General features: G+C 42.1%; 3 protein-coding genes across 3 annotated transcripts; 1 reads left to right on the forward strand and 2 right to left on the reverse strand.

The window, feature by feature from the left end:
* Positions 1–14,513: 14,513 nt before the first annotated feature.
* On the reverse strand, positions 14,514–35,370 carry SUCLA2 (succinate-CoA ligase ADP-forming subunit beta). Its single transcript, XM_042839041.1, has 11 exons — positions 35,244–35,370; positions 33,476–33,659; positions 23,875–23,974; positions 23,523–23,685; positions 20,775–20,903; positions 20,203–20,341; positions 19,683–19,844; positions 19,459–19,601; positions 17,129–17,249; positions 16,770–16,858; positions 14,514–15,319 (listed from the first exon to the last, which is right to left on the reverse strand). Exons 1-11 carry the CDS (start codon positions 35,328–35,330, stop codon positions 15,245–15,247), a joined length of 1,392 nt encoding a protein of 463 aa, XP_042694975.1. The 5' UTR covers positions 35,331–35,370; the 3' UTR covers positions 14,514–15,244.
* A 9,459-nt stretch (positions 35,371–44,829) lies between these two features.
* NUDT15 (nudix hydrolase 15) lies at positions 44,830–46,912 on the forward strand. Its single transcript, XM_042839238.1, has 3 exons — positions 44,830–45,019; positions 45,108–45,298; positions 45,433–46,912. Exons 1-3 carry the CDS (start codon positions 44,868–44,870, stop codon positions 45,576–45,578), a joined length of 489 nt encoding a protein of 162 aa, XP_042695172.1. The 5' UTR covers positions 44,830–44,867; the 3' UTR covers positions 45,579–46,912.
* Positions 46,913–49,590: 2,678 nt separating this feature from the next.
* Positions 49,591–59,322, reverse strand: MED4 (mediator complex subunit 4). Its single transcript, XM_042839134.1, has 8 exons — positions 59,219–59,322; positions 55,759–55,825; positions 55,292–55,462; positions 54,844–54,901; positions 53,769–53,855; positions 52,234–52,365; positions 50,153–50,370; positions 49,591–50,010 (listed from the first exon to the last, which is right to left on the reverse strand). Exons 1-7 carry the CDS (start codon positions 59,320–59,322, stop codon positions 50,198–50,200), a joined length of 792 nt encoding a protein of 263 aa, XP_042695068.1. The 3' UTR covers positions 49,591–50,010; positions 50,153–50,197.
* Between the last annotated feature and the right edge of the window lie 12,498 nt (positions 59,323–71,820).

Raw genomic sequence — 71,820 nt, forward strand, 5'->3', positions numbered from 1 at the left:
TGGCTTGCAAAAAGTTGGGAGAATGTTAGTCGAGACTATAAAACTCATTTGGATGCACACTTTCAAGTAGTAATCAACAGGCAACAGATAGAAATGGGGAGAAAAACTTAGTTCATGTGTTTTCTTAGCTGCCTTCATGCGTCTTTTTATGGATTAGTATTATTAGATTTATACTGGGAAAGTCCATTTTAAATATGGGTTGTCCAGACAGCCCAATCTGTCCTTGAATTTGGTCTGGTAGCAGAGTTCGTGGTTTGCTAGTGAAGTGAATACCCCATGATGAAGTCTCTTCTCTGATATATTTTTTTGTTGTGTTTTTACAAAGATGCAGATTCCAGAATGGCAGCTGGGATTCCAGCAGAGTTCTGCCTTCTCAGGCAGTGGCAGTGACCCAGTTTGCTGGTAACATCAAGCAACAACGCTGGTTCCACACTAATTCTCTCTTTGAAAACTGGTTCTTACCTTTTCTTTCAAAAAGGTTGGTGTAATTCTCGCTTCTCCTGAAGGCTCAACCATCTGATGATTTGGAAAGTGGTCACAGCACTGAGCTTATCAGAGTTCAAGAAGCATTTGGACAGTGCTCTCAGCCATGATTTCTGTATGGTCCTGTATGGAGCCAGGGGTTAACTCAGTGATCTTTACAGCCCTTTCCAACTTAGGATAATCTTTAATTCTATGTTTCTATGATGGAAGCATTGCTACTGAGATGTGCCATCCTTTCCCGTGGTGCAATCAGTGAATTTTCCATTCTTTTGGTCATTTTGGTCCCAAAATATTTGCAACATGATGATGGGTTAACGAATGGTTGCTTCTTTCTTACAGTAAAAAGAAACACACTCTTAAAGTGTTCGTTCTTTGGTAGTGCTAAAAAAATACACATTAAAAAATAGAAAGAAAACCTGACCTTTCTAAAGTAATGAAACTACAGCAGCATGTACTGCAGAGCAATAATTTCAAAATGGCAGTAGCCTGTAAGGGCTGGGCCACAGGATCCCAGGGCCTCTTCCACTCCATCCTTACTCGGGGTCAGTCTTCAAGTCTGTTTGCAATAATATCTGTCTTTTGTTTTGTTTTCCTTTTCCTCAAAGACACCCTGTAAAAGCAGTCCATTTCCTCCCCTCTCTTCAGCAATGTTTCAGAGATAGTTGTAGGACAGTACAGCTTTATAGAGCAACAGTTTTAGCGTGAAGTTTTACAGTCAGTGGAAGCCATGAGCAATTTTTCCTTTTCATTCCTTACTTGGAGAGTGTAAGACCTCACTGTGAAATACAAAGAAAACAATAATTTGATATGATTTAGCCTTGTGCTGCCATGGTGACTGGTAAAAGGAAAGAGTAACAAAAGTCAACAAGGTGAAGAACTATGAAGTGTTTTCACACACACACACACACAAAAATTCTAAACCTTCAAATGTAGGAGGTTCAAAAAAAAGCCACAAGCAGACATATACAGTCACAGGCCAGCCTGCTTGTAGCCTTATGAATACAGACAGAGTCAACATAAAGTAAATAATAACAGAAAACAATTTCATAATAAATTTCATTTACTCAAATGCCCTTAGAGAAAATAGCCAGTGAATTGCAACATTTTTGGCAAATGATACAGCAAGGGCAGGCCTGTGCAAGCTGCATTTTACCCTCTGTGCGCTCCTCTGTGTATGAACCCTTCTTTGTTTTCTGGCTCAAAGCTTGCTTCCTGAGGTATTTCTTGTGATAAGATTCTTGGAGATGAGAGGTGGGTGTTGCTGTGTGGCAATCAACATCACTGTCTGGACAATTTTACATTTGAAAGCATTTCTTTGGAGCTGTTGACCTTTGGAAGAGAGTGCTCAGAACTGTTTACTGGTGGAAGATCTGTCCTGTGACCAAATAACTCCTGTTTGCTACGGGAGATTGGGGGATAATATCATTGTATCCTGTGAAGGCAAGATGCAAGTTGGCACCTCCATATTCCCTCTTATCTGTTGGCAAGGCCAGGGAGACAGGAAAAACAACAGTTCCTGCTGAGATCCAAAAGCCAGAAGTTGTCATTCCAAAGGAGCTGACTCAACCACTTTGGACTTATAAATAAGTTTGTACTGCCATTGGAAATCAATTGCCATCATTGCCGTGGTCACCATCGTCCTCAGCAGGACAACAACGCTCGATGACCCACCACTACTGAAGATCAACAACTGAACTATGAACCTCGCTGGATCCATGGTGGTGACTCTCTCCCTCTTGCTCATAAAGACTCCTTGCTTTTATCTCCTATCTTTTCTATTCCCCTTCTCCCCCTCCTCATCTCCCTGATTAAGATTTATAATAAACTGGTCAGATCAACACTTGGTCTGTTGTTTCTTAATCTCACACCGTGTATACACATATCAAAGAACCTCCTCTCCCTCCTATAAAATGGAGCAAGACACTCTGTCTTACTAGTATTTAATCACATAATTTTGTATGGTTGGTATTTTTTGCCTTGGGACACTGACCTTGCGCACTGCACACCCTGGATGGCACTCAGCTCATGAACAGCAAGTCAACATGTTCTCTTCCTGTTGTTGAGAGCTCATTGCTTGACTTGTAGTGTATTTAAACTCTGCTCTGACTGTCTAGATGTTGTTATGAGCTCAGAGTTATCACGCTGATTTCTTTGTATGATGCCCCTTTGTGTCAAGGAGGCACTTTCCCATTTTGCAGGTGGAAAGAGAAGCAGTAACAGCATATGCACTAATTCTGAGCGCTCAGCTTGGGAGACCCAAAGTATGATCTTTGAGTATTTGGTATTAAATGGCTCAAAAAAGTCCAGAAAATGCATCTCCCACTGACCAAAATTTCAGTTCTGAGCACTCAGGCTGTGAGTCACAGTTCAGCAATCCAGAACATAAGGAGCATGGGAACAAGGCAGTGCTCAACAAACATCTCTTTGATATATCAGCGGTGGAGGCAGGGTGGAGATGCAGCTCTCTGATGAAATGCTGGGGCTGTTTCTGCATGCTCCCTGCTTTGCACATTGCACACCAGTCAACTTCTCCCACATGGCCACAATTTGCAGTTCAAAGCCCTGTCTTTAAGGGTTTCTCAGAAAGTGTTATGAAGAATTAAACTTCAAGTTCTTACGCATGAAATCCTAGAAAATATATATAAATCATTCCCAGCTGATTTTTCTATGCATGCAAATATAGAGTTCCCTGGTGGAATAAGCATTTAACACATAGATAAAATATAAGCAAGGAAACAAATGCCTCTCATAACATTTAGAAAACATTCTCAATATTTCTACCTGGGATCCTCATAGAACATTAACCTTAACTGTTAGGACATAAATAGATACAGTCCTCTTATAGTGTTGGCATAACACTTGTGTTTCACTTAGCAGGCAAATGTAATCACCTTCCCCTTTTTGCTGCTGACTGTCTAGTCTCATTTATAGCAGGATCATGTCCCCTGGATTGTTCAGAGACTGAAAAGCTCTTTAATGTCCATCCTGAGGCCACTTTAAAACCGCAAAAATTTGGCTCCTCCTTGTCCAGCTGCCTTTTAGCACTCGAGTTAACCATGTTGTTCAAGGCTGGAGAGAGAACCCTCACAGTGGATCCCAAGCTACCGAGCTCACAAAGCAATCTTTTCCTCCTGCAGGCAGAACTTTGACACTGTGCAGTCTCACATGAGCTGGTCTGTCTCTGGAGATGTTCTCTGCTGGGTAAATTATCTGCATTTTATCTTTACAGCTTCAGTAACAGAGACATGGTTATGTCGGTATCACCAGCAGCCATCCCACTCAGCAAACAGCGTTGGTGCCAAGGCGTGAGATATTCAAACCAGCATTCCCCCATACCTCCAAAAAAACATGAAGAGTGATTATGCTTTCCTCCTACCGAGCTGTTGGAGCAGATCCAGAGGAGGGCCATGAAGATGATAGAGGACTGGACACCTCTACAAGGAGGACAGACTGAGGGAGCTGGGGCTGTTCAGCCTGGAGAAGAGAAGGCTCCAGAGGGACATTATAGCTGCCTTTAGTACCTGAACAAGGCCTACAGGAAAGCTGGGGAGGGACTTTTTATGGGGGCATGCAGCGACAGGATGAGAGAAAATGGCTTTAAATTGGAAGAGGTAGAATTAGGCTAGATATTAGGAAGAATTCTTTAGTGTGAGGGTGGTTAGACACTGGAACAGGTTGCCCAGAGAGGCTGTGGATTCCCTCTCCCCGGAAGCCAGGTAGGATGGGACTTTGAGCAACCTGGTCTGGAGGGAGGTGTCCCTGCCTATAGCAGGGGGTTGGAACTAAATGATCTTAAAGGTCCCTTCCAACCCAAACCATTCTGTGATTCTATGATAATTCAAAGCCTTAACTGCCTTGGCAACTGAGAGAGTGGAGATTTTGCCCAGACCTCCGTGCAGTTTCACACTGTGCAGATACCCAGGGATTTGCATTCTATAGTAGATCACTTATTTGTTTATCCTTTTCTTTTTTTGTGAATAATTCATGAGCAAAAGACACTTGAGGCTCCTTGAGCCATAATGAATATACATCCATTATAGCTTGATGATTGATTTTTGAATTTCAGCCTGGCAACCCAAACAAACCAGGTAAACATTACAAAAACAAAACCAGAGCTTATCAGCTGGTGCTTCTCCGCTGCCTTCTCCCCAAAACAGCACTGACATTTATGATTATTGTTGTAAGTCTCTCTCAAAGCACGCATCCAGAATTACCATGTAGACTTTTGAATGCTTTCAGTGATGCCTTATTATTCACAGAATTAATTACTAAACAGCATTCTCAAATGCCATTGTATGAACCTGGCATCTAAAAGCATCTATTTATTCAACCCAGCAGCCCAATTGAGTACGTAAGACAGCCTCTCTTCCTACGTTTGCAATAAAAGAGACACAGGAGAGTTTCTTTCAACTGTCAGCCATGGATTTCCATGGCTTCAAAAAACCTGATGCAGAGTCCTAATGTGAAAGAAGGGAACTGTATAATTCATGACCATGAGCTGTCTCTGGGATTTTCTCATGGGAAGACAACTCCAAGAACAGTGTGAAATGCAGAGCAGTTGTTGCTACAAGATCCTCATCCCTGGGCTGGCTCCAGAAGGTGTTGAGGTACCACATCTCCTGCCAAAACTGTGCTGGGGAATCAGCAGTGGGGCTGAGAGTGCCCAGGATGTTGGATAAAACTCCTGCACAACTGGGCCCTTTTTCCAAAATGAAATACCCATCTTCTAGTCACTCACTGTGGCTTTTCTGATCACTCCGCACTGTTTGTGCTCTTTGGCAGGGTTGATATCTGAAGCTACATGTTGTAAAACAAGCCATGCTACAAAGATAGTAAATGAAAAACATCACTCTAGGTAATGGGTCGGTGAGTCCATTCATCATTCACATCATAAGGAAAATATAATCTTATCCTCCTTTTGAGACATCATTCTGTAATGTGTCACTGACTGGAAGGCATGATCATGCAAACACTTGGCAAGCACATGATGCTGAGAAGTCACCACCTCCCTGGGCAGCCTGCTTCGATGCATTACAACTCTCACTGAGAAGAAATTATTCCTAACATCCAACCTGAGCCTCCCTGTGCAACCTAAGGCCATCACCTCTCATCCTATCACTGTGCTCCAGACCCCTCACAGCTTTGTTGCTCTTCTCTGGACACACTCCAGTGCATCAATGTCTTTCTTGCATTTGGGAGCCTAAAACTGAACAGAGCACTCAAGGTGTGGCCACACCAGTACAGAAGAATGATCACCTCCCTGGTCCTGCTGGCCATGCTATTTCTGATATAAGCCAAGATGCCGTTGGCCTTCTTGGCCACATGGGCACACTGCTGGTTCATGTTCAGCCAGCTCTCAACTAACATCCCCATGTCCATTACTTCCATGCAGCTTTCCAGTCACTCTGCCTCAAGCCTTAATGATGCATAGGGTTGTTGTGACCAAAGCACAGGACCCAGCACTTCGTCTTGTTGAAGCTCGTACAACTAGCCTAAGTCAAGTGATCCAGCCTTTCCAGATCCCTCTGCAGAGACTCAGACAGATCAATACTTACTTCCAACTTGATATCATCTGCAAACTTACTGAGGGCACACAATTTAGCCCTTTGAATTCCTCTACTGGAGTGAGCACTTTCAAAGTACACTTTTTGCAGCTTTCTTCAAACAGCCACAGGACAAAATTGTACTTTTGCAGACAGAAATGCTCCCTGGGCTTCTGCCTTTAAAGACTTTGGCAAGCTCTGCCAACTATGACACTACATAAGGATGCTGATATAGAAGACAGAAACTCATGAAGTAGCTCCCTGCAAGGAGCTGCAGTCACCATCAGGCCTCCCTGATGCTCCTCTGCTTTGGGCTGAGCAAACCAAGAAATCTCAGCCACTGCTCATTCCTCTTGCCCTCCAGACCCCTCACCATCTTTGTAGCCCTCCTCAGCACGCAGCTGAGACAGAAAGGCTGGATGTGCAGCTGTACCTCAAAATGCTCAGTTTTAATGGCAAGGTTCTGGAATATTTCTAGCACTTTTAAATGAGCAGTTTCAATGGACAAATGTGAACAGGCAATTCTCAAGCCTCAGAGGAAGACAGATCAATTCTGAGGAATTTGGGTGGTTGCTTTTCCACACAGACTGAGCTGCCTTCATCTCCCCAAGCTTAATTCCTCTGAGCTGAGGGATTTAAGGAGGAGGAGACTTTGCTGTTTGATTGCATCTCTGCACATTGCACCAGGCAAGGCATGGAATGTGAACAATAAGATGAAACTCAGTGCTTTTACTCAGCAGCAGTCATTTGTTGAAGTTCTAGTCATTCTTGTATCAACTTTAGCTTTAATAAAAACAGAAATTAAGGAACAAAGCACCTAATACGTTCATTCGATCTCTTTTTCTCTCCTGTGTTACGTTGCAACAACAGTTGCACGTTTCTTAACTATTCCTTCCTAATGTCTTCCTTGTTAATAACGCTCCTCTGTGCCATGGCTGCAGTTTTCATTAATTTCCTTCCTTTCTCCAAGGAAAGTTACACTCCCACTGTCTCTTTCCATGGCACACATTGGGTTATTGTTCTCATAATTTCACTTCTTTCAGACCATAATCCAAAGCCTCCTTGGAATAGAGGAGCTGGAGCCCTTTGAACCATCTCACTCAGCTATTGCTTGGCTGAACTGAAAGAAAATATCAACCTGAAGGAACAGACTCAGTCCTAACCTCATACCGTGTGGCATTTTGTTGCATTAATCATAAATAATGATCTCCCACAGTGTGGTATGAAACCAGGAGCAAAACTACACCAATAAATGAGCTGTGCCCCTGTGGCAGCAATGAAAGCAATTGAAAGACCTTCAAGAGGTGAGCTGGCACTGGAGAAAAACAAATGGCAGGGAGAAGAGCAGGAGATCTAGGGAACGAGTGATAAAAGGAAAGGGGATATATTAGAATTAATTATTTAGCCACAGAGCAATTTCACCCCCTCTATTTGACAATTTTTTTTTCTTTCCTAGAAACTGGAGAGTTCTCATATCTTCTATTACTTGTGAATCTTCTATCACTTGGGTGAAAATTACTTTATATGCAGGACCCCAGAAGCCCTGAGTGCCAAAGATTTCCATGAAACTCTCACAGAGCAAGTTAGAAATCTCCAAGTAACACTGAGTGCATTAAAAATGGAGTTTTTAGTGAATAAAACATGGAAATGAATAATGCAGCCAGCACACTAATCTCTGTGTTATTAATTTGATAAGTTTAATTAACTTAAGACTGCCCTAAATTTAAATTTTCTTTGTACTGCCAAATCTCAGACTAGAGATGCCAAAGGGCATTGTAGAAGTTATAGAGAAACTGCTAGGAATTGCTGCAGGTGTAGAGGGGACAGCTGGAGTCATTGAGCGATGTAAGACATGGGCAACTGAGCAGGAGCATGGAGTGCAAACATCCATCTTCCAGATCTTAGTGAGTATTTAAGCAACAAGTAAGGCTAGTGATGAGGGGAAAATAAATCTGCATTCCTTTCTTCCAGTAACTGGGGTGAGCTGAGGTAGGTTAGGAGTACATGCACTGTATCCACTGGGCTTGTTGCTCAGTGCCACATCTCCATGCTTCTGGACACCTTCAGGGATGATGACTCCTCCACCTTGCTGGGCAGCCTATTCCCATAATCCTGCAGCTGGCTCTGGTTTCTTTTTGTAGTTACATCAAGGCACAAAAGTTCTGCTGCAGGGAGATGTCCGCTCATCCTCCAAGCAGTTTTCTTCATCCCAGGAGGAAACATTCAGGAAATTACTTTTAACCTATGTATTCCCTTGGCAGACCTCCAGCATATCCTCACAGTGAGATCAAGAGCCCGCCTGCCTTACAGCAAAGGTAGCTCAAGAGCTGTCAGCCATAGACAGAAGGACCCAGGAGAAGAGGGATTACTGGAAATCACAGAATCACAGAATCACAGAATCACCCGGGTTGGAAGGGACCTCAAGGATCATGTAGTTCCAACCCCCCTGCCTAGCAGGGCCACCAAACACACACATTCAGATCAGGTTGCCCAGGACCCTGTCCAACCTGGCCTTAAACACATCCAAGGACGGGGCATCCACAACCTCCCTGGGCAGCCCGTTCCAGGGCCTAACCACTCTCCTTGTATAGAACTTCCCCCTAACATCCAACCTAAATCTTCCCTCCTTCAACTTGGATCCATTTCCCCTAGTCCTGCTGTTGTCAGCCCTTTTGAAGAGTTTACTCCCCTCGTGGGTGTAGGTTCCCTTCAGGTATTGATAGGCTGCAATGAGGTCACCCCGCAGCCTTCTCTTCTCCAGGCTGAACAAGCCCAACTCCCTCAGCCTGTCCTCATAGGGGAGGTGCTCCAGCCCCCTGATCATCTTAGTCGCCCTCCTCTGGACCCTTTCCAAAATCTCAATGTCTTTCTTGTACCGAGGGCTCCACACCTGGACACAGTACTCCAGATGGGGCCTCACAAGAGCCGAGTAGAGAGGGACAATCACCTCCCTGTCCCTGCTGACCACCCCTCTCCTGTTACCTTAGTTACTTCAGCATCTAGAACTTCATGGCTCAGTAAATCTGGGTGCATAATGTATTTTGCTGTGCAACTTTCAAATATTTACCAGGTTTTCTGATGCATGGAGGAGAGAGACACTTTGCCTGGCGGTACTGCAGACCTGCTTTCTAGCAAACTTTCCCCATTTCTTCAGAGTTTTCATTGGTAAATTAAGTAGCTGTGCTGCTGGCTGGCTACCAAGCAGCTGCTTTCATATGCAGCTACACAACATGATCCTCCTAAATAGAAGCTGTCTCTGACAGCAGAGAAAATACTTGTCTGGAAAATGACAGTGTTGGTTCTTTGGGGAATCAACATTTTTGCCCTGTTTTTCTGGGCAAGTAGAGCATCCTTGCTCACACCTGCTTCCATGGGTTCTGATTCCCAGTCTTCACCCTTCCATCATAACAACAAAGACACTTGGCCTCCATCTGCAACCAAGTGGTAGGTCCTGCTCAAGGGGCTGCACTGTGCAGCAGAAAAGCCACTGCAGTCCTCTCCCAGTTCCCCTGTGCTGGTCTGAGAGGGCACCCAATCTGTTCTAGAGTGCAAGTAGGTCCTGTCTGGAGAAGGAATAATCTTCACACTGGCTTAAAGATCCAGCAGAAGCAGGGGTGGTGAAAGAGGGCTCTGGAGTTGAATCCATAGGAGATTTCATGAACACACACACACAAAAAAAGGGCATAACTACTGGCATATTTAATCAGTCTGGGAGTGCAAGGTGTGAGCTGGGCAAGTAAGCATGGCAAAACACAGAGTAAGGAGACATGATATGGTTTTCTTTTGTTTCTTTTACAAATCTACACAACAGGCTTCTCTTATCTTCAATCTAGCTACTTTTATTTACTTTAACTAGAACTTGGCCTCTCTTTGAGGGTTTGCATTCAGCTCCGTCACTAGAGATAGAGCAGAAGACCCATCTGTCAAAGATACTTACCTTCTAAAGAGGTCCCTGGCAGTAGCAGCTTCTAAAATGAAGAAGCAGCATTCACTAAGCCGATGTTGCTGCTCTTTGCTATTGTCAGTGGATTCTCCTAAGAGCAGATTTGGGACAGAGGCCCGACCCGGGAGACCTCAGGCACCTTTTTATTTATTCTTTTCAATAAGTCCCTTTTTCTAGAGGCTGGTGGAATTTCCTTCTCCCCTCTTCCTTCTGTGAGAAGGTGAACAGCTCCCTCAAGTGCACCACTGAGTTCTTCAGATAAAGGAAAGTATGAAGCTGTCACCTCCTGGAATCCCACCAAGTCCTGAACCTGCTGCTCCTCCTGAAATGAGTACAGTTCATAAGAACAATCGAATATGGACCCACAGAAATTAAAGAAGGTATCAAAAGATGGCAAAGGAAAACAAGTATGTGAATCAATGAGATAGCAAACAGAGAGCACAAGGCAATGCAATGCAGACTGTGTAAAAGAGGAGGCACAGCTCTCAGCTTTTGGACTGTTAGCTCATGGAAAAAGATGCTCTCCCTGCCTGTTCTTACTTGCAAGCACCGTTCCCCTTTCCTCCTGCCAGAAGTGCAGGGAGATTTGAGCCCAGTGCTGGGACAGCTGAGGGAAACTTCTTGGGCAGAGCCAACGGCCCTCAGACATAGACATGGCTTCTCACAGGGAGGGGTGGAAGAACAACATGAGCCAGGAGAGCAGGAGGGATTTCAGCACACACAGAACAGAAGATAAACTAAGAAATGGGAACACAGATAAGGCCCCTGTGTGCCCCTGTAGTGCATGTGGAGACAAGTCCAGCTCCTCAACCTTTCTTCATAGGAGAGGTGCTCCAGGCCTCTGATCATCTTCACGGCTCAGGACCTGCTCCAAGTTTCACATCCTCCTTGTGCTGGGGGCCCCTGGTCTGCACACAGTGCTCCAGATAGGACCTCACAAGGGCAGAGTGGAAGGGGACAGTCCCCCTCCATCTCCTTGCTGGCCGTCCCCTCTTTTGATGCAGCCCAGGATACTGTTAGCCCTTCTGGGCAACTCTTGCAAAGGAAAGACAAATCTTCCAGCAAAACATCAATTCTGAGTAAGGTTTTTCTTTAAAGTTTTATTTTTCAGAAATAAAAAAGTTTATAGAGCTTTTATCATCCCATACACTGAGTGACTTTAATCCTCTGTTTCTCAATTTTCATGAGAAAAACACCTGATTGCCTCATCATTCCCTGCATATGGAAGTAGGTATTTCCACAGGTTGTGAACGCAGGAGGAAAAAAACACAAGACAAGTGGATGGTGAACACCTGTGTGTATGCATCCTTCATTAGTTTTCTTGTACTTTAACACACTCTTGAAAATCTTCCACTACGTGGCAAGGATGGCTTAATTTCAGTTGACTGAAAAAATGTAGTTTAACTTATAGGATGCTTCAGCTAATCACCTCCACAGAAAATAAATGCATCTGATCCATTAAAACACGCCCCCAGAACAGAACTCAGGGTTCAGCCAGTGATGGTTCTGAACAGTTTTGCCTCATTCGTACCCATGTTGGCTTCACAACATCCCCAGCTCCAAATCATTGGTGACTGGGACAGAATATTTGTGAGGTATCACTGCTGCTTGTCGAGATCTTCCCTAAGTGTTCTCTGCCAAGCAAACATCTCACTTTCCCCATGCAGCGCCTGTTATGTACAACTGTAACTGAATTTCAGTGGTATTTACACCTCACATCAGTTTTGCAGCAAGTACACACACACCAAGGCTGCTGAAGTCTATCCAGACTGGCTCAAACTGCAAAGCTTCCAATTAAATCTAGCAGCTGTAATAAAGGCTTTCTTCCTCTGGCATCTGAGGGAGTTTCCTTGCAGCTTCCCATGGCTGGGATATGCAGGTGTTGAAGAAATTGCTTGCAGCGACTGCGTTCATCAGGCAAAGAGATTCATCAAGCAGCTGACGCTGTCTTTAGAAGCAAGGCACGGTGCACTGTCACAGGTTCTCCACTACCAAAAAGTGAAAATTCACCTGTGATCCTTGCACGACTCAAAAGGTTGGGCCATTGCTTCATTCACATTCTTTGTTCGCATCAGTTTGATATTTGTAAACGTATCTGGTATTTGTTTAATGAAGCTATCGCGGTTTGCTAAGCTTAACACCAGTTGGAGATGTAGAACGCAACAGCTGATCTCTGAATCCCCAAATTGCCAGTGGTTAGACTACTTCTGCAGAAAGGAGAAAAGCAGCAGCATTTGCTTCTATGATTATCTCAAGACAAGTTAGAAAACTGCATCAATAGCTGCATTAAAAGGCAGCAAATCATCTAATACAAACTCCTTTTACTACCATTAAAATTCCAGGTCTTTTGAAACTCTTATCTGTAGGAAATTATTTACACATTCTTCGTGTTTTATTCTGTTATAAATCTTGCTTTTGGCTGTACATTTTAGTACGCTTCTGCTCGTACACATCTCTAATGCTTAGTATTCTAGTGCAGTAAGGGAAAGCAGGTTGTTCTGTAAAGCTTTAAGAAGATTAAGGTAGTTCTGACATCAGCTTTGGGCCTTAAAATCATCACTACGTGCCAGATGGATTAACAGTTCTTAGTTTGCAACCTACTTGGACTAAGATGAAACAGGCTGAAGAACAATTAATATACATCAATAATTAAAAGGTCCCATTGGCACTTTGTCAAATTAATCTCCGTATGCCTATTTGGTCTCAAGATACTTCACACCAACCAATCACTGGTTGTCTTTCAACACCAAGTGAAATAACTCGTGTTCCCAGACTCCACCTCTGGTGCCATCTCTATACATGACCCTACCCATAATACTTCACGTTCATACTCCTCCCCCGCCCTCTATCCTACCTGTGACACCATATTCAACACCTTCCATACTCCTGTTTTTCAAACAGAAATTCAGCTTTTTCCATTAAGAAATACGGACATTACAAAGGCATAAACATTGCTGAAGTGCCTTAAAATAACCATCTTCAACCACACACCTTTGCCATTTTAAGGGGCAGTGGTTGGATGCTGAATGCTCAGCTCAGAGACTTGCATGTTGCCTCCCTGCTGCCCCACACCTATTCGTTTTCTCTCTTTGAAGGATGAGGTTTCTTGTTTTGTTTTTTAAACACTAGTGGTAAAACAGCTTTCTGGCAAGTCCATTGCTTGTGAATGCATTACTGAGTATTCCAGTGTTTTACATTCAAAGACGGAAATTATTCTTCCTTGGCTTCTTTCTCCCTGTTCAACATTTAACAGTTCAAACAGTGCATAAAGAAATTTTGGACTAACAGTGGGTATAGTTTTATTTCAGTTCTAGTCCAGTGTTTGTACTAAAAGCCCATTTCCATTTCTTATTTTTAGCAACATCAAGTCACTTTTGTTCCACTGTTCTTTCCTCTTATGGTAAAGGTAGACTATAATTACATTTTTAAAAAAGAAGTCCATCTCCTTATTAGCCTGTAAGATTATCATTCTACATACATTTTAAAAGCATAAGGCTAGAAGCAAACCTACACATTTGAAATGAATTATATTCTCCATATCATTCAACGCTTAACAAGTCTATTCAGACTGGTTATCTCTGCAAACCCATTCAAGACCATTGAATAAAAGAAATGCCAAGCATACAGGCCCAATTTAGCACACTGGATTAACAGCACACAAGTTATGTGTTGTGAGAGACCAGCTAGGACTGCAAATAACCCAGTTTAAATTCCAGGTGAACTTAGCTTCTGCTAATTTTCTTTAGTATTGTCAAAAAGCTACTGAAATATACCATGCTTGTTTACAGTTTCCTATCACCCTACCTGCCTCAAAACTGTGTAGCAGTGGCTGTAAATTTCCCCACATTCCATACATACATTTTAAGTCTTTTGTTCATGTTTATCTTAGAATGAATCATATATTGGTTTGAGTTGGAGAGAACTTCAGAGATCACCTGGTTCCAATCCTCCTGCCTTGGACAGGGACTCCTCCCATTGGATCTGACCGCCCAGAATCCCACCCAACCCAACTTTGAACACTTCCAATGATGAGGCACTCACAGATTTGCTCTGTAACTTGTTTCAGAGCCTCACCACTGTCATCACCTCAATTAAAACAAATCTACCCTCTTCAGTTCAAAACCACTGCTGGTTAAAAGACCTTCTCCATCTCACAAAGGATTTCCCATTCTGAAATCCCACAGTAGACAAATTCATTATTATTTCCTGATAAAACCATGCTGTTGTTAACCAAGAAAACTGCATTTAAAAAAAATGAAAATTCACAAAATACAAACAAAAAATAAGTTTCCAAACTTGATGTTAAATTACTACAAGGGGAATGTATGCATCAGACAAGTTCCAAGTTGTATATAACGCCAAAATCAACAGCACTTGAAGATGATAAAAACTAGCTTATTAATTCAAGGGGAAAAAAAAAGAGCATATGTATCATTATTAATTTACTTCTAAAAAGCTTTTATCTTGCTACCTTTAAATCCCAACTTAATCTTTGTGTTTATGCAATTGATCAAAATGGCGACATACAAAGAAAAAGACAGAAGTTGTTTTGGGAGACATTTTATTCATGTACAATTTCATCAGCAATGTACAATAGACGCTTTAATCCTCTATATATTTCATCTCTTTGAAGTCTGGTAAATGCTTATTCATATACAAAACTACATTATGCTTTCTCGTGAAGACCCAAAATTGTGAAAATCTAAGTGCTACAGTATATGTTGTAGTGATTAAACACGTTGTCCAGAAGAGTAACCAGCCACTTCAGTGAAGCACTTCTAAAAATGTTCCTGATCAAGTTCAAATGCACCTGTTCATAAATAATGATCTGTTTGTTCAAGTCCACTATACTGCTAAGTACAACTGTCTCCAATATAAAATACCGTTGCAATACAATTCTCCACAGGGCCAACTAGATAATCTAGTCATATTTATATTTAACCAAGGCTAATACAAATTTACAAGTAAAGTAACTTTAGAATTTACTCAGAATAATTGTTCAACCAGAAGCTTTACTTTGGACAACGCAGAAGTATATTGCAAGTAACATTCTGCAGCAAAAAAAGCTGGAGGTTTGAGAACAGCTAAGGACTAAATATTAGCAATACACACTTTTACAAGAAGTCCAACCATTCTGAATGTTAACATTAAAGACCAGGTACTTCAGCCTGCGTGCCTGCCAAATAATCAAATCCTCCGCACAAAAAAAAAAAACATCCCACAGAACACAGTATTTCAGAGAAACATATGAGACACTGGCATGACATTTCTCAGATCAAATTGGCAACTGAAATTTAACATCCACCTGAGCTTGTTTTGCTAAGGTCACTATTTCAGAGAGTTTCACCACCTGTAAAAGAAAACAAAGACTTAATTTCAAACAATCCTATCTTAATTTTTATTTTTTTTTTTTTAAGTAATTTCAGGAGTTCTCCTTCTATAAATTTTTGTCACAGGCATTTCTGGACCATGTTTTGATACCTTTTGGAGACCCAACTTCTCTTGCATAACCTTCATGAATTAATTCCTGCTTAGGAATACGTCCTCCTTTTTTGCACATTAAAATTCTTCACTTCCACTACTGCTACATGTTTGTAGAATAATTTCTATGTAATAATTACATAACTTCAAATTCACCTAAAATCCTAGTTGACCAGAATCATTTAGTGAACATTTAGGTGGGAAAAAAACATGTATAAATACACCCTTTTAAATCACTGACTACAATCACTGCTTTGAATGCTCAGCTCACTACACTGATCTATCCTCATCCATTTGTTTATCAATCTCATTGCATCATCATACATAAACCAGTTCAAAGAATCACCTATTGGCAACATACACAAACAAATTGAATCCTTTCCAATAATGCTTCTCCAGATACAGATATTTTTAGGTTAGAAAATTAATCCTATTTGCATGGCAACATGACTGAACCAGCAAAACATCATCAGTTTTAAGACACATTATATAGATCCAATCCATATGCATTCCTAGGGAATATTTACAATGACCAAATAAAGCTTACTAATCTTGCAAAACTTAGTATTACTTCTTAAAAGCAAGGACTGTATCATCAGGCTTAACAAGTTAAGCAATCCTGAGCTAATTCTAGAACTTCAACTTCAGGGAATCAAAATCATAACCAATCTGCCTGAATACCTAATTATCTTACTGCAGAATCAAGGTGATCAACTATGTTTGATTTTAATCACACGCACAAATATAATGCTATGTCAAAAGAAGTGTTACATTTCTCAGTTACTTGACTTAAAACTAATCTCCCAGCCATTTCCCTAACAAGAAGGATGACAGATACATCCACTTAGCTGTGCGTTGTTTGTTTTTTTGTTCCCCCCAACTTTTTCATTTTAAAACTGCTGTTCAGAAAAAATAACTGAAGGTTATTCACCACTTCTCAGAGTGTTGACCATGGAAACAGGCTGCCTAGGGAAGTAATGGAGCCACCATCCCTGGAGGTGTTCAAGAAACAGGCGTAGTACTTAGGGACATGGTTGAGTGGGCAATATTGCCTGTAGGTGGACGGATGGACTAAATGATCTCAAAGGTCTCTCCCAACCTTCAGAAACTCTGGGGACATAATGGCTCCCAACAGCACAGTAAGGGAATATTCTGAAAGGAGAACTAACCTGCAAAGCATCTGCTTGCAAACCTGGTAATAACTTGCACTGATTACCCTAGGCTACCTACCTCTAGCTGACTGAAAGGATTTTCAGCTTTCCAATATTCTGAAACAGATCCTGTGTTCTGAAAATAAGGCTCGCTGTGAGCTCTCTTACCATTTTAGCAGCTTCATCCAAGTCGTCACAGGCAAGAATTTTGAGGCTGCTAGCAGTTATTAAAGCTTTGGCATCATCAACTCGTGTACCTTAAGAAAAGATAAAATGCAACTCTTACAGAATACTGGACTACCATTTCCAGTGTATGCGGATAAATGCAGAAGACAACTACTTTAGTAGTTATAAAAGCAGTAAATCTCTTTTTATTAACTTCCCAATCCTCATCATCTAAATTCTGTATTGTCCCTGTTCTCTCATAGCCTAACAGCTATACAGCTTACAGAAAACTTGCTAGGTAGTATCTGAGGTCAAGAACATCTGTCAATATAGACAGAAAGATATTTATCACATACACTCACCTTGCAATCGTACCACAATAGGTATTTTTAGGTCCAAATCCTTTACTGCCATAACAATGCCTTGTGCTATTACATCACATCGCATAATGCCTCCAAAAATATTTACCAGAATAGCCAGTACCTACAAAAATCAAGAACAATATTTACATTAAAAATGGACAGAGACACATCAGCTAAAAGCACCACTCACAGCATTTCAACAGCAATTCAAAGGAAAATTCAAGCTCTCTAAATGTAGTAAGGGACTCAGCTCAAGAAAGAGAACATTTTGTTGCTCTGAAAGTTCTCTGGAACACAAAATACAGTTCCATAAAGTGACACACTTCACTTCAGGAAATACAGTTCTTCATTTCAAAAATGTCTGACTCAGGATATTTTCATGTTGTCCATATTTTGTGAAAGTACCTGAGTAAAGACAAACATTTTCTGCACAAATCCATCACAGTACATTATGGGAATGGCCTCAAGTTTTGCCAGGCTGGTTCAGGTTGGATACTAGCAAAAATTTCTTCTCAGATTGGTGAGGCATAGGAACAGGCTGCCCAGGGAAGTAATGGAGCCACCATCACTGGAGGCGTTCAAGAACCACATGTGGTACCTTAGGGACATGGTTTAGTGGGCAATATTGGTTGTAGGTGGATATGTGGACTAGATGATCTTAGGGGTCTTTTCCAGCCTTAATGATCCTATGATTTTATTCTATGATTACTTCAGAGAATGATTAAAAAAAGAAGGCTGCTTGTCTTTCAGCAAATCAAGCAGATGAAACACCAGTAATTAAAGTAATTTTACTACTTAATTTGTCAACAGTTTATCTTTCCATTTCTAACATTACCAGCAAGGGTATTTCCCACATTAATAACTCAGCATTACTGAAGAAGTCACTCTGAAAAGCATGTGAAATGTACAGAGCTTACAACACTGTTTACGCAGTTTACTTAAAAGCTAGCATGTTTAGAGATATCTGATGGATATTTAATTCAGGAGGACTAAGCCTGAGGTTAGGGGAAAGACTCTTCCTGCTTAACTAGCAGAAAGGAAGGCTGGGAAGACTGCAGTCAGTGGTGAAAGACAAAGGACACATAACAGCCTTGGAGGAAGACAGCATAAACTTAACAAGATAATTTTAATATGCAGCTAGTACTAAACAGTAGGCTGGTGCTCATTATCTTGCAGTCAGACTAGCTTATTTGCATGATATTGTTTTCACTTCTGCTACTAATGTGTAAAAGCAACCTAGACTAGAACCCCAGAAAGCTGTTCCAAACCACCCCTGAAGTGGACCCAAACAGACTGCAGTCCATGCCACCCAGTGGGCTGTATTGCTGTTTGACTTTTTAGCACCAGGAATCTCAGCTACTTCATTTTTTTTTATTTTTATCAATCCATAAACAGTTGAAAGAAAGCAGAAAGGGAAAAATAGGTGCATTTGGACAGCCTTTGTCTATGCATCTGCAGTGAACTGCCATTGTGAGAACTTGTTCTATACCAACGCTTCCCACAACTTCTTCCTTGTTCCTTCATCTTTTCTCCTTCAAAATTTGTGAAAGACAAAAGTCTTTCCAACTAGAAAGAAACTAAACACCTCTAACACAAATCTCTATTTCTTTCTAACCCTTTCCAAAGAGGTTCAAGTGGTATATTAAATTGTGATCTAAATGTAGTATCCATTACCAGATCCTGCAAGGAACACCCAACTGTTTTGGTTACTGGGATAATCATCCCTACGTGGACCACCAAGTCAGTCTTCATGTTACCTAAGACAGTACAGTTATCTCTCTGGTTCCAACCAATTTATTATCTTAATAATGTTCAAACATTACTGATATACTCTGGATAGGATAAAGCCATTCCATGTCCATCACAAAGTTATTTATTTACGTTATAGAAAATGAGTACCTGAGACAAATTTGTTTGTGCACAGCACAGAGAATATTCATCTCTACAACTCTAGCAGCTGCAAAACTAGCACAAGAACACACACACAAAAAGGAAATTTATCACAAGTGGTTTCTGTTTAAAAAGCCAGTGTGGACAATTTTACACTCATAGGATGTCTGAACAGACTCACAGCTATAATTTCAACTGAGGACACAATACCACCTACTCAGTACACAGCCAAAGAATTCATTTTAAAATAAGAAAAAACTCGAGCAGGTGTTCAGGACTTCTCCATTTGTACCAAGATTTAGCTAACGTCTCCATTTTCTTCCCTTTCTAATTTTTCACTTACAAAAACATGTTTTCTGGAGAACGTGCACTAAGCATTGCAATTCAAAGTACAGCTTGTGTTGTGCCCTTTGTAGGACCTTGATATGCCAAGTCCCTACCTTTTTATCAGAGGTAATAAGCTTAAAGGCTTCTGTCACTTGCTGCACTGTAGCACCACCTCCAACATCAAGGAAGTTTGCTGGAGTTCCACCATGAAGTTTAATAATATCCATTGTGGCCATAGCTAAACCAGCACCATTGACTACAAGAGAATAAATACAACATTTAGGAATGCAGTTTATAAACTCACTAAGTCATTTAAAACTCGCAAAGTAGAGCATACCTAAACAGCCTATATTTCCATCCAATCCTATGTAGTTGAGATCTGCTTTTGCAGCATCCCTGTCTCTTTCATCTTCCTGTGTCCAGTCTCGCATATCAAAGATTTTCTTCTGCCGATAGGCTGAATTACTGTCAAAATTTATCTTTGCATCCATACACATCACTGAAAGGAAATCACAGTTTATAAAATAAGTCATTTAGTGCCATTACTACTAGAACAATACTTCAACTGCTACGTGTGCATGTTAGCATCTGTTGCATCAAGCTTGGCAGCCAGCCCACGTGGTCCAACATTTTGCTGAAATGACCCACTTAACACTGCATGTATATACAAGATTCTCTCCAGCTTACTAACAAAGACAACCAATTATATGCTTTATTAAATCTGTTTTTCCAACACAACATGCTAATGTCAAGTCCTCCTTGCTGCATACCACTGAAGTTTTAGCTGAAACTCATTGTAAATTAACATAGAATTATGAAAGCTGTTACAAAACGCATATGAATAATAGAAACATTACCAACTCCTGATGCATCTTCAACCATAGGATTTATTTCTACCATGGTAGCATCATATTTCAGAAAGAGAGTATATAATTTGATCATGTTCTCAGCTGCTTCATCAACAAGATTAGGAGGAAATCCCATTTTCTGGGCTAGCTGAAAGTAGAAGACTGGTTATCAGTTAACTGATGTTCATGTATTGATTGACATTTACAAGTTAGGAATCTCCAAGTTTAAATATTATTTCAGTACTGAGTTGTAGATTCAGACTCTCTCCTGTCTTCCAAGAGAAGGATAACTCCTGGGTTTTAAAATACCATTTTTGATATAAAACACTGCACTTATCCAAAAAGAGAGCTAGTAATAAGTTATCATTGTCTTTACACAGCTATATAAAGCACTACCATGCATAGCTGGATTTACATTGATTATCAAGCTGAAAATACTTAAATCACTCACTCGAATCTGTTTCAAAATGTCAAAATGCTTTAAGACAACTCAGCAGGCTGAACACACACACACACTTCATCAACTTTAGAAACAACACTACCCATCCTTGCTAATTGCACTTTTCCACATTAACCATTACCCTAACAGCTTGCTCCTTTTTTATGCCTTCTACTATATCAATGGGTTCCTTAATTATCGCATCAGGATTCTCTGCAGCAACATCTTCAATATTAACACCTCCATGGGAACTGCCTATCAGCACAGGACCCTGGAACAAAAAAGAAAAAAGAGCAGAAGTGTAAGTAGTTTTATACCCCACAACTGAAATGTAGTTTTTTCCATAAGACACTTTCCAACAGTAAAGCCCTGCTCAGAGTTGGACACCTCTGTATTTCAGCATTTTACCAATATGCTTTTATTGAAAAGAATGTTACTTTTTTTTTTTTACTCAATATATCTATATAAACACTTTTAATAATACTTCCAAAATTGCAAAGTGTACCTTGAGCCCAATTTCTTTTCACAAGAAAAAAAATTCTGTATACAACAGATCAATTAACAGATACATTAAATTTTGACAGAAAGATCCAACTCGGTAATTACATGCATTTTATCTTCTAGGCTGCATCATTAGAAAAGGAGCATCTCCCCCTTCTCCACTCACACCTACACAAACACACACCCAATGCCAGGGACTCATTTATTAATTCCACCATGCTCCAGCTCCAAGGACAAATTTAGGTCTGCAGGATCCAGTGATAAATTACTCCAAACTTTGCCTGTCCAATAGGATCACAAAGCTCAGTAACGACAGCTATTGCTGAAAGTCAGTCAAGGTTTTCTGACAAAATAGCTCCCAATGATTCAATAATAAAAGAAATTAAAACATATATATATATAAAAAATAAAACATAATAGATAACATTTTCTAGAAACTTTTCTGTTTGGCCATTGTTGATTTTTTTTTTTTTTCTCTCCTCTGCTATCTAAATCTCGAGGAAAACATCAAGGATTCACTACCAATATACCTACAATCTCTCTCTGTGGGAATAGTCCTTCTGTTTAAAGACACACACTCGTTTTTATCCCCAGTACCTTCCCTTATCACCACCTGTGCATTAATTATGACATCTGGTGTACCAGGGCAGCATTACTTAAACATTAAAGCTTATAGCTGCTGACAGTTGAATACAGAAAGCAAGATGCTGATTCCAAGAGCATGCTTAATAACCACGCTATTCCCTTCTCATCACCATCTTTCCAAATGGAAGCATGTAGGTGATTAATTATCCTACATCAAATAGTAAGGTTCAACACAATGAACATTTCTGGGTATTTATATCCTGAACAGTCAGGAAGTTAAAAATACTTTACAAAAATAAAGCATCATTCCACAGAACTGACTAAAATAAATGGTTTTAATATGCAAGAGTCTTGCCTCCACCGGCAAGTAAAACCCAAGACATCACATTCTACTTTCAACTCATTATTTTATAAGCTTTTTTCCTCACCTCCTAAAGGAGGAGGTTTGCAACAGTATCAGAAATACCAGCTGCATGCTATTCAACTTCTACAATTTCTTCTTTGGAAAGGTTCTTCCTAATCATCAGCACCCTAGACTCATTACAGAAATTAGAAGCACATCCAAAAACAAGACTTAAAAAGCCAACAGTAGAAACAAAGTACATCCCTACCAAAAAAAGCAAAAATTATGGCTCAATAGAAGGCAGTCAGATTTTTTCTTAAAGTAAGAGCAAGAACAAGATGTTAAGATTACAAACTGGCCATTTGCAGTATTTTCATGCCACCTTGTGGTAATTCTGAGATGCATACTGTAATGTTTGGCTCTTCCAAGCTTTTGTACAGTACAACAGAACACAGGTGCCCAAATTACTTAACTGCACTAAAATCCAAATGATATTTTCTTATTAGAAACAGAGGAAGACACAGGTGTAAGTACAATATTGAACTTTTAATGTTCCATTAAAAAAGATTAGTTTCCTCCACAGAAAATTATTTCATGCTCATGCTAGAGACACTCTTCAATGACCAAGAGCTGCCCTTCTACAAACTCTCAAGCATTTGTATCGACTAAATTCAGCTTGCAAAGCTTCAGAAGGAAAATTTACAAGATCTGCTTTACCTTGGCTTTGTTATCTAGCAATTCATGTTCTGTCCTACCTAATGGCACTCACGGAAATTCATCTGTCAGACTGCATTGACACATTTCAGTTACCAAGTTTGTATTGTAGCCTAAAAGGCTACATAGCCATAAATACAGAATATAAGAGAGACTACAGTTTTCATCTTCCTGACAGCCATGAAGTCCTAAGCTTCCTACCACTTACTGAACAGTGCTGGTATAAGAAAGCTACCACTACTCCCAAAATTGAGGGAACAAACCTGTACATCCCAAGGAAACTCCACACTGCACACAGGCTATTGATTTATCTAGAACCATAGCCTCATCCAAAAGGCTTTTACTTCTCATAAATAGTGTGTACACATGCATGCACATGCAAAGCTGTATTTTTAAACTGAACTCTAGTACAAGCATCTGGTAGACAAGTGCACACTTCAAAAGCAAAACGAAAATAAATGAAAATAACCCCCTCATTCTACCCACCTCCCCTTCAGCACCATGAATTTGAGCTTCAGCTGAGGCTACCATTACTCTTTTTCTACATCTTAAATTCTAGCATAACATTTTAAAGCATTTAAAACACCATGGCAATCACACAGTTAGAGATACTAGGAAATTACATTTCACTTGTTTATATTTCTGAATTTCAAATGCAAGCAACCAATACAGTGAACACCATTTTTTTTTTTATTAGTTCAACTATAACAAGTAAATTAGTTGACCTCTATTTCTAATGTTACTCACTTGAAATGACCTTTCCATTGTTATTGCAAAATAGTACTCTCTCCTGGGATATCTGCGCTCACAGATAAATACTTGATTGCATATCCTGCCCTTTTCTCCTGTCTGCTTGGTAAACAACTTCTTTCCAATCATTTGGGAGGAGATATCTTTTGCTTCTTCTGGACTAGAATAAAAGAAGCTCAGAATGTGACAGAGAAACTGCTGGAAAAACAAAAGCAGTATAAAAAAATTCTTACCTACTTGTTATTTTAATGTTAATAATTAAAACACTGATTTTAAACTTGGCAGGAGGTTCAATTCATAATAAGAAAGTGAAGTTTTTCTATTTGGTTGGATAACAGAAAGAACTTACGAAAAAACTATTTTCACTCCTCCTTTGAGGCCACCTTCAAATGTTCCTTTTCCTCTACCACCAGCTAAAACCTGTGCTTTTACCACAAGATCCTTTGTACCTGTAATGAAAGAAAACAAAATTTATCATGCATGACTACCAAAAACGAATTGCCCCAGGTATAACAATAGAGGTTGTTTTCATTTTAACCTCCCCCCCATATTTAAAAGACGAACTTGAATCAAAGACTGTACCACAATTCACAAACCCTGGTGAGTCAATATTAGAAAAAAAATCTTTCTACATTAAGTATTTTACTTTTTTTATACACATTTGAATCATAACTGATCGAGATCTCAGTAATAAATGTTCACTACCTCCCAGTCTATTAGTAAAATGGCACTGAATATCTGAGGTATTGCAATCCAAGATTCACCTGAATGAAGTATAAATCCCCTATGTCTATAACTATCTTCTCAGCAATTATATGCAACTATGGCACTTACCCAAATTAACTTGCAGGTGTGGTATGGTTTCCTTTACGCACAGCACTGAAAGCTTGGGTGCTTTGCAGAAATCAAAGGCCTAAGCAAACCCATTATTTTTACCAGGTCAGGCAAAGTCAGTCTTTTAGTTGCCCTAAGCCATTTTAAAACACTCTTGAAGGTAGAGCAGGCTGTGCATACAAGTTTAAAGAAGTGAAATCTGAGAATAAATTCACTATCAACTGGGATATTGTGAAGCATCATTGAAGGAGAAGGAATTCACTGTGTTATTTAAGGTGATAAAGGAAGAAAAAGAAAACCCCTCTGAGATATTACTCAACTTCAATTCCACTGACTAAGTGCTGAAAACAGCTGGATTGCAGGATGCAATGTATGTGGCACATCCCATCTCCTTTCATGCCACAGCTGGCTGAGCCACTCTGCTCTTAGTGGGCAAAGAACAAATGCATTGTCCACTTGGATGTGAAAAAGAAGCCAAGTAAAAGCATAAGAAAAATAACAGTCTTGACTGTGTACCTAGCAACAGACCTCTGAATGTACAGCTGATACGGAGCTCTTTGGCATGAGAGGCTTGAACAACACAAACATGCAAACATATGCTTATTTACTATGCTCTATTTAAATCTAAGATTTAATTCTGGTCCTGAAGATAACCATTTTCATGGCTACTGAGTACTAGCAATCAAACAGGTTAATGGGCGTTACAGAGGCCACATAAAATAAGACCTTGGCCTTTTTTATTCCTGAGACCATTTTTTAATGGAAATACTTCAAGCACAAAGCTAGCTTGCTTTAGGAAACAGTAAGCATCATGCATGGTAAAATCTTAAGTAGTAGCTTCATGGATATATGAGAGCCACATGCTCCAACATGCCAACTTGATAATAAAGTTCCAGCCATTTGAACATCATTTACCTAGTGCTTACACAAATGTGCAGAAGTGTGATATTTGAGTGTCAATATAAAACTGTGTAGTGATTCAAAGACGCTGAGCTCCCTGCTCATAGGGGATACTTTTCAAGCATTTCAAGTGACTCAAATATTCAAGATTTCACAGCGCTATTTAATTGACTGTTCTGAGGTTCCCACTGAAGTTTTGTAACTGACAAAGATTGAGATCAAACATGCTCAATAATCAAGACAGAGACTTAAAGACCACAGTCCACGAAGAAGCTGAGAAAAGAAGATCCTCCTAAACCCTGTTTTTCACATCTTACACCAAGTCCAGAAGGTAAAAGCTACTTCCACAGAGAAGTTTCCTGGAAAGTCATTACCATAATTACCATATTACCATATACTTGTAGCATCAGTGCTTTCTGTTTCACAGTCTTTGTGAGCTGAAAACAAATGCCACCCACCAAGGCAAGTTGCTTTACAAGAAGAGTGCAGGTGATTTTTCCTTACACAGAAGATACAGAAGCATGCCAATGAACATGAAAGCAGAATAGGAGATACAAAAGAAGCCAGGCAGAGATGCTCCCTTTAACATTTTGGGGAAGACTACTATGGATGCAGGGGGGAAACAAAGGGTACAGACTGAAGAAAATAGCCAGGTTCACAGTCTACCAAAACAGCATGTTCTTTTGGGACTTTCAGATTTTGGCTATCCATACCACAGGCCTGTTCCCACGGGGTATTTCTTAAGAGTTTGGGTAGTATCAGTGGTTACACTTTGGCAATGCATAAAGGCATCTGAAAAAAAGCCTGTGAGAAACAACCTTAAACAAAACTATCATTGAACTGTCCCTTATGAATAGAATGCAACAATTTGTAGCATTCCACAAACAGGCTATTAATTATTTACATTTTTTTCCCTACACCACTGCAAATAAACTAGCTGCTTGATTGCACACAAAACTTCAAGAGTTATTTGACCAGCTATGTTTTCAAGCAATTAAGTTTCATAGATGTACCTGAAGCAAAAGTAAAGATAACCATGTCCTGAGAAAGCTTTAACTTGACTCTATGAACAGTTCTTTCCTACAGCACCCATTTAAAGTTGTCCTTGAACTCCAAAGAAGGGAGATGTTGTGTCACACATATCATCTGCAGTGTTACAGCTGCAGCACTACCTCATATGCCACACAACAGAGAACTGCAGTTCTCTCCCAGTAACTCAACAAAACATTTGGAAAACAGCAGCTAACACCATTTTCTACTAATATGAACAGTTTTGCTGTCCTGTGTTTTCCTTACGTTGCTCTGAAATACTGCTAGGCTTTTGTTTCAGTGACAAATAGCAGCTCTGCCTTGGAGCAGGTGTCCATATACCATCTTCAGGCAGCTGAGTGCAGCTAAAGTCTCAGGGAAGCAGTTAAAGAGGCAAGCAAGCTAAGGTTGAAACGCACAGAACTCAGCAATCACACTCAAATGGTAGGAACCACTAAGAACAAGGACCTGCAATCAGTGTAACACTGAGTTAGCATCTATTCAGGGTGACAAAATCAACACAGTACTAACACAGGTTTCATATTCAACAATGGTTTATTAACTAGATAGCAAAAAACAGTGGTGCAATCAGGAAATGCCCTGTTCTTTATTTCAAGCAATACTGACACTTATCAACCCAAAGGAATCTTTTCTGATTCCACAACCTAAACTTTCAGACTGGGAGAAAAGTCCTTTTCTCACCATACTCACACACCGATGATCAAGGGGCAACACAATTTTATCCTAAGTTTATTAAGGGGAAATAAGGCTTGGTGTTCTGTCACCTCTCAAATGTTCTGTGCAACTAGGAAGTTTGATGATTAGGGCAGACAACCTTAATTAAAGTATTCTGTTGCACATGTTTCCGTTCTGAATTACGTCAAATCACTTTTGTTGTCACTTCTTTAGGCCTAATATTCACTACAGTGGCAGTGCTGCTTTCCACCTATTGTGAACGTCTTCATGATAACCACACAAGCGTGATCTGTTCTAACAAAAGTGGAAATAAGAGGCAATAATAGGTTAATAAGTGGCAATCAAGATCTCAAATGCCATTCAGCTGCAAACTGTGGTAGACAAAGACTCAAATCTTTCATAGAATAGAATCACAGAATCACAAAGTTGGAAAGGACCTACAAGATCATCTGGTCCAACCATCCTCCCATCACCTCTGCTACCACAAGCACTAAACCAAATCTCACAGCTCCTCATCCAGGCGCCTCTTGAACACTGCCAGGGACGGCGCCTCCACCACCTCCCTGGGCAGCCATTCCAGTGCCTGACCACTTTGAGAGAAAAAGTCTTTCCTCATGTCTAATCTAAACCTCCTCTGGCACAACTTGTGGCCATTTCCTCGGGTCCTTTGCCACAGTTACACTCTATTTAAAAGCATTTAGCTCTAGGACAAATCTCTCCCAGTTAGAACGCAAATCAATCTTTTCTTCTTGCACAGACATGAAAATTCGAAGTGTAGAATAACACTGTTGTATTTACTGGAAGTAAGGAAAATACAGACTTGTAATAAATAATGTATTTTTCACAGAGTAACAGTGCCAACCTTAACAAATGCAGAGAGCCCCTTCAAAGCACACTGTACTTTGCTAACAAGCACAGCTACTCAGGATAGAATTTCAAAATCACATTTTCTCAGCCTTAGAAACATTCAGATTAGAAGAATCTCTGCAAGCAGAAGTCTAATTATCAAAATAATTATGTGCCAGCAATCTTCATGCCAGGCAGGAGAGTGAACAACATGTTTCACACCTCTTACACAACACGACTTTCTACACAAAACACATCCTGACATTATTCACCTGCCTCAAGTTTTTCATCAACTTGCAAGGTTTTGGCAGTAGCTGAACCTAAGCGATTAAAATACGGCAGTCACAATCTGAACAGGCAGGTTAGACAAGTCATTTGAATGACTGAATTATTATCAACAACATGCTTTGATATGGGAATTTCAAAGAGGTGAAACACTATAAGAGAAAGCAGAGGCTGAAGCAAAATGCAAGCCTTGGATGTCAAGAAGTAGTGCTTGCCAAAAAAAAAAAGTTAAGAAAACATTTGGTTTCTGGACTGCTGGTTCTTGAGAGACTCTGGCCAGGCAAGTAGGATCCTCATTGAAAAAACTGCTTAGCAATCCATCTGAACCTGACCTCCATGGCAGCTGGATTTGAAGACTTGGAGGATTTTTGTACAAAACACATACTTACAAATCAAAGCTTTTCTTTATAAACCTATCCACGTTTACATGTTACTTTTTAAAAAACAGATACAAGCTGCAGGTTTAAGCAACTGGCAGCAAAATCAAGGCCAGGCTGGATGTGGCTCTGGGCAGCCTGGTCTGGTGGATGGCGCCCCTGCACACAGCAGGGGTGTGAAACCAGATGATCATTGTGGTCCTTTTCAACCCAGGCCATTCTATTGGTTCTGTAAAAATAAGAATACTGAAAAGAACTTAAAGCTCTGGAAAAAAAGCATGTACTCATCAGGGACCTGCCATTAGGAATGAAGATATGCCAATCACTTCCATCATTCTGCTGAAAACGTATCAACAAAGATCTCTGCTTATAAACTGCACTGGTAAGGATTCACAGCTAACAATAGTAGCAAGAGGAAAGATTCCACTGTTTCAATTCCCTTCCAGTAACTCAGCAGTAGGGAAGAGGAATGTTACGCACTTCATTTCTCAACACCTCCTGTTCTGTACAGCTTACTTTATTTAACTAAGATTTGAATTTCTGTCATTAAAATCCTACACCACCAGAAGCAACACCACCAAAGCTGCTTCAAGATCTGTCTCAAATCCTCACAAAAGGAAATGTACACTTTCCATGAAAGAAAAGTAAGCTTCTCCATGGGCATAGAATATGTCACTCCCTCTCACATACAAAAACTGTTAACAGAGGAAGGTGTCAGGAAGCATCAACATTTCACTTACCACAACAATTTCATAGGTGCTGCTTTAACTAACAGCAATGCTGTATGCTTCAAACAGCACATTCCACTGAGCTATCTGCTACCACACCAAAGAAACGAGCATCTGCTCTTCAAAGAATAGCCTCTAGGCCTGTTAGTAGTGTTATTGACACAAATGCATATCAACTCCTAAAGTGGCCCTGCTCACAGCGTTAGATGCAATCACACATTGGCTGAGATTAAACTAAGCTCATAAGCAGTCATCAAGACATTCTCCAGTATCTTAACAACACTCACGTTTTCAAAATGTAAGCAAATCACAGAATCACAAGGTTGGAAAGGACCTACAAGATCATCTGGTCCAACCATCCTCCCATCACCTCTGCTACCACAAGCACTAAACCAAATCTCACAGCTCCTCATCCAGGCGCCTCCTGAACACTGCCAGGGACGGCGCCTCCACCACCTCCCTGGGCAGCCATTCCAGTGCCTGACCACTCTGAGAGGAAAAAGTTCTTCTTTATGTCTAATCTAAGCCTCCTCTTGTGTTCACACAGCATATAAATAGTTATACTGCAAAACTCACAAATAACTAAAAACACCAATATTAAAAAAAAAAAATGTCTTTGAAGTCTTTATCAGATACTGAGTATCAGTATTCTCAGCTCTGAGTAGAACACATTCCTTCAGCAGCACAAATTAGATGTTTATGGAGACAGTGAAATAGAAGTGGAAAATTATGCAAACAGTGACATTTACAGGAGGTCCAAACCTGCTCCCAGTGACTGAATCACTCAGTAATTGCTTTGAAGAAATATGTCATTCCATGACCCGCTTCAGTACGTGATAACAAATCACTTGAAATGAGATGGAGAGCTCTGCCGAAGGAAAAGCTGTTTGGTAAACAGTAAATGTCAATGACCCTCCACAGCCAAAAAAAATAAGATAAGTAAAAGTTATGTGCAAACCAATGTTTTAATAATGTCCAACCTTCACAACAAAAAGCTTTCTAAACAATCACAGAATCATAGAATGGCCTGGGTTGAAAAGGACCACAATGCTCATCCAGTTTCAACCCCCTGCTATGTGCAGGGTCACCAACCAGCAGACCAGGCTGCCCAGAGCCACATCCAGCCTGGCCTTGAATGCCTCCAGGGATGGGGCATCCACAGCCTCCTTGGGCAACCTGTTCCAGTGCATCACCACCCTCTGAGTGAAAAACTTCCTCCTAATATCTAACCTAAACCTCCCCTGTCTCAGTTTAAAACCATTCCCCCTCGTCCTATCACTATCCACCCTCATAAACAGTTGCACTCCCTCCTGTTTATACACTCCAAACAAAACAGAAACAAAACAACAGAACTGCAGAATCCAGCTAGAAAGGAAATCTGAGTTGAAAAAAGCACTTTAAGAAACAACACAGAAGAAAAGTTTTGAAAAACAGTAAAGAAAATTTTGAGTTTTTTTCCTCAAAAAAAGCCATGAGTGATCTGCCATCATTGCTCTAACTTTGTTCACAGCATCTAATTTCATCTCAGTTACCTTTAAGAATATTAGAAAGAATGTTACAGGGAAGAAGCGCACTCTTGTAACTCAGTCCTAAGATGAACTGCAATATTCATATGCCTCAGTTTTGCTGCAGCTGTGCTACACTAATTATCTAGCAGTGATGATAATCCTTGGTATAGTTAAGCTTTGGCTTTGTTCTGGCTTACACTGACTTAGCTTTAGATACAGCTAAATTATGGTAATTTCTATTAATGATAAAGTGTATTTGTTGTGCTTTAGGATAAAAAGTTACCCATTTGTAACTGGAGTGACCTATCTGCAAAAGGAAAGAAATCCAGTGCTAAAGTGAAGTTCACAGAGAGCAGGTTTCTGACTAAAGGTTATCAGGAGCACGTGGGGTAGCAGCAGGAAGACAGAGCAAGCAGCATTACCAACTATCTTTGTCACGGGTTAGACAAACATTTGGAAAAAGGTTTAACACACAAAGGGAAGCAAAAGATAATCTGCTATCTACCAGCAACAACTTTTACACAGTAAAAACAAGTAACGAGTGGGAGGATAAAAAAGTGAGGTTTTTTTTTCATTCTTCTCCAAATTCTAGGGTGGTTTTAAGTGAATACTAAATGAAAACAAAAGGGAAATGGTTAGAATAAAATAGAAAGCCAAAATATTGCAGCCAAGATCAGCCTGCCATGTGCAGAACAAGTTCTGGGCAATGCTTGAGGAAAGCCCAAAAAACCCAAGCTCCTTCAGCTTCCCCCTATTAGGAAGTCTTCCTTTCCTCATCTCTAACAACAAAGCCACAGTGCCAAACACACACCAACTTAAAGGAAGTACATGAATGGCAATGAGCTGCTCTGAATTCTTCACCTCTTGTATTCTATATGATGCCAACTCATACACTTCACAACTTCATTTTCCTCAGCCCTAAGAAACTGCATAGGGTCACATCTGCCAGATAACAGGCATACCTGTGGGCCTCCGTGGATGAGACAGAACTATGAGCAAGCAACCACAGACATACCTGCTCTGCTACAGGTCTCCTCCCTAAACAAGGAACAAAACAAAGGAGCTCTGAGGTATGAGTCCCCCTACTGTTCACCAAAAAGCACAAGGGATGTCTTATTTGTCACCAGCAGGGGATCTGTGCAGATATCAACATGATAGGGCATATCACAGAACCACAGAATGGCCAGGGTTGGAAGAGACCTCAAGGATCGTGAATCTCCAACCTCCCTGCCACAGGCAGGGCCACCAACCTCCACACTTAACACTAGACCAGACTAGACCAGGCATAGCCCTCTGCTTACTGAAGTTTACACTGTGCTACAAGCTCACTCTGCACTGAAGGTATGGGACTGAATTTTAAACCATTCAAAGAATAGTTGGAAAGGAAGCATTTTAACATATTTCCTTTATGATGGTGGAGCTAGAATGGGATCAAGACAAAGAAGATAAGCAAAATACACCTGCATTTCTGAAACATCAAATCTGAAGCTGCCCGATTCTTTTCTACATTACAATTTGCTCTAGAAAAAAATAACACTTTCAGATCACATAAAGGCAAGACATGAACCAGAAATGAATCTAACAAAACATACAACCTCAGGAGTAACTACAAATTTATCCATTTGGAGATGAAAAGAGAAAGGCATTTTCATTTAGAAATGGAATATGATAAAAAAAAGCAATGTCTTCTGTTAAAGTTGTGTGACAAATTTAACACATTTGGGGAAGGAAGCTCTAAACTGAAAAAGAAAATAGTATTGATAATGCAAATTATAACAGGCTTCTATATTATATCCACATTAAACCTCAAAGGTTTTTTTAGTAAGATATATAGTAGGTGAAGTGGCAAATCAATGGGTAAAATCACACCCTAAATTAAAGCTCAACTAATCATTCTAGCATCAGGTAGAGGAGATTGGATGCCTTTTTACCAACAAGACACGAATCCAGCATTAACTACAGGCTGTCAAATTCCTCCTGTCCTGTATCAAGTGGCTGCATTCTAACAGAACAGTCTGTTTTCAAAGGCACAGGGTTTTACCCTTCCTCTGCATCATAAAAGAAAGCCTCCTTTGCATCTTCTGCTCTATAGCAGATTTTGAGCTACAGAAGTCCTACCATCACTGATGGTCCATCTGTCCATCACTGAAGCTCTTTACAGAAGATCTACTGTACCCTGGCTAGAGAACGAGAAGAAATCCATGATTTGCACAAAGCAGAGTCTATTATTCATTTCAAAGAAGCCTAGGCACTCGTATGAACCTGAAGCCAATGCTACTTAAACCTGCCACATCCTCTCAAAATACGTTCCTTCTAAGCACAACTCACAAGTTACAGGAAAAACACCTTTAGCATTTGGGATATGGGAATGATGGTGACAGAAATACAAGTTCACAGCCTTCACTGGAAGTAAGGTTAGATTTTCCCACTGCAGTTTCATGGTTTAACTTCATAAACCACTCTCCATGTGTATAACCCAGAGAGTCTTTAAAACTCTCACTTAACTGACTTCACCATTTGCTCATGTACTGAGCGTTCTTAGACATAATATGAAATATTCTTAGGAAAAAGTCAGCTCCAAAGTAAATACTCAGGTCTGCAAGAAAGATGCTCCACAGGAAAGGCTCTCATAAAGAGAAGGTGCATTCAGAACTCCAAAGAATGTCTTAACAGAAAAGGCAGGCAAAGTATTTACAACCTGTATCAATCCCGTGCCCACACACTATATGTTCTCTTTAATATTATACCTATTTCTTTTGCTATTTTGTAAGCTTCATCTGGCGTCTTGGCAACAAGTCCATGTGGAACAGAAATGCCAGCCTCCTGCAACAGTTCCATGCTCAAGTATTCATGTAGTGACAGGTTCCTCTGCTGCTGCTGTTGCACCTGAAACCCATGATTACTAAGTATTCCTGGACTTCCACCAAGCACCTGAAAGGGAGAAAAGAAAGAGGAAAAAAACAAAGAACATGACTGTATTATGAAAAGCTGCTGTTTAGCTAAAAAAAAAAAAAAAAAAAAAAAAAAAAAAGCCTATATATTAAACAAGAACAAGTTAAGTATATCAATGCAATCATCTGAATGCTTTATTTTATGTTTCATGTACATTATCTATCATACTAGCCACTCACATTGGTTTGGAGGTGGTCACTGAGGACAGCAAGAAAAAGCCGGAGACGATGATAGCAGGAGCAAGGTTCAGTAGAGCTAAAATACCTTTCAGCAACTAGTTAGCACCTAAGTACTTTAAGGAGCACATCTGTCATGTAAAAAACATGGAAACATCACAAAACTGAAAAGCACGCAAGTTTGTGCTGCGGTTTTGGTTGTGTCCTTCTGCCAAGCTAAGAACTGAGCTCCGTGAAGGAAGGCCACTGGAAGCAACTTTACGTCAGCTTCAGCCCTATAAACTGTAAATTAAGTTTGCTACAGAACAAAGTATTCAGTGTTAAAATGATGAACATGAACCAGAGAGGCCTACATATGAGCAGTTCCAAACACTGATGCTGAGTTGGAGGGTCGTAAAAAGGTAACTTTGACATTTCAGAGGCTAGGTAAAAGAAAATGTGCTTAGCACTGAGCCCAGGAAATTCCAGCACAGAGCAAGACAATTTCATCTGCAAAACTGATGCAGAAGACACGGAGAATTTCTGATATTTTCAATAAAGCAGTCCTAGGAAAAGACAATTTTGATCATAAAACATCAGGAGTGGCATCACGTGAACTATCTCTTTTCTTAAAAAAAAAGAACATCTACTTATAGACTTCAAAAAGAAAACCTTAACTTTACATGCATACAGAACAGCAGATCTACCAAACTCAGCTAACCCACGCATATAAATTACAGCTGAAAGCTCAAAGCAAAAAGACTAGAAAACTAACCCGGCTTCAAACAAAAAAGGCCTCGCTGTTTAATCGTTTGGTAAGTAGCGTTGGCACAAGTAACATACACGGAAATCTGCACCGGGAAGTTTCCCACAGAGGAGACTTCACATACTTTCAATCACTTTATTTAAAGCGAGCAAACAAAGCACGCAGACAATTTAGGACGGCATTTCAAGGCAGAGGTTTAACCTCCGAGGGATCCCCTGCACACAGCGGCCCTCTCGCTGGCACAGCCCCAAGGACGAGGTGCTGCTGGCAGGAGCTCCCTTGGCGCTCAGGGACTCCGTGTAACGCGAGAGGGGAACTCGAGCGACCTTTCTCCGTATGGGGAAGGAGAAGAAGGTGGCACAGCGCTGGCTCGCACCAGGCCCGTTACCTCCTTTGTTTGCGCGGGTCTGTTGCGGCCCCACAACCGGACAGGGCCGGGCGGCGCGTCCCGCACAGCTCCCGGAAAGCGGCCCCAGCCCCAACCCCAGCTCCAACCCCAACCCCAGCTCCAACCCCAATTCCACCTCCAACCCCAATTCCACATCCAATCCCAACCCTAACCCCGGCCCAGCCCCGGCCCAGCCCCGGCCCAGCCCCGGCCCAGCCCAGCCCCGCCCCGCCCCGCTGCCTCACGGCCGCTACCTTCGCCGTGGTAGTGCCCAGAGCGGCGCGGAAACCGCTACCCCTCAGAGCGGCCGACACCCGGCTGCAGATGATGGAGGCCGCCATGGCGGAGCCCCTTCGCCCTCAGGTGCCCCTGGCAGCGCGCATGCGCTACCATCGAGACGAGGCGCGGGTGAGGCAGAAGGAATGGGGAGGAGCCGGAAGCGCTGGCGCGGCTCCACCGCCCTCAATGACAACAGCCCGGGAAGCGGCGGGAGGGCGGGCACTAAGGGCTACAGAAGCGGCTCTGCTGCCCCCTGCCGGGGCGGACTGCGGAGGGGAGAGGATTTCAACCCTGGTTCTTCATCAAGGATTAAAGGATCTGGTAGGGATCAGAAGAAGCGTGATAACTGAGGGCAGCAAGAAAAAGCTGGGGACAGTGATAGCAGAAGCAAGGTGTGGTAGAGCTAAAATACCTTTCAGCAACTAGTTAGCACCTAAGTACTTTAAGGAGCACATCTGTCGTGAAAAAACATCACAAAACTGAAAAGCACACAAGTTTGTGCTGCGGTTTTGGTTCTGTCCTTCTGCCAAGCTAAGAACTGAGCTCCGTGGAGGAAGGCACTGGAAGCTACTTTACATCAGCTTCAGCCCTGTAAACTGTAAATTAAGTTTGCTACAGAACAAAGTATTCGGTGTTAAAATGATGATCACGAACCAGAGAAGCCTACATATGAGCAGGTTCATATGCAGCAGTTTCTGCTGCATCCTCACAGCCGGGCAGGGCTGGGCAGCACATCCTGCACAGCTCCTGGGGAGTGGGACTCCGTCCCATGTTGCCATGATGGTGGCAAAGGGTTTCCCCCACCTCCTCAACCAGAGGGGTGTGCAGGCCCGCTGTCCCCGAGGCAGCCATGACTGTCCCTCATGACAGTGAGCTCTCCACAGGCACCCAACCACCTTCCCTAGCGTATGAGCACCCAGCCTGGCCTAAACACAGACATCCAAACACAGTCCTCCAGTCTGTGCTCACGACAGACTGTGTGCTTCCCTTTACCCCTGCAGACACAGCTGCAGTCACAGTGTACTCCATCACAGGGCCGTGCTGTGGGGTGGCAAGACTCCTCCACTTTGGTTCAAAATGAAAAATAATAATAATAATAATAATTATGAATCATAGAATCACAGATTCATTAAGATCATCTAGTACGACCACAAACCCATGCCCACAAACCATGTCCCCCAGTGCCACATCCACATGGTTCTTGGATACCTCCAGCAATGGTAGCTCCACCATCTCCCTGGGCAGCCTGTGTCAATACCTTGCCACTCATTCTGAGAAGAAAATTTTCCTAATACCCAAATCAAACCTCCCCTGGTACAACTTAAGGCCATTACCTCTCATCCTATCACTGTTACATGGGCGAAGAGGCTGACCGCCACCTCACCTCAGCCTCCTTTCAGGTGGCTGTAGAGTGCAAAGAGGTCTCCCCTGAGCCTCCTCTTCTCCAGCCTGAATAATCCCAGTTTCCTCAGCCACTCCCCATAAGATCTGTGCTCCACACCCCTCACAGCTTCCTTGCCTTTCTCTGGACACGCTCCAGGCCCTCAATGTCTTTCTTGTAGCAAGGAGCCCAAAATTGAACGCAGTACTCAAGGTGCAGCCTCACCATTGCTGAGTGCAGAGGGACAGTCACTTTCCTTGCTCCTCCTGACTGCACTATTACTGATACCAGCCAGGACACTGTTTGCCTTCTTGACCACTTGCACACACTGCAGGCTCATGATCAGCCAGCTGTCAATTAACACCTCCAGATCCTTTTCCTCCACACAGCTTTACAGCCACTCTGCCTTTGCCTTGTTGAAGCTCATAAAATTGGCCTCAGCCCATTGATCCAGCCTGTCAAGATCCCTCCATAGAGTCTTCCAACCCTCAGGCAGATCAATACTTTCTCCCAATTCAGTGTCTTCTCCAAGAATTTTTTCACCCTCAGAATTTTTTTTTCTTTATTTCAGTGTGTTCACACAATGAATCAAATTTATGTTGATTGACACCAATTACTGAACCAAAGACCCAATACTTGCACACAGTTATTCTGAAATCCATCCTTACAGCCCCAGTGTACCAGGCTTTCTATGTCACATAAAATTAACTTCTGCCTCATGTAGTATGCAGCTGAGTCTCTGCTTTAGCAAATTAGCATGTGTGTGTTTACTGTGGTGTCCTCGGGTGATTTCACTAGTGAGTTCATGTAAAAGACAGAACCCTCTGCAATGAATAAACCTTGTGAGTCACAGGCAAACAAAGTTTAATGGAGAACATTAATTAGAAAATAATGTATAAGAAAGCATTAATTCTGGGAAACCAGAATGAGAAGTATGCTCTATTAATGGCAGAGGTCAGTAACGAAGAAAAATGCAGTTATTTCTATGCATGTGAACCACAAAGCTAAATCTAATCTCAAGGAAAACAATGGTGGATATGTGATCCTAGTCAGTTCTGTGACTGGAATTACCCTGTAACTGGACAGGTTGCATTTTTCTTCCGAAACTGAAAGTGTACCATCATAGCTTCTCTTTAGGCGAGTATTGGGAAAGACAGAGTAACAACTGTTCATTTATTTTGCTTCTGGTCGTCTCCTATCTGCCTACAGCATTACTCTTATCTGCAGCAAACTCCACAGAGCGCTTAGGTCTGCACCTCTTACACTCAGACGCTCCAGGCATGAGCACCTCACTGTAGATGTAAGGAGCTGCAAAATTACAATAGGGCATATTAAAGGACTGGAAAGATTACGGCAGCTACTGCCACTGTGTACAATCCAAAAAACCAGCTGTATAGAGGGCTTTAATAATCTGCGTGTTGCATTTCTGAGTTCATTGTTTGCTGTGAGAATTAGTATAACTGGGATATGTTGTAAAAAAATCATGAATTTCTCTGTCTTCTGATCATGGATGCCACCATCTGGCTCAGACTGTCAGTACAAGGTAGCCTGGAAATGTGCAAATAAAAACCAAACCCTGCAGAAACCATTAAGAGTCAGTTCTTGGAAAGGATGCATTCACCTTTTCTTTGTTCTCCTAGAGAAACAGGAAAATATATTGATTTTGGCTACAACCAGGATGCATTGTAGACTGGTAGACATGTTCAGCTGCCAGACTAGCCAAAGTCACAGGGGAAAATCTGACCTGAAGCAAAATAAGAAAAATTCTTCAGTGCAGTCTCCATAGCTTTACACAGCACATCTTCCAGCTAGTTAATTCTCACTGTGTTGCTAGTTAGCAGGACATCTGTCAGGGTTGACTCTGGACGAACTGCTAAAAGGAACCTTGGGAGCATTTAATAATATGAAGCTATTCACTTGCATCAGTCTGAAGTATGAAGTTATTCCATCTGTTCTTCCAATTGTCATAGGGACAGGCAAACCAGTGTGTCACCATAAGGATGCTCCTGCATCCCTCCAACAAAGATTCTGACATTTTCACCTGTTTTCATATCAGAAACTTGTACAGCCTCGGATCTGGATGGGTGCAATTTTCTTCAGAACACTAAGCACCACTTCACCATTTCTCCACTTACAGGAATCATGAGATGCCAGGGGAGGCTACTTGGTGAGAGGTTCACTGCAGCAAAAGGAATTTGCTTGCACAAAAGGCATGACAAGTGATCCTTCACATCCTGTGTAGTTTAGTTGTGGAGCACCTTGCCTTAGATGGTGCAAATGTCAGGAGTTCACATGGGCTCAATAGGGGTCTTCACAAGTTCAAAGAACAGAATAGAGAAGAGGGTTACTAAATACATAGAAGCCACCTTTGCTCTGAGAAGTACCTGAGATGCAAATGGCCGTAGAAGAGCCAAAAGCCCTGTCATGTTTTCTTGCCTATTTTTCAAAGATCCACACTGGACCACCAGCTACCGTCTTTGATGGATTTTTGGCTTGAAATCATGGAGACATTTATATTCTTCTGTCTCAATCTGCCCTGACTTTGAATACACACAGGAGATTTACAGAAGTTGGATCACAATCCATCTTTTCCAAACTATGAGTTGCCCAAGGTCACTTAAAAAGTTAATGGCAGAGCTACAAATATAACAGAGTTGTCCCACCTCCTACACCCATTCCGACGACACAATCTTGTCTGTCTACACCAGAGCTAAGAAAAAAACTAACAAGCAGTTAAAATAGTAAAGCAAATACTTGCATATGCATGCCATTATTTTCCATAAATCATTGTGAAGACTGTGGCCACTTTGGTGCTGACAGTATATCTCAATGAAAAAGAGTACTCTTAATGGAATCAGATGTGAATGGTAATTCCAGCATCAAGATAGAAAATAATATTCTGTTGGTGCTTTTTTTTAGTACAAGAGTTAGTTTGTGAGAGTCAGTGAAGGTTACAGAAACAAAACTTATTCTGCTCAGGCAGGCCTTTCCTGAACTACACTATTAAACACAAGAATTTTCTGTTCTATGATAAGGAAGTACATAATGTAGAAAACCTGAAAGCTCTCATAAATTCCGATACGAAAATGTAATGAGTTGGAGTTTACAGAGAAGGGAGGATTGTGGAGAATTGTGCAGATCGTAGATTTGTAATAAAGATTGTGACACAGGCAGAGGTAAAGCAAGCTGACTTCTACAGAATTTTCCATCTGCATTTGGAAAATTAAGAGCAGTTGTTTATGAATATTCCAGTATTTTTGCTCCAGGGCTGCAGTCTTTATTTATTATCATTGCTCTATATTCTTCACAGTTTCACTGTTGGCCACTCCATCAAATCACTAAGTCCTGTGACAGGCCAGGGGCACGCTGTCACTACTATGAACATTCTCCTGCTTTTTATCCACAGATTTTTCTAACAAAAAAGTTCTCTTGTGCTATCCGATTCTTCCGCTGTAGAAAAGGAAGTGTCCAAATTTAGAGGCAAAGCCTGGACAGAGAGCCAGGCCACATGGGACCTAACCAGCAACCTCAGCAGATCAACCTTCATTTTCTTCCACTTCCCATAAGCTCAGGGGGGCAGACCAAGTTAACTTCTTTCCCCTATGAATCTTTTTTCATTTTCCTTGATTAATATTCAGATGCACAGTGTAGATTTTATGAAATCCTAGATGGAGACATACAAAATATCACATCTGATTTACTGAAAAGAAAAATGGTTTGACAAGTGTTTAATACTAATTGTCAGCATATTTGACAGCATATTTGCAATTGCAGAGAAGTAACATAAAGGCAATTAAATTAAAATCTCAAAGTGTAAGAAAACAAACCAAAGCTTATTAGGGGTATTGTTAGAAATCTGAATCTATCACAAGCATCACTGTCTGTCACATATGTAAACAGGGAAAAAAAGAATGGATTTGGGAAACAAAAGGCAACTTTTTTTTTTTAACAAATGGAAGTACATTGCATCTTAACAGCTTGCATGACAAGCTATTAAGTAGGAAGATACTCCTGTCAGCTTCTCTGTCATGTTTCACACAGGTAATGAATGATAAGAACAATGAAGTACTCAGACGTGTATTGGAAGGATCTTCTGTGACAAGAAAGAGCAAAATCTGTCCTACTGTCACTGGACTCTAGTGGAGAATCTTGTTTTATCTACAATCTCCAAAGCACAGCATCCCAGAAGATACAATTGCCAACCTCATGCAAGACTCCTCTTATAAGCATGGCAGCACTTACGCCAATTTGATCAAACAATTTAATGATTGAATCTGAATGGAAGGTACAACAATAACAACAAAAATGAGGCATTTGATTTCTCTGCTCGTTTTGCCTAAAGCATCTACTGTTTTACATTAAGAGGAGAAGGAAATGAAGAATATCAGTCCTGGAATTCTAATGGAATCGTGGAGACCAGATACTCTCTTGTCATTGACACTTCTTATAGTCAGCTGGTGACAGCTTATTAGATCATGTCTCGGCTTTGCTGTGTGAGCAGGTTTTGGCTGAATACTCAGTTCTGAAAGTGACTTAAACTCACCTGGTGATACTGAACACGACAAGGGCATCGCTCTGATTTCTCAGCTGTGAGGCAGAACTACCTCCAGTTCCAACTGACAAGGAAAAGTAAGTGGGCCCATTTAAGTCAGAGGAGTTGGAGGTCAGAGGTATGCCTGACCGTGAGGTGAAATACTCAGATAATAATGGCAAGCCTCTAAAACGCTCTGTGCACAACTGGCAAGGGGATTTACTGAAGCTTGAAAAGATGCTCATCTTTTGACCAATTAGTATGAAAGGTTTTTTTTTTCCACAAATCCAATTTATATTTTCCCTCTTGCATCTCTTATAATTAACAGAACTGTTTCCTGAAGTTTCTCCCTTGATACAGAAAAGCAGATATGCTAGAAATTGATAGGATTAATATTCATAGCTTAGAACACTTTCAACTTCTCTGTTATCTCCTCAAGAAATACAAATCATAGAATCTCAGAATTGTTTGAGTTCAAGGGGGGCCTTTAAAGGTCATCTAGATCAAATCCCCTGCAATGAACAGGGATGTCTACAGCTAGATCAGGTTGCTTAGAGCCCTGACAAATCCCAAAGGACGTAAGACATTTGTGTGATCTTACAGGGTTTGTCATCCCTTCTTAGCTGTAAGTAGACGAGTAGTCTTCAAATCAGAGGAACTGCTTAGGTAAGAGTGAGGAGCTACCCCTTCCCATTACATTAGCAAGTAGAATTGTTATTTACATAAAAAATGCAGACCTTTTACTGATTTCCTGTGTTTTTGCAAATAGGGAATACATAAATTCATCAGAAGAAATCCTAGCTGCTACCAGAATAGAATCAGATGATAATTTAGGTTGGAATGGCCATCTGTTACAACCACTCTACTCCCTTCATACTAACTTTGAGCAGATCACCCAGGGCTCTGTCCAGCTGAGTTTTCATCAGTAACTTCAGAGCTTGCACAGCCTTTGCAAGCAACCTGCTCTAGTGCTCTAACACACTCACTGCCTGTTATCCTAACACTGCACAAGCGAAGTAGGTCCCCAGAAGACTCATTTTAGCTCCCAAATCAATGTTCTCTCACTGCTTTGCTAGATGGGAAGCAGCTCTCTGTATGGCAATATCACCAATCATAGAATACCCTGAGTTGGAAGGAACCCAGGAACACAGACTGTAACACAGGAAGTTGTATCCAAACATGAGAAAAAAACTTATTTACTGTGAAGATGACAGAGCACTGGAATAGGCTGCCAAGAGAGGTCGTGGAGTCTCCTTCTCTGGAGATATTCAAAACCTGCCTGGACATTTTCCTGTACAACCTACTGTAAGCTTTAGCGAAGGGCTGGACTCAGTGATGTTCAGAGGTCCCTTCAAACTCGTGTAATTCTGTCATTCTTTCTGTGGGTCTGCTCTCCAGCCTTTCATTCCCCAGTTTGTCTATGGCTGATTGAGAGAAGGGGAAAATCTTTACTATGTATATATTTACTATTACTATGATAGAAGATGAAATTGCACTTTTTCATTCTGGATTTGTTCTCATCTCTTTTCTTCATTGGATGTCTGTTCACCATCACACTTAAAAATACTGGCCAGTATTTCTTGAACGATCTGTGCAAAACCTGAGTGCACATCTACAACCTACATAAGTCCTGTAAAGAAAGTAATTAAAACAGAGTCAGTCAGAAAAGAAGTGCTTTATTTTTACAGCATCCTTTGCTAACGATCACAAACATAAGAAAATTGAAAGAATCAAAGGCAAACACATGTATTCCAAAGCCTCCCCCAAAAATCATGTTTGTAAGAAAAGGTAGTTATCCTGCTACCATTGAAACAAACATAACGACCACGTGAGTGTTTTTTGCATTTTACAGTATGAGTTGAATGAGAGCAGGCAGTCCTCAGTCTTCTTTGTAAACGCTGTTTGATGGAAGATACAGGAAAATGATTTACATTTAACACAAAGAAGAATGTTTTCATTGCTGCTGATGATGAGTAGTCTTTGGTAAAATTTAAAATCATTATCATCTTTTCAATACAGAAATGGCATAACTGACCAATGTTTAATCTGAAGATTACTATGCCTATACTGGAAGACACGGACAGAAATAAATGAATTAGGATCACAGAATGCCTGGGATTTTGCCTGAGATATTTTTTTTTTTAACATACTGATATCAGTAACTCAGGGTGTGGGCTGACATTACAGATAAAAACAGACAACTAGTTTCAAAGGGCAGCTCTGCCTCCAACACACACTCTGACACTTCTGCATACCAACATCAGGGGTCATCTGAGGCCATATGGAGTCAGTTCGAGCAACCCAACATCAGAAAACAAATCCCACAAAAAGCAGAGATCAATAGGCAGCCAACTTGGCCAAGTGACCTTTGTAAGTGAATAAAAACACCTGTATAAAGGTACATTTTCAAACAGGACAAAATACTATTTTGAAGTCCTGAAAAGGAATAATACTTCACATCCTTTTTGTGATCAGTGGGCCGGTGAAAAGGAAAATCATGGCCACTGACAAACTTTAGTAATTTATATGGAATACACGAGCCAGCAGTGTGCCCTGGTGGTCAAGAAGACCAACGGTATCCTGGGGTGCATTGAAAAGGACGTGGTCAGCAGGTTGAGAAAAGCCACCCTCGCACTCTACTCTGCTGTGCTGAGGCCACGTCTGGGCTCTCCGTTCAAGGACAGGGAACTTACAGAAAGACTCCAGCAGAGGGCTACAAACATGATTAAGGACCTGGAGCATCTTCCTTACAAGAGAGGCTGATAGACCTGGTAGACTGGAAAAGACTGAGAGGGAATCTTATCAGTGCTTAATATGCTAAATATCTAACGGATGGTAGTCAAGTGGATGGGGCCAGGCTCTTTTCCTTGGTTCCTACCAACAGGACAAGGGGCAATGGGCACAAACTGGCACATTGGAAGTTCCATACAAACATAGTCAGGTGTTTTACTTTGAACTTACAAAGCACTAGAACAGGCTGTCCAGAGAGCTGTGGGACCTCCTTCTCCAGTCATGCTCCAAACCCACATGGACACCTTCCTGTGTGACCTGATACAGGGCACCTGTTCTAGCAGGGAGCTGGACTGGAGGATCTCCAGAGGTCCCTTCTAACCCCTACGATTCTGTAGCATGTGAGTTTTTTTCAATGCCAGTCATTCTATAATTAAAAGAAACATGAAAAATGAGGAAAAATGCTTGTTAACACAGATTTTCATTTGTTTTTCCATTTTATCCCTGAAGAATTGCCATTCCATCTCCTGATTTATGCATAACTGTGCTTGCGGGTTTTCTTTTGAATGATTTCTAAGTGATTTCGCCTAGCTGAAACCACGAGCTGACACAGTAAGAACTACTCCACTCCAAGCAGATCTGTAGATCAACTGGAACTCTGTATCCCATGGCACGGAGCCGTACCTAGGTGGGACGTTCCTGTTTGAAGCCAGCCTTCGTTTGCTCGCGTGGTTAACTCGCTGCTTTCCACACGAGTGAAGGCTGCCGTGCTAATACTGCTATGAACCTCACAACGCCCTTCGGCCTGTGAGCGCTCCCCCCCCGGCAGCGGGCGGGAAGAGCGGCTGAAGCGAGGCCACGCCTCTCCACGAGACGCCGCTACGCGCATGCGCAGCCGCCGCACTCCCACAGCCGTCCCGGGAGCGGAGGCACCGTAGCGCACAGCTCGCGGCTGCCATGGGCGAAGCGACGCGGCCCCAGCGCCCCGGGATCGGCGTAGGGGTGGTGGTTACCAGCCCCGCGCACCCCAACTGCGTCCTGCTGGGCAGGAGGAAAGGCTCAATGGGAGCCGGCACGTACCAGCTCCCCGGAGGCCACCTGGAGTTCGGGTAGGAGCCCCGGCCCCCCGGGCGGCGCGGACAGCCGGCCGCCCGCCGTGGGACCGCAGCCCTCCTGACGCGCCCGGTCCGCCCGCAGGGAGAGCCTGGCGGAGTGCGCCGCTAGAGAGACGCTGGAGGAGGCGGCGCTGCGCCTGCGCAACTTGCGCTTCGCTTCGGCCGTCAACTCCGTGTGCGCCGCCGCGCGCTACCATTACGTCACCGTCCTCATGAAGGGCGAGGCCGAGCCGGGGGAGGAGCCGCGCAACTGCGAGCCCGACAAGAACGAGGGTGAGGGCGGGAGGGGCGGGGCTGCAGCGCTGCGCGTTGAGCGTGAGTACGGCGTAGGCAGCTTCTGTGCGAGAAGGATCTGTACAGATTTGGAGAGGTGTTACGGTCACAATGTTTATTTTTTATTTTTTCAGGTTGGGAATGGGTTAAATGGGATGAGTTTCCTCCAGCAGAGCAACTCTTCTGGGGCCTGCGGTGCCTGAGGGAGCAAGGCTACAACCCTTTTACGGAAGACCTGGATCACCTGAAGGGGTACACAGGGAGCCATCAGCTGGCATGAAGCCTGGTGGTGTGACAGCCCGAAGGACCTGTGGTGCAGAAATCAAAACGATGTGTGGTGCTGGCTTTGCCCATGTCTGAACTGCAGTTACCAAGATGTCACATGCTGCAGTGCTTTCACTTGAGTTGTCGTGCATCCAGGAGGTACACAGGGCTGCCTTCCAAGCAACTGCAAACATCTTCTGTAGCTGTTAATGATTAATGTTTTCCTTTAGGCATACTGTTTTATCTGGGGAATCTTTATACAGATGAGATGCCCTGTGGAAGTGAATGAGAAACTCACTTGGAAACAGCTGTAACAGCATGCCCAAAGGAAAACGATTTGTTTAAGCAACGGTCCTGGCTTATTCATAAAGCTGTTTTGTATATCATGCTGCTTTCTTCAAGTATACATCTAACCTGGTCTAGTGTTAAATGTGGAGATGAGCAGCCCTGCCTACAGCAGGGGGGTTGGATCTTGATGATCTCTGAGCTCCCTTCCAACCCAAGCCATTCTATGTGTCTATGATTTTGGACCAATCTTTAAACTTAGCCTTGTTTCATAGGTCCAGTTAAGATGCTTTCAGCAGCTCTATGAAACAAAAGTCCAGTTTTCCACAGAATGTCATGTTCTCCTACACTATACTTGGAAACCAGTATTATAAACAGTAAAAGAATGCTGCAGAGAATGAAAATTCTCTGACCCTTTTTTCCACCCCCTTTCACCTACCTTCTGTTGGCAGTAGAACTTGTTTACAGAAGAATTTCAGACCTCAGTTGATTATCATTTCTGACCATGTTATTGAACCCTAAGAGGTGAATGTCAAAGCACCTACAGTCTTCTGCTAGGCTGACAGAACACAGTGAAGAAACAAACTCATTTATAGATGTGTAGCTGTGTCAGGCAGCTGCACTTTCTGGCTTAGGAGGGCTGTCAGTATGAAACAGCACAGATAGGTGTCATCCTTTACAGCTACTAGGACTTGATTAACATCTTAATTTTCTGCATGGGGTGACCCAATAATTGAATTGGTAGCAAATGAGATCACAGAACATATGTACAAAAATGATGGGTTTGTCATTTTTATAGCAACTGTAACCAAAGTTGGCTCTTTCCGGGCTGTAGATATTAACTGTAAACCAGGCTGGATTTTAACCATTAATTTTTGGATAGGGACAGATTGTGACTTCAACAAATTACATAACTGCCTTATTTTTTTTTTTCTCTACAGGGTTATTTTGTAATACATCTGTTTGTTTTGTAACTATATCCATTGTAGAAAATTACCTGAGATGTGTTTATTTTCTTTAAATAAAAGCAGCACAATAGAGGAAGATTAAAATTGTCTGAAATTATGCACTGACTTGGCAATTCCTACATGAGATTGAATAGCTTAAAGCTCTTCCCGACTTTGCATAGCAACATTCTTTAATGGAGGAGTTTCTTTTTGATGTGAAGCAGGAAGATGATAAAAGGCACAAAGATGTCTCCTGGACAGTTACTGCTCCAAATTCTATGTGCAGCTTCCCTTATGACAGATTTTCTATGAAGAAAGATTTGTTAAAAAGCAGTTTTGAAATTGAAGATGCCAATGAAAATTCCTTTACTGCTCTACCTTTGTATGAAACCTATTTTTCTATTCACAAGTGGAGATTTTCTTCCCAAAAGCAACTTCACATTTACTAATAATTGCTCCATTCAGCTGTCAACAAAGTGGTTGTAGAAAGAATTGACAGATGTCCAGCCCATCTGCCTCAATGAATAATTAAAAATATTTAGTAATTCAAACAACTTAGTGGTCTTTTAAATATCGGAAGGCATCTAAGCATTGATGGGAAAACCCAAGTCAGCATACAATGGTTTGTAGTGCAATAATTGCAGTTACACTTAATGGTTATATTCACTCCATCTGTTGCAAGTAGACTAGTAGCTACTGAAATGAGGACACAGCATCACCATATGTCAGGGTTACCATTCTCTTCCCAAGTGGATTGATTAAATGACAGTGCATTACTGCAATCAGCTATCAGCAATCTCTAAATTCACTTGCTCTAAATGCACCTTGCATTTCTATTTCTTACACAGGGCACCCCCTAGCACTCCCAATATTTGATGCTCAATCATTTTTAGTTCTTATTTTCAACTGAGCAGAAATACAAGGATCAAATTAAATATAAAATTAAGTAGGAAAATGCATTCTGTATACATCTAAGCAACTGAATAACAGAACATACAGTTAAACCTTTGCAAGTTTATGTTAAATTGCTTATAGTAGCTAGCATCTTGACATACAAATCAGAAAAAAAACTTTCCTAACAGATAGCTCAAAGAATTTACGCAATGAAACTTTACCTAGGATGCATCTTATGTGCCAAGTCTGATTTTATGCACTAGAGCAGCAAAGTGAACTGTACTTCTTAAATACATGAAACAGGTAACTTAGGGGTACCTTTTAATCCCTTAACATGCCACTAAACAACCCAGGAAAGTAAGTGGTTATTTCACAAAACTCTGCCTTCTGTTCCTTTTTTATTTATATCTGGAAATAACCACCCACCTTCTCAGTTATTTAAATGAGTGAATCATATGATATTGCCACGTAAGACTTTGGGGTACATTATTTGTTAGGATGGTTAATTTATGTTGATCCAAATCATAAAACCATAGAATGGCCTGGGTTGAAAAGGACCACACTGATCATCTGGCTTCAACCCCCCCTGCTACATGCATCCTAGCATAAAGATTAAAATACCTATGAATAAGAATTACTTGTAACTGTGAAACAGAGGTTAAAAAATCTTAGGAAGTGAAAATACTTCCAAAAGTGATAGCTGAGACAAAACCAAATTGCCCATATTCCCTTAAAGTGCTTGAACCTAACTGAAAAGGTGATTTTCATTCCTGTATCCCTATGGGACTCATATATATATAGGTCATATGGTATCATTACTGTCACTGCTGAAGGCCTGCCTGAACAATGAGGAACGATTCTTGATTTAACAGCTATTTCCTGCACAGAATATGCAAAAGTTGAGAGAACTTTGATCTCTGTTTCAGGTAGCCTTAACAGTAAGGCAAGGCAGAAACCTGTAACTGGTACAAGTAACAGTTTGCATGAGTAACCTGATCAAATTGCAAAAATAAAAGAGTAGCTGTCATCATATGACACCCTAAGCAAAACAGAGCAAAGAAAGCCAAGAGAAATAACTTTGGAAAGATGAAAGAACACTTACAGCAGAGGTAAAAATGCAATTGCTGGAGCAAACAAATGAACAGGTTCAAAGAACTGAAAAAAATTATAGGTGACAAAGACTAAACAATAAGTGAGCTCCTTTTGAACTGAAAAGAGCTGAATCTGCAGTATGCTCCAAAGCATCCATGGCCCTGGGATACCTGACCAAAATATCTGTGGTGTCTGGCAAGTAGGCATTCTACATCACTGCTTCAGGGTCTGCAGTTGCGGGTACCTGATAGGCTCAGCTGAAAAGAACAGACTTGCAGCTGCTGGCTGCTCAGCTGCTTCCAATACTGACACTGCAAAGGGAAAAAGCCTGGAGAAAAGAAGGCTGCAGGGTGGCCTCACTGTAGCCTTTCAGTACCTAAAGGGAGCGTGTAAACAGGAGGGGAGTCAACTCTTTACAATGGTAAATAGCAGCAGGACAAGGGGAAATGGTTTTAAGTTGAGGGAGGGAAGACTTAGGTTGGATGTCAAGGGGAAGTTCTTTACAGAGAGAGTGGTGAGGTGCTGGCACAGGCTGCCCAGAGAGGTTGTGGATGCCCCGTCCCTGGAGGTGTTCAAGGCCAGGTTGGATGGGGCCCTGGGCAGCCTGGTCCTGTATTAAATGTGGGGGTTGGTGGCCCTGGCTGTGGCAGGGGGTTGGAGATTTGTGATCCTTGAAGTTCCTTCCAACTCTGGCTGTTCTGTGATTACACATCCCAATAAAAGGAGCACAAACTTCTGAAACTTAATCAGAAATCAAACACACACAGATGAAATGCGCTGACTAATGAACTCACACAACAAACCTAAGACTTATGTTTGCAAAGTGTAGCAAAGTTGCAAAGGTTTATTATATATTACAATAATTACAAACTTTTTTTTTTTAAACACCTTATTGCCATGGTTTTGTTCTCAGAACACACTAGGTGATTAACAACATGCATTTCAGCAGTAACAAAAAAGGTATTAAAATTACAAATCTTACGCCTTATTTCTGTGCCATAGAAAAGACTGTCTTCAAAAGAGTCAAGTTACTAGCATACATACAAGGGGATTCCCCTTACACCTTTTGTCCCAGGAACGTTGTCATCTAATATGTATAGTGTATATATATATATATGTATACAAATGCACGCATCTCTTGCAAACATACACATTCACACATTTACATCAGCACTGGAAATCTGACATCTCCCATCCAGCAGAAAGCTCCCAGTCATTTCAGTTGAATATCTAATGGGAAAAAAATATATATATCAATTGTAAGTTCATGGTTTGAAATTAGCCACTCTTATTTTTGAGCTGGCTGTATCTTCTCCCTGCAAAGGGCTGCCAGCATAATAAAAGGGACTGTGATTAACAGCATCCAACCTACCTTCACCACAGGAAAGGTCTACTAGGGATACCGTCCCTCCTGTACCTAGTCTGAGTCACTGCTGCTGCTTGAGGAGTCTGTTGACATCACTTCCACATCATCTTCATTCTCTTTATTGTGTCCCGGAGGCTCCAACATGAAGTCATTACTATGATTAGGAGGTAGCATGTTCATTGACATATCACTTGATTGCCAAGGATACTGAGGAGCAAGCACATCTGGAAAAAAGGGGCATAATCAAGCTATCAGTTTTGTATGTCCACAAACTGAATAAGGGAGTTCAAACAACAGTGTAAAATTAAAGCAAATCTTAAAAACATTACTGGCTTTTGGACAGCTAAAAACATCTTGTGATGGAGTCGTTCTATCACTGTAAAAGCCTATTCTGCCAGAGGCCTGTTTATGTAGGTGGCTTAATCCCTCATCAAAAGAAAAATTAAATTTCAGAACAATGTACATTCAAACTGTGTTTTGAAGATGAAAAGCTCTACATGAACTGACTTAACACAAAACCAGTTACGAAAATGGTCACTCTCAGTCACTATGCAAAAGGAGATGAAAACATTACATCAAAAAAGAATAAGTAAGGTAAACACAGGAATTCAGATTTAAGTTTAGTCTGAACTAGGCAGAAACACCTTGGTTATCCTTTTCCAAAGAGCAAATATGATACACCAAATGCAAAGGAGAAGACAGTCCCACTACAAAACAAGGCCCATGAGCAGATGTATGTGGGAGATGGGAATGCCTCACAGTGCACCAGCAGACCAACCCCAGCAGCCTCCAACTTCTCTCAAATCTATTTCTCCTCATCTCTTACTTCCAAAGCCCTCCCAGTGCGTATTTCTCATGAACCTACAAGGGAACTCCTCTGTCCACAACACTTCCTAGGTCTCTTTCCTCTTTGCCCTCAAAACACCTCCCACTTCAAAGCTGCAGCATACATCCTTAATGTCATTTCTGCTCCTTTCCTACTGATCTCTACTGCTACAGATAGAGGCTGGGCGGAGAATGGCTTGAGATCAGCCCTGAGGAAAAGGATTTGGGGGTGGTGATTGATGCAAGATTCAACATGAGCTGGAAATGCACTCTTGCAGCAAAAAAGACCAACAATACCCTGAGTTGCACCAAGAAAAGCATGACCAACAGACTGCCCCTCTACTCTGCTCTCATGAGAGCCCAGCTGGAATACTGCGTCCATTCTGGAGCCCCAAACACAAGAGAAAGGGAGTTGTTGGAGCAGGTCCAGAGGAGGGCCATGAAGATGATGAGAGAGCTGGAGCACCTCCTCTACGAGGACAGACTGGGGCTGCTGAGCCTGGAGAAGAGAAGGCTCTGAGGGGAGCTCATAGCAGCCTTCCAGTACCTGAGGGGAGACTATAAGAAAGCTGGGGAGGGACTTCTTATAAGGGCATGGAGCAACAGGATGAGGGGAAATGGCTTTAAATTGGAAGAGGGTAGACTGAGACTTTATGGAACTACAGCCACAATGCCCTAATACCAGATGAGCACATTACTGCATTAGCTAGTTGCATGAATCCAACTCACCACCAGATGTGAGGACACAATGCAGCCTTTATACTGGTTCTACACTTGCTTTAAGAAGACCTACACTAGAGGCACCACCTTTCCATCAGTCCTTGCAAATATCTTTTCAGTCCTGAACTTAAAGGAGAGTAGGAGAAGACAATAAATCTCTTTTCTTCTGAATACAGCATTCACAATTCCATTGTTGTAGCTCCCAAGAAGAGTTTGCTTTGGAAACACTTTTTTATATGATTTAATATCAATCAGCTTACAGAATTTTAAAATAAATTAACTGTTGGGTAGCTAAGTGAGTTTTCTTCATATTTACTTTGTTCTAGTGTTTACAGTATCATTTAGCATGAAACAAACAAATAAAAAATAGTTAACAGAAAATAACTTTACTGACTGGTCCTTCACTGCTGGGAACAACATTGGCCATAATTTTCATTCTTTTAATTCTCATTTCCCATTGCTGAGAAACATTTGTGATTACTCTGACTATACAAAGAATAAGAACAGTTAAAAAAAAAAGAAAAAAGTTGAACTTCTCTTACCTGGCAATCTGCCTGCTGCAAGTGCATCCCCAGGTAAGTGTCCATTAACCCCATTAGTGGATGGGTTGTTCATCTGACCCAGGAGACCACTCCTCATTTCTAGATCTGTAGGATATGGCCTGCGTGGGTCCCCTATTAATAATAATAGTGATAATAATTAGGAAATATTATCTTTTTTTTCTTCTGTGTCTGGTTTCCTGTCTGGATCAAAATGAGCATTACCCCTATTCTATTAGAACTGGAGACTTTCCTTGCTCATTCCTACTTATCATAAAAATTACATTATGATAATGTATGATGTTCAGAACATCTTTGCTCCCTCTGCTACTTGACAGCTAAATAATAAGGACGGGGGATGAATGGGCTGAAAGCAATCCTGTGGAGAAGGACTTGGGGATACACACAGATAAAAAATTGGACGTGAGCTGCCAGCACATGGTTGCAGCCCAGAAAGCCAATCATATACTGAGCTGCATCATAAGCAGCGTGGCCAGAAGACTGAAGGAGATGGTTCTCCCTCTATTCTCTACTTTTATGAGACTCCAGCTTAAGTACTGTGTTCAGCTCTAGGGCCCTCAGCATTAAGAAAAATAGCCAAGGTGCTGTTGGAGCAGGTGTAAAGGAGAGCCACAGGGATTGTCAGGGGGCTGGAGCATCTCTCCTATGAAGAGGGGCTGAGATAGGGGAGGTTGTTTAGACTCAAGAGAGGCTCTGGGGAGACCTAATTACAAGCTTTCAATACTTAAGGAGGGCTTATAAAAAAGATGGAGAGTGAGCCTTTTTACAAGGGCATGTAGTGATAGACTGGGATTAGATATAAACCGAATTAGACATAAAAGTAGATTTACATTAGATATAAGCAAGACATTTTTCACTATGAAGGTGGTGAGGCAATGGAATAGGTTGCCCAGAGAGGCTGTAGAAGCCCCATCCTTGGAAGTGCTGAAGGTTGGGTCGGATGGGCTTTGGGCAACCTTGTCTAGTGGAAGCTGTCCCTGCAGAGGGATTGAAACTGCATGGCTTTTAAGGTCCCTTACAACCCAAATCATTCTATGATAAGTACTGAGAAAAAACAAAATCCTCCATTTTAATTTTGGATAAGAAAGATAGTTCCCAAAACAATCATAACACAATCAATGGGGTCAGATCTAGGGCTTTCATTGTAACCAAAATCATAGGTTATTAAAATCCTATGTACATACATCCTATGTAATATGTGCAGTGAAGGGACACAAACACACAGAAGTCTTCATCACACTTCTGCCTTTTAATTGGGATCAATAATCAGGAACAAGAAAAGTAAACTAATGAGAGAAGATCAATCAGTTAACAGAGGTCTGCAGTTTCATAGAGTTCTGCAGGTGCACATGAAGTTTTCTTGGAAATGCTAGATGTAACAGCTATAAACATTACATATCTTTAATAAACCAAACTGTGCTTCATTATGTGAAACCATTTTAAAACCAGATACTGGCTGTGCTTTTTTATTCAAGAAAAAGAGCAGTCATAAGAATAGTCATACACATGATATTTACCTGGTACCCACGTCAGAGGGGCACAAACAGCATTACTAGCACTGATCCTGTGGGCATATTTAATTATTTCTTCAGATGAAATGGCACCTGAAAGAAGGAAGAAAAGTTACCATACTTAAGAGACTGCATCATTTGACTGGACTGTTTTTCAAACTGAAAACACGAGGAATGTCATTCTGTCAAACACCAAGAGCATGCTTCAAGTGCAGTGACTGCTCACAGACTGCTTGGACGATACAGAACAAGCATCACAGTGAACTCACTTTACAGCCACAAGTTCAGTATGCCTTCAGTGTTAACAGCTCTTTAACCTTTTGAAGAAACACAAACCAGTATCTTTCACAGTGCACTTGACAAGCATATTTTTTTAAGAAAACTTCAGCATTTCTAGTACAGAACTTTGGCAGTAATTACAATCTTCCTTTTTTGTAACTGTATTACCTACCAGGTACCTGTAGTAGCCCTTCCTCCAATAAATACACCTGTATTAGAGTTACTAGAATCATTATGAAATTTCTTGATTTGTTTAGAAGGAAGTATGGCAAAAAATACTATAAACGACTTAAAAATGCCACCTACCAAAAAATAAAAGAAACGAAAAAATCAAGTTTAGCTTGGCAATTGCCACAGCATAGCAGCATTTGATACAAATACAAACAAGTATCACCAGCTAAGAAGTCTTTTATAAACAATGCTATAATATACATGCACACAAAAACTCTTCCACGTAGTCACAATGAAATGATCTGCTTTTGTGAGACATTTAGGTAACCAGATAGACTGTTTGTGGTCCAAGAAGAGCATCCAAAAACTTGAATTCAAGTCTAATACTAAAGACATGTCTGCCACAAAAGAAAAAAAAGTTATTCCTAAAAAAAAAAGAAAAGAAAAATCCCCATGCTCCATCTTTCATCTGTTGAAATGGTTGACAAATTCGTAACGAAGTCAAAATCTGTTTACACACAAAGCATCTGAAATCTGTGATGACAACCTTAAGAAGAAATTACTAACTTGAGTTCACTTGCAACATTCTTTACAACTGTTTGTATATTACGTACAATCATGGATAACTCACCTTTCCTTGCCTTTTCAATTGATTTCAGTTTTTCCTTTGCTTGATAAACAGCTGTGGCCTAATTGTGGGAAGAAAAGAAACAACACTAAGCCAAAACTTCAGTACATCCTTCATTTGTATCCTTCTGTCTTAAGTCCTCTGTGAAGAAACCCTTGCATGTAACTGCGTTTTAAGAGAGAAACTGTTCAGGGGACTCTTCAAAATACACAGAAACAAAGTAGATTTTGAAGAAAATTATCAATACAAAGTAACTGAACGCCACAATAAAGAAGTAGTGTTACTGGGGAAAAAAAAAAAAAAAAGACAACAAATCAACCAACACTAAAGCTCTCACAAAGTTTTAAACATTTAAATCTTCACTGACACAAAACTCTGAGAGGGGGACTTTCTGTTCCCCCTGCCCCTTCTGAGCAGATGCTCAGAAGCAAAGATATCCTCGTGAACTTACCAGTATGTGCTCTGCTTCTTTCAGTTGCTTCTGCAGCTGCTGAATGTCATTATCTCTCTTTTCTACTACCTTTTCTAAAAGCTGCATTTCATGATGGATTTTCCCCTGATCAACTGCCAACTTCATTAGCTCTTGAAACTCTCCATCTCTCTGAATCAGCAGCTCCAGGATCTGTTGGGCAAGAGTTTTGTAGAACTTTTAATTAGCTCAAGTAACAACACACTGCAAGTAGCATCACACTGCAAAAAGCAACTGATACCCACAAGAGTATTAATTCTTGCTCAGCTTGCAGAAACAGCCTATGAAGCAAGAAACCAATGAACAAGCAATCAAAAACATGAAACCAAGAATGCTTTTTCAGTGATGCCAAAGCTTCACCATCATCATTAGTCCAAGTACAAAGGGAGAAAGTAAGAAGACATAGTGTTTATCTGCACAAAGAATGACAACTAAGAAAGTCAGTTTACCTGGCTCTCTTCTCCTGGTTGTGGAAGCTTCTGGTTTCTTGAAATTGCCAAAATTTCAATTAGTTCCCTGAAAGGAAAACACTATTTATGCAACTTTCTAAGCTATTATTTGTAAATCACATCACATCTTCCCCAACTGAGTATTTATATCATTAAAGCATTCATGTACTCGAGTATTTTACAGTTTTATGTAATAGTGTTGACAGGGATTTCACAACTACAATTCTGTAAACAGTTTCATGACTGCAGCATGATTTCATTTTAGTTCTTTGAGCTCATGAAGTGCTCATGTGTATTTGTACTTAAAAAGAGCTAAGTTCTTGTCCAACTACATTAGGCACAAGCTGAAACTGAGAGCAAACAGCACAATTAAATGCATTTGTATCCTGTTTCTAACCCCCTTTGTTCCATGAGAGGATGAAAGTCGAATTGACTACATTATTTTTGTTCTCTATTGCTCCATATTTTTTTTTTTATTTTTCTTTTTATTTACTACAGAGCAAATTTCACACTCAGTTTACAGTAGTTAAGTCTATGTGTTCACATACCTGGAGTTTGTTGTAAGACCACTTCTATAAAAGCAAGTATTTTCACAATGGTGTATCAGCTGTGCACTGAACAACATGAATACTGAAAAACTAATATTCTGGGGGTAGGTTAGAAGAGCTTCTCAAACAAACCTCTTGATCTTGCTTCCAAGTACACATTTAGTTTTCCACCATCACGTAGAGCCATCAAGAACCTCAAATGAAACTCCCTAAATAAGACCATGCAGCAAAAAGGCCATATCTTTTTTTTTTTTTTTCTATAAATTTGGCAAACATGTTTGGTTTTTCAGGCTATTAACATAAGTTCAGTGCTGCACATGACTAACCACTTACCCAAAGTAGGGTCCTTGGAATGGTACTGGCACGCTCTTTAGTCTGGTGCAAGCAGCTCAAGAGAGATGTCCACTAATACAGTAGTGGAGCCAGAACCTTAGAACAACAACAGGTTCTTTTCTAAAAGCTTGAAAAAGCCCCTGATCAGTAAAGCTATAAACAGCATCTTGAAACATGGGAGCAATGAAGTCACCATCCCTGAAGGTGCTCCAGAAACATACAGCTGTGGCACTGAGGGACGTGGTTAGTGGGTATGGTAGGGATGGGGTGATGGTTGGACTAGATGATCCTGAATGGAGAGAAGAGACCCATAAGTGCAAGTAAAAGGCAAGAAGGCTTCACAGTGACTGAGAATAAGGGGGGTGAAGGGGAATAATTATAGTTTACAGAAGCAAGAATGTAGAGCTTGTTAGAAAATAAGGGATGGCAGACACCGGGTCTGAGATAGCGAGGGGGATGAAGGCCATACTGATAAGGTTTGAGAACAGCCCGAGGACATTTGGCAGGGAGGTGATTAGATGTCCAGAGGGCAAGAAGAAACAAGGTTGGGGGGATGCCCCCCCAAATGCCAGCAGTTTACAGCGAGAAAGGCATTCCTTGCGAAGGTTTCTGACAACAAATCTTCATCCCACGACCTCCTACGCATGCACAAGAGGGGAGGGTCTGCATGCTAATGAACTCTCAGGGGTATAATGAATATGTATCCGAATTCCAGGGAAACTACTGATTATGTATTAGTTGGGCCTATACCTGTAGCACTATTTTTCTTGATGGTGTGCAAGTTAGGTGGATCTATCCCCCCTGCACCCGGTGTCTGTGCAGCACTGAGTAAATCATACCTGCTTTGCAATCTTACTTGGGCTACAGAGTTTGATTTCGCATGTCAATCCTAGAGTTCTTTCCAACCTTAATAACATTTTCTGTGACTAAAATAATTCAAAGCTATTAGTGAATACTGAAACTTGCTATTACTGAAATATTGCCATACCTGACCAACACTGATCACTAGCAAACTATCTGCTGTAAGTAGGTCAGCTAACACCACTGAGACTCATGTTGGGGAGGGCTGTAATTTGGCCCTGTGTTAGCACAAGGGACACAGGTTAGACATGTTACAGACCACGTGTCCCCTACCACCCAAGCCAGTTACATTGATCATGAAAGGCCCAGCTCCATGGTACTGCTGATCACTAACATATAGCTGACGTGCTTTGGGTTCACTATTGTAGAATCACAGAATTGTAGGGGCTGGAAGGGACCTCCAGAGATCATCGAGTCCAACCCCCCTGCCAAAGCAGGTTCCCTACACCAGGTTGCACAGGTAGGCATCCAGGCAGGTCTTGAACATCTCCAGAGAAGGAGACTCCACCACCTCCCTGGGCAGCCTGTTCCAGTGCTCCATCACCCTCACCGTAAAGAAGTTCTTGCACACATTTGTGTGGAACTTCCTATGCTGCATTTTCCAGCCGTTTCCCCTTGTCCTGTCTCCACACACTGCTGAAAACAGTCTGGCCTCACCACTCTGCCCCCCACACCTTAGATATCTGTAGACCTGGATCAGGTCCCCCCTCAGTCTTCTTTTCTCAAGGCTGAACAGACCCAGTTCACTTGGCCTTTCTTCACAGGGGAGATGCTCCAGACCCTTCACCATCTTTGTGGCCCTCCGCTGGACTCTTTCCAAGAGATCCCTGTCTTTTCTGTGCCGGGGAGCCCAGAACTGGACGCAGTGCTCCAGATGAGGCCTTACCAGGGCAGAGTAGAGGGGGAGGATCACCTCCCTCTGACCAGCTGGCCACGCTCATTTTAATGCACCCCAGAATGCCACTGGCCTTTTTGGTCACAAGGGCACACTGCTGGCTCATGGCCAACCTGTCGTCCATCAGGACACCAGGTCCTGGTCCAGGAAAAGACCTGTAAGTATATCCAGTCCAACCATCAGCCCATTCCCACCATGCCCACTATCCATGTCCCTCAGTGTCACATCCACACAGTTCCTGAACAAATGCAGGGATGGGTGACTCCACCACCTCCCTGGGCAGCCTGTTCCAATGCATCACCACTGTTTCTGGGAAGAAATTCTTCCTAATATTCAATCTGAACCTCCCCTGGAACAACTTGAGGCCGTTACCTCTAATGGTAGACTATCAGATCCAAAATGAAAAGGAAAAATAAGAAAAAGAAAAAAGAAAAAAAAAATAAACCACCTAAAATCTAAACGGACACGAGAAGAGCAACAGCTGCGCTTGTTTTCTGTGCCCTACCTGAGGCAGTCAGTGAGCCACACGGCAGTTTGGCAGTGAGTAATACGAGGCCCACGAGCCGTTCGGGAGACAGACAGCACAGAGAGCAGCCGGCACAGCGGGCAGCGAGGAACAAAGCTCCGAGCACAAGAAGCACCGCCGCAGCTCTCGCAGCCCCCCGCTGCAGCCGGGCTCCCCACCCTCAGCCTGCGGGCGGCTGCACCCCACGCGCGCCCTCGGCCCCAGGCCGCCGTTCTCCTCTCGGCCCCAATCCCCGGGCCCTCGCTCGACGTCCCCGCCGGCGGCTCGGTACCGAGCGGCGGCCATCCCATCGACTACCTGGCCAGGAGTTCGAGATCCTCCAGCGCCGCCAGCAGCCGTTCCCGGGTGCTGCTCCGCTCCCCACCTCCCCCGGCCGCCGCTGCCGCTGCCGCAGCCGCCATCACGCTCGCGGACCCGCCCCCGCCTCATCCAGCCCCGCACGGGCAGCAGACAGCGCCTCCAGCGGCCGAGGGGCAGCGACCGAGAGCGCATGCGTGCTGCGATCCGCCGGGCAGGAGGCGGGAAGCAGCGGCGGGCTAACGGCCGCCCTGAGGGTGGGGCGCGGGGAGGTGCAGTGTCGGGGTGTGGAGGTTACGTTTCGCCCCGGTGGGGCTGGATGTGGGCTTGTGAACGCCCTCTCCTGGAGCTGGTTCGTTACACGCGGAACTGTGCTTAGAACCGTAGAATCGTTACAGTTGGAGACTTGTGAAGTTCATCCAGTCCAACCATCAGCCCATGCCACCGTGCCCGCTGACCACGTCCCTCAGTGCCACATCCGCACGGTTCTTGAGGGACGATGCCTGCACACCTCCCTGGGCAGCCTGTTCCAACGCCTCACCAGTCGTTCTGAGCAGAAACGTTTCCTAACACCCACCCTGAGCCTCCTCTGCTGCAACATTCCCTCTCATCGCTGGGAGAGGAAGCCAATCCCCACATCACTGCAATCAGCTCATTGCTGGTTTTGAGTGCATTTCATATTCCTGGATTTCCTTAAAAGAACCTCTAAATGGGATTCAGACCTACTCTAATGATCTAGAAAACAAATGATGAAGAAAGGGCACATGACTGAATCACATCAGTTTGTACTCAGTGTCTGAGGGTGCTGATGTCTGAAAATCCTTGAGGTGGCTTTATCAGGTAAGTGATTTATTATCACTTATCAGCCAGGAAAGTGGCTGAAGAAAGTTAAGAGCGAAGCTGAAAATGTGACAGCAGTCCAACCTGTTAGTGGCACGGAGCCAGGATCACCTCTCACCTACGCTTCGTGTCCCGCAAGCACCAGGACCTCATAGCTATCAAGGAAACACAAGCAGCCCAATGTGCCAAGGCAAGGCATGCAGGCTTGCCGGTGGCAGCTGACAGCAGCTCTGCTTTATTACAGAGGTCTGCCTGTGATGATGGGACAGCTAACATGCAAGTCCTGCCCTTTGTTCTGCCAGCAGTTGAGCTAGAATTAAAAAATACTGAGATTTTGGGTTATGTTTTTGGTTTTTTTTTAAGTGTTGCTGTAATTTGGGTGGTTCTGTAAACAGGCCTCTAGCTCCGGGTGGGGTCACAAAGGAAGCCAGAGTGAAGCCAGTGGAATTTTTTACATTCATGAAACTTTTGGTAATATGAAGAGATCAGGACAGAAGGTGGAGGCAGATGAGGAGTGAAAACAAACCTAGGGTCGGGGTTTATGGCTGGGGTGAGGACTTAGGCAGAAGGCAGGGTGTCCTCAGCCTCCACATTCTTCTCTTGCCGGCAGGCAGCTGCAGAACCTGCCAGCAAGCTGTGATTCACTTCTCTCTTCATCAGAGAAAGCTTCAGATGAATGATAACGTCTCTGGCTGTTCTGGTACTTATGCTGATTATCTTTTTACCTTCTGTAATAAGCACGTCCCTGAAAAATTTACACTTATTAAAAAAAATGAAAGGCAAGAAACTCATTAATCAATGATTCTTTGAATTGTGGTTTAAATAAACAATTCAGCGTTATGAGATTCATGATGAAGTAGTGAGATTTGGCAACCCTGAGATGAAGATAACCGCCAACAAGAGTTATTTAAAATTCATTTGCAATGTACAACAACCCTCAGAGTCCTGATTGTAGATAGTTTGGGAATTCTCTTTAAGCTACATAGCGGATAAAATCTCATCAAATAGTTCTACTCTTTAAATAACTTTTTCTTGCTCTTTTTTTGTTCCCTAGTATTTCACTGTTTTTGTTCAGGGAAAGATGTAATCAGCGATGCTGTCTGGTTGTGCATCCACTTCACTGATTTGTTAGAGTGTCAGTATGGGTGCATGAACAGAAAGAAAACAACAACTTCAGAAAATAAAGCAATCCTTCTGCTAAATCATTTTCTTCCTCACATTCATTTTGACATCTGAATTATTTAGACCTGATGTATTTCTAACACATTTCAGGGCCATGATGCTAGAGTTAAAACTTATAGCATTAATTGGATGCCCAAACTTGACAGGCCAAGGGCATAGGAGGTTCCTGCAAGCTATCTTTCCCTCCTTGCATCCAGGAGCCAGTTACCTCCATCCCTTTTGATAACAGTGCATCTATGAGCCAGGCCAGTGCCACCAGGCTTTCTCTGGAGCAGCCACCCTCCCCCCTCGCTTCCCATGCTGCTGACCCTCCTCTAGGCAGCACGTTCATCTTGCTTTTTTTCTGGTGTCTGATCCTTTCCCTCTCCTTGCTCTGGGATGCAGTAGAGGATGTGAAGTGCAGGTTCCCAGGCAAAGGCTGAACTTGAGATCCTGCCTCTACGTGGGAGGACGGGCTGAGGCCAGAGGCATTGAGAAATGCCTGCCTGTGTTAAAACAGAGAGAGTCATTCAGACTTTGGCAAAGGGGTCATCTCCTTCTGGACAAAGGGGAAAGCTGGGTTAAATGGGCTTGCACCCTAAACCTGCCCCATGGCCCACTTGTTTAACACTAAGTGGACGATTTGCTGAATGGACTTCTGAAACAGCCACACGAAACAACAGAGCATCTGTTTCCCCAGTGTAGGTTCCTCTGTTTCCTCAGTTCTTCAGAGCTTTTGGATTTCTTTCCCCTGAGTAAACTTTTTTTCATAGTTGTGTTGGTACTGAGCCAGATCTGCTCCTTTAAAGCCTGATGCATTTCCCGAATAGCTAAGCATCGTTCCCTATTTTTCCTCAGTAGTCTGAGAAGATTTTAATTGTGTGGCCATGAAGATAGCTTTCCATGCACAGTGAGTTTATTAGACATTTCAGAGCTCTTTGATTTCAGATAGTCTTTTCAATGGTATATTGTGTATTATTAACAAGCTGTTAACACAAGTGAAGCTTTTTTTATATCCTGTTTAGTTGAGTCTTCTCTTTTCCAGAATGGGAAATGATGATCTGCAGAGCAAAATGACTTTGATAGAATCATAGAATCACAGAATGGTCTGGGTTTAAAAGGACCACAATGATCATCTATTTTCAACCCCCATGCTATGTGCAGGGTTGCCAACCACTAGACCAGGCTGACCCAAGACCAGCTGAGCTGATCTCATCATTCACCAGCTCTGAGAAGCAGAAATGTTGCTCACTCATCTCTCATACGTAGATTTTCACCCTCCCTTAGATCCTTTTCGGTGTTTGTTGTATGCTTCCACGAGCTACTTCAACTCAATAACAAGACCAAAAACTAATTTTGGTGATGGTCATGGTGAATATTTTTTCTTCTGAGTTAGAGAGTGAAACCTGCTCTTGGGCACATAGTCAGGAGCAGGAGGAAGATGTTCCTGTAAATATTATGTCACCCAACTTCATCTAGTGAAACCATGCCCCCAGTGCATGATTTTGTGTTTCAAGCAATTTGGTATGGCTGTGAGCTAATGCTGAAAAGAGCAGCCTCCCCCATCTCTCCTTGGCCATGCACTCTATCTCATTCCTATTTACATAACTGAGAGCACACAATGAATCAGGTGAGCAAACAAATCCAACAGAAAAGTTTCGTTTTTGCTGGTTCACTTGCCTTGTGTCAGATGAGCTTGCTGAAGTAATTGGCTTCACTGCAGCCATTGCTTGCTCACTAGACACAAGGGCAGATGTGGCCAGGGGAAGGAAAGAGGGATGCATCCCTTATGCACATTCAAGTGAAATTTCAGCCTATCATTCCTCTGATGCAAAGATTTTTCTTCCAGGATACTGCTGGTATATCTTAACCTCTGCTGTTATTACCTCACTGTACGTGAACTAGAGGGTCACTGTAATTTAGAAGCTGGACTTTAGAGAGCTGCAGAAGAACCCAAAGCAGATATACGTTTCAATTTCAGTCTGCAGCTTTTCCAGGTCACAGTGCTCTTCAGCAGTTTTCTTATTTATACGTTACAGACACTAAGCATCAATTGTTCAAGTGGTGTTTGGTGTACCACACCTTAAAATAAAAGTGGAAAATATTGATGACATTAGACACAGAACTCCTGAGGGCTCTCAGGTGTCTGAGCATATGTAATAAAACAGTACAATAAAAAGGCAGCAGGGCAATCAAGGAGAGCAAGGACAGAACAAACCCTCATATCCACTTCCCCTAGATAATGTAAAAATAAAATCCTTTCTGTCAAATATCTCCTAAAATAGAAATTAAACTTCTTGAGCAGTGTTTGGGAGGACGCCACCGCTGTACTTTGGCCTGTGGAGAAGAAAATAATCATCCCTTATTTGTCAAGCTGTTTACATCATTAATATCTTTAATGCCTCTGTTAAACCGTCAATTTCTTATTGCTATTTTAAAAGAAATCTTTACTTCCCTGCTCACTTCTGTTGGATAGAGATTGTAGACTGATGAGATGGGAGAAGAGAAAAAGTGGTTTTGCTTAGCCAGTGTAATTCTAAAACAGGCTAAATATAGGGTAAAAATAGATAGCATTGTGAGCCAAAGCTTATTTTTTGTAGGAGGAGTGTGAAACATTGGTACATACGGCCAAAACCATAGTTTGGTAAGCCATTCCAGACTGTTCCAGCACAAAATTATGTCTGCTTTGAGCTATATTAAACCTGAGTTGTGCTGATTTCTGCTGGTGTAAATGTAGGCACAGAGCCCTGGAGACAGGAAGTCACCCAGGCAGAAAGCAGTCAGGGCTTTCAGTCTGCCAGAGGGCTTCTTGGGACCAGCTCTGCCTCAGGAGTGGGAGGTGTTGAGTGGGAGACAGAATCAAAACTGGCCTGGATAGTGTTGGGAAAAAATCTCTTCTGAAAAGGGAAAGCTTGTTTGACAGCTTGGCTGCTGGAGATATTCACCATCCTGCCAAGTGTTCCCAGGAATGAGGGAAAACTGGGGAACAATACGAGATCTTTTCCCTCACCAAACTAAAAGCTAACACTGGCTACTTCATGAGAGAAAACATCCAATTAGAGATAATGAGACTACTGGGGTAGTCCCCGACTCATATTAGTTTTGAGTCTTCATTAAGGTATACTTGTTTATTTGGAAAAAATCTAGTTTTCCTTGTGGCTCCTATAACCTGTTTACCAAGCACTACTGGGACACCCACACAAGCTTCTACCACACTGAAATTTACAGTTGTTTACTTGCCCTTGCAGAAAAAAAATACAAGGGCAGTGATGACAGCAGCAGGCTTTGCTCTCCCACATGGTGAATTCCAATGAAGCTGATAGGAGTTCTAATTTACTTATAATGAAGCCTTCCCACACCTCCCTCATCCCTTCACTGCGCTCCGTTGCCTGCTAAAGATGAAGCTGCCACCTCTTCCTGTTGAGGCAGTTTGGGTCACTTGTCCTTTAACTGGACAAGTTTGCCACCTTCTCTCCAAGGTGCTATTTAATGTTTCACCTGGTTCACAGTAATGCAGCCTCCAGACAGATTTCTGACTACCTGCAGCAGACACCAGCTCCAGCCCAGGGGATTCAGAAGGAGCAGACCACCAGCCAGAAATAGGAGTAGCTGGCTTCAATTGGAGGACTGAGTTCTTCAGGGAAGGTGAAATGAAGAATTATTTAGAAAGCTGTAAGAGCAAAAATGAAAAAAAAAAAAAAGAAGTGGTTTACCTCCTAGCAGTTGGAAGTGGGAAGAGGCAAAATTCTTTGTGGAATCTTGAGAGAAGTGAGGCAAGCTTTTATTGGCAGCTATGAAAACAGTGTGAGAAACCATTCCAAAAGCAATTACAGGATGGCTTTGAATGAGCAACCAAGTAGGCGCCCACTGGAGATTCTGCAGTCTGGCTGACTGCTGGCAATGCTGGTGCCATGTGAATGAGGGGAGGGCACACAGCTAATGAGACTGGGAAAGGCTGTCACAGTCACCAGCAGTCTGCCCTGTGTGAAGCAAGCCATGTATGCATGGATCTCTACTTAACGACTATGGCACTTCTCTGGGCTGCAACCTACCATTCCGAGAGAAAACCCATTTGTCATTTAAATGTATTGTGTTGTTAAAGGTTAGTACTACTAACCACATGAGGAGTTATTTCCATAGTTTTGATCATCTGTAAAGGCAGTATGCTGAACAGCCATTCTTTTAGCCACTGAAGAGATTCACCTCACCTGTTCACAGAAAGGAATAAGACATTCAGCAGCATTCTCAACAGACTCAACAAAGTGGATTCACACCGAGCCTCCCTGCAGTAGGTAAAGCCTAACTATAGTTCATGTTTACTCGTGTCACGTCTCCTTCTTAGCTCAAACTACAGCAGGTCTTTACATGAGGTCAGTAAAGTCCATGCAGGATCATGTCACTTGGTGTCACCTAGATAGGTGGCTGTCACTGAAAACAATCTGCCAGGAGTTCATGCATCATTAAAATAATTTTAACACTGATATCACTTTGAACCTATGCTGTCTTGTTGTTATTGTGGCTTGTTGGTTGGTTTGCTTTGTTGTTTTTTTGTTTTGTCTGTTTAATCTATGCTTCTTGTGCTGCGAATTGTCTCTTGTGCCTTGCAAGAATACAGAAACTTGTTCAGATCCAAGCTGCTTGTCACAATTTCATACATCATGTGGCAACACCAACACTGGAAATCGCTTCGCTGAGAGCCACTTTGTAGGCATGAACTTGGGCACAGAAAGCACCCATGCAAAATGCACTGTGGAACAGAAGATATGAAAAGAAGCTGCCACAATCTGTCACATTTTTATAGGCCCTGAAAAGTGTCACAGCAGCAGAATAATTTACATGTTGTTTCTCTTAACCTCACTAAATTCCTTTCTTTATCCCTCAGCTTCCCAGCTACCCACCTTGAAAAAATGTGTTCATTGCAATAGGACGGATGGTGACCAGACTGGGATCTCACATAATTCTTGTCCCCAGGTGCTTCACGAGTTACATTTCATCACACTTGGATCATCTGGCAATAAACTTGGCAGTGAAGAGGACAGCGTAGCAATGAGTTATATGCGTCTGCAAGCAGCATAGCAAGAAGTTCAACCCAGACAACCGTCATGCTCAGTCATTTGCTTTTTCCCCTACAGCACCCCTTGTGCTTCTGTTTATCCCTTGCCTCTGATTTTGTTCAGGTTGCTCAATGCCCGAATCATACGCCCCGGAATAATAGACACCTTCATTTCAAAATTCAATAGCCACCTTCATTTTCAAATTCAAGCCTCAGACACCTGAAGTATTACGGTACTTGAAGAAATGAAGGCTCAATTTTGATGAGGGTTGACCTTGTGAAGTGCAGAGCGTTCTGCCCTCGGCTCAATAGCATGCCTGTCTCTATGTTTAGCTTTAGGCTTTGGACTAGTTGCTTACAAGTAAGCACATATTTAAGCTGTTCGCTAGATTGTAGCCTGAATATACAGTATCTGGGATATTCCAGTCTTGCAGGACAGAATGCTCAGGAGAATGTTTTTACAAGGGCTGCACAAGTTATGTGTATTCTAGGTGCTGCTCTTTCTGCAGAGTGCTTCTGTATACCCTGCCTTCCAAGTGCTGGTATTTTGTCCTGTAAAATACATTATAGTTGTTCTGCTTCCAGACCATTCCCATAAACTGGAATTGCATCCAGCATGCATGCAGGCAGGATTGCGAGCAGCTGCATGGACTAACTGGGTTGTGTCTGACACGATCACTCCACTGTCACAAGAAAGGATCCTTCCACATTCACCCAGCAGCTCAAAGTCCCTGCAAAACCAATCTAGATACGATGTCAGTGCTGCAGATGGCAACATGCTGTCCTCTCCCTGCCAGCACTGACTATACTGTTCTATTATGTACAGATGAAAGCAAAGTTAAAAAAATGTCATGGACTATGTGTAAACTGAAGAACTCAGTGGTGCTTCTACTGTAGTCTCAAGACCAGATGCATGTCTCTGGAGTGTCAGGGTGAACAGTGGGCGTGCACCAACTGCTCCTTCTGCCTCAGCCACTTCTCTGCTCCGTAGTTTCATGGGAAATAAGCTCAGGCCATGACGCATTCTTCCAAATCCCCAAGCAAGTAAAAGGTAAGCAAGGACCACACTGTAGAGTCTTCCAGCCCTACAGCTTCCTAGCCTTCCCCTTGCTCACTGGGGAACCACTTAAACTCCTTCCTTGCCAATTCACATTTGCCTTTCATTCTATCATCTCTGCACAACAATAGTTGCTCCTCCCTAGCAAAACACACAATCCAGGTATCAAGCTGCAGCCTCACAACAGAGAACCATTCTGGTCTCTCCTGAGACACTGTCCTAAATCCATCTTGCTCCTTCTCACCCAGCTCCTCTTCCTGGGCTGAAAATTGGGTGTTGAGAAAAAATAATGCAGGAAAAGTGCTTTTATAAAGAGTAACCTGATAATACAGAAAAGGATCTGATTCAGAATTGTGAAATTAGTTACGCAAGGACATGGTGTAGAAATTCTGTTCAGACACAAGCAGTTAGAAAAGGGCTTCAGGCTTTGAAAATTAATTCTGCCTTTTACATTTCTGCAGAGAGACTTTGGGGTTGTTTTTTATTATTGCTATTCTTTATTTTCGTGTGATTTTCCTGTGTGTTGCAGTCCTCATACAAGTATTTGCTTTAATTCCATGTGCCTGATTACCTCAAGGCTTGTTTTTATCACAGCAAAACGCTGTGGTTTGTTTCAACATCCGAATAACAGAGGTGGAGAAGCCATGCAATGTTCCTAGTTGCACTCTGACCTCTGCCAATCCTCTCTCCTTACAGAACAACCTCGTGTTCACTTTCAGTGACCTGACATGCACTAACTTTCCAGGGGTAACAGTATGCAGCAAAGGAAACTAGCCCTCAGTCAAACCTTCCTGCTTCTATCTTTTGGAGAAATTGCAAACTTTGATTAACAGCAAGAGAATTGAAGCAAGTCCTTTCCAATTTGAAGTTTCACACATTTACAGGAATATGCAGACCAAAGTTTGCTGAAAATAAAATGGAAAGTGATGTGGAAGCTCAAGTAACTTCATGTGCTGTATTCAAAGCCAGCCTGTGAACGGATTTCTTGAAATATCAAATTTTAACTGTAAAGAAGCTGTCAGAATGCATCACGTATGAATACAAAAAGATACTACAGGCTTCAGGGAGATGAATATCTGTAATGAGAAAAACAACCCAACTGGCATGTAGAGGAATGCTTGAAGCCTCCTTTGTTATGACTACAGTAAAAATACGCATCTGTTTTCCTATAATAACAAAGCATTCATTCTATCTCCTGCTGGAAGCTGTTGGGCATTTACAGTGTGTTATTAATGTACAAATGTCTTGTGTTTCAAAAAATCAGATGAAGTTAAGAGTAAGGAGGATTAATACCTTCCCCATAGCCATGCCCCAGGATTTGCTTATGTATTTTGCTTCAAGGAGTCCCCAGATAACAAAGGGTAATCTATGCTGGAATCAAGGACTGGCGCCCGAGTCCTCCATCTGTCAGGGAAGCACCTCTATAATTAAGATACTGGGTTGGATTGTCTTTATTGCTAGGATCTTGCTTGCTTAGTGACTTTTCAGTGCTTTTTCATCCAGCATGGTCCCCTAGCTCCTGCATTCAGAGCTCTCCTTTGAGAAGCACGGAGCTGCAGCACTGAATATCATCCCTCTGAGGAGGACCTAGATAGAACCTCCAATTTTTTTTCTTGGGAGGATATGAAACCATACATATTTATGTAATAGATTAAAAAAAATACTTCCTCCTCAGAGGCTGCATTTCAGCAAGACACACATTTGTTCTGCAGGGCAAGAGCTAGTTACCTAAATCTAGAAGTGAATGAATGGAAGGAGAGCTCAAAATATATTCCAGTGTCGCATACGCACAAGTCTAAATCTGGGAAGAGGAAGGATCCCAGCTCCTATCTTTGCCTTCTCATTTACTGGCTGGTTTCAACAGATGCTGCTATCCCTTATTCAGAAGACTTTATTGCTAGGAAAAGGATGCACCACTGCCTAATTTCCTGCTCCTGGAGGAGGAGATGGATGTCTAAATCAAGCCCATGAATCACAATCCTTGAAAACCTACCTACACATAAGATATCCAGCCTGAGTCCCATCATGATTTTCCCTTTTTGCTTCCAGTGCCTAAGTATAAAAGCATATCTAACATGCACGGTAAAAGGCTAGAAGCAAAGGGGAGGTAGTTAAAAAGGCAAAGTATGTTCTCCCCTTTGTCTGCATCATCAGACACGTCATTTCTCTTGCAGGAGGTGCACTTGTGCAGTGGTCCAATTCAGAAAACAGATTGCTGAGAAAATAAGGCACTTTCTCACATGTTAGATTTCTAGCCAGATCAGCTCCATGTGCTTGGTTCATCTTCTGGTTTTTCTGACACCACTGTCATACAAAACACGAGGCCAAAATGTGCAGGAAAAAAAAAAGAAACGCATGTGAGGAGAGAGGGGAATCAGGCAGCAGCCCAAATTTACAGCAGCTTGTGCTGTGTTGGAATCATACCCTAGAGTACAGTTTGGGCTGTTATCTGCCCAGTGAGTTGCCATCATCCGTACCTCCTGTAAAATAAATCTGTTTGAACTGTGCAACAGATTAAAATAGATTAAACATCTATTTACCTATTCATCTATTTATCCCAAATAGATGAAATATCACCCACCGTAGGGTTTTGCAATACCAAAAAAAAGGAAAAAAAAGGCTTGGCAATGGACAAGGCCCAAGGGTGGGGGTTCATGTGATGCTGAACACAATTTAACAGCTTGCTGCTGCTGACAGGGGGTTGTTTATCCTTTTTTCCCTTGCATTTCTTCCCCCAGAGCCGCATGTCATTAATGCTTCCCCTGCGGCATCTCAAGCATTTATCCTTCACTTTATGAGTGAGTGGGCCAGTTTGTCATCTCACCCCATCAGGAAACGAAGCTGCTGGAAAGGTGAGTGGTGTGCAGGGCTCCTCTGTGCAGGAGCTGAGGGGGCTTGCCCAGGCACTTGGCATGGTCGGAAGGCACTGAAGTGGGCCAACACTTTGGAAGGAACAGAAGGTACAGCTGGGAGCAGGATTGGAGGCTTTTGGCAACACAGAGTCTTTGGGTTGGCTCAGATCCTCTTGGACTTTGCTATCCCAAGCACAATCTGTGTCAGAGCCCCACCAAACTTTTAAGACTACCGATTATGGGCCAAATGAATTTGCAAGATCCCTGCAGCTTCAAGAACCAGCTTTGTTCTCGACTCTTGATGGCAGCTCAGACAAGTTACGGGCCAGTGGTGCTTCCCCTCTGGGAAATTCTGCTTGCTAAGGGAGCAATCTAATTATGTGCTTGAAGCTTTTGGAGAATTTGTAATGCCAGCCCCCTGAAGGGAGCTGCAGTAATCCAGATGCTAGGCAACAATAGTAGGAAATGCTGTGCAGAGGCTTGCATTCAGTAGGAAAGAATGTCACTTAAATGACAGAATGCCTGCTTGAGAACTTCCTCTGTTTCAACAGCAGTCTAGTGATTCCATTGTTAAGAGGAGCTGACATTTTGCTCACTGTCAGGTCACAGTTTTCATAAGCAGCTCCCATAACAGGCCCAACCTCTTTTTGCTGCCACTTATAAATCCAGAGATTCCCAGGTCTGTTTCACATGCCAGGGGCCCGGCCCTTCCCTGTTCCCCAAACCAAAATGATTTCAGTGGGCTGGTGGGCAGGAAGAAAGGAGAGATCTTTCAACTCTGGGAAGCAGCACACTTCAGTCTGACTGACTGCAATCTGCAATGCTGTCCACATTCCTCTGACAGAAAAACAGTCAGCCCTGACCCTGAATATGGGACACCCAAACAATGTGGCTATTGAGACCCGCAGCAGGATCCAGTCAGAGCCATGGAGACCCACCACGATCCCTTAGAAGATCTAGGGGAGAAAAGGAAGCCTTCCTTCAGTCTTCATGTGAACTACAACCAGTGTGCCAACATCTTTTGTGCTGAAGTCCATTTGCCTCAGTGAGAATTCCTCTGTATGATATACGTGCTGTGTTCCCACCAACAGCATCTGTTGCTGAGCTGTTGCTGAGCATATAGTGAAGCCACAGGAGCTCCAGACTCTAAATTATTCCTCACAGAACTGTTCAACTTATGTATTTCTCAGCAGTCAAGACTTGAAAAGGGGTCACATGCACTTTCTTCCAGAATTTGGGAAGTGCACATGTTCTAATAATGCAAAGAGGAATTTCTGAAGAGGAGGTGTCCTGAGTCTCACGGTGAGGGTGAAGGAAGGCTGAAGCCTCCGGCAGTGCAGAGGAGCTTTCATATTTTTATCTGGGGTTGTGGTTTCATTTTTCTCACTGCTACAGCTATACCACAGCATGCATGGCCTTTGCACCCCATTTCAGGGTCTGGCTGTGCAGAAGGAGATGCAAACAGCCTGAAACACGATTTGTTGTGGCTGCACTCAGTGTCTGCTTTCTGAGAACGCGGCTGCCTCAGGCCTGCAGCATGAGTTTTCAGATATGCTTAGCATTAAAATGCGGTTAACGAGCCCAGCTGAACTTTTACAATTAATGAAGACACTGTGAAATCATACTTTTGTATTTATTT

Source organism: Centrocercus urophasianus, unplaced genomic scaffold, assembly GCF_019232065.1.
Source record: "Centrocercus urophasianus isolate 14NV4802_14NV808 unplaced genomic scaffold, USGS_Curo_1.0 seq_9, whole genome shotgun sequence".
In the NCBI taxonomy this organism is placed as follows: Eukaryota; Metazoa; Chordata; class Aves; order Galliformes; family Phasianidae; genus Centrocercus; species Centrocercus urophasianus.

Bases quoted from the DNA above. Each gene is read 5' to 3' on its own strand.
- MED4 (XM_042839134.1), bottom strand. From the start codon at position 59,322: ATGGCGGCTGCGGCAGCGGCAGCGGCGGCCGGGGGAGGTGGGGAGCGG. The intron at 55,826-59,218 runs GTAGTCGATGGG...TTTTCCTTTCAG, and splicing joins GATCTCGAACTCCTGGCCAG to GGAACTAATTGAAATTTTGG. The intron at 53,856-54,843 runs GTGAGTTATCCA...TCCTTCTTTCAG, and splicing joins AATTGAAAAGGCAAGGAAAG to GTGCCATTTCATCTGAAGAA.
- SUCLA2 (XM_042839041.1), bottom strand. From the start codon at position 35,330: ATGGCGGCCTCCATCATCTGCAGCCGGGTGTCGGCCGCTCTGAGGGGT. The intron at 20,904-23,522 runs GTGAGTAACATT...TTTTTGTTCCAG, and splicing joins CAATGGAAAGGTCATTTCAA to GGTCCTGTGCTGATAGGCAG. The intron at 19,845-20,202 runs GTAATGTTTCTA...ATTTCCTTTCAG, and splicing joins TGAAGATGCATCAGGAGTTG to TGATGTGTATGGATGCAAAG.
- NUDT15 (XM_042839238.1), top strand. From the start codon at position 44,868: ATGGGCGAAGCGACGCGGCCCCAGCGCCCCGGGATCGGCGTAGGGGTG. The intron at 45,020-45,107 runs GTAGGAGCCCCG...GTCCGCCCGCAG, and splicing joins GGAGGCCACCTGGAGTTCGG to GGAGAGCCTGGCGGAGTGCG. The intron at 45,299-45,432 runs GTGAGGGCGGGA...TTATTTTTTCAG, and splicing joins CGAGCCCGACAAGAACGAGG to GTTGGGAATGGGTTAAATGG.